This window comes from Mytilus edulis, chromosome 6, assembly GCF_963676685.1.
Source record: "Mytilus edulis chromosome 6, xbMytEdul2.2, whole genome shotgun sequence".
Lineage (NCBI taxonomy): Eukaryota > Metazoa > Mollusca > Bivalvia > Mytilida > Mytilidae > Mytilus > Mytilus edulis.
Genome location: NC_092349.1, coordinates 42,513,538 through 42,585,626, shown reverse-complemented (window position 1 = coordinate 42,585,626; position 72,089 = coordinate 42,513,538). Strand labels below are relative to the sequence as shown.

General features: G+C 32.2%; 2 protein-coding genes across 4 annotated transcripts; both read right to left on the bottom strand.

Annotated features, from left to right (window-relative positions):
- Window positions 1–19,372: 19,372 nt before the first annotated feature.
- Window positions 19,373–27,243, bottom strand: LOC139527687 (uncharacterized). Its single transcript, XM_071323283.1, has 4 exons — window positions 26,990–27,243; window positions 26,094–26,199; window positions 25,708–25,811; window positions 19,373–19,758 (listed from the first exon to the last, which is right to left on the bottom strand). The coding sequence occupies exons 1-4, from the start codon at window positions 27,134–27,136 to the stop codon at window positions 19,489–19,491; spliced, it is 627 nt and encodes a 208-aa protein (XP_071179384.1). The 5' UTR covers window positions 27,137–27,243; the 3' UTR covers window positions 19,373–19,488.
- Window positions 27,244–36,320: 9,077 nt separating this feature from the next.
- Window positions 36,321–71,751, bottom strand: LOC139527686 (uncharacterized). Of its 3 annotated transcripts, none has more exons than XM_071323281.1 (14): window positions 71,649–71,751; window positions 68,801–68,904; window positions 66,359–66,387; window positions 63,335–63,411; window positions 62,134–62,572; window positions 61,469–61,542; window positions 61,001–61,097; window positions 58,468–60,266; window positions 57,501–57,617; window positions 51,719–51,829; window positions 50,714–50,857; window positions 49,743–49,809; window positions 46,529–46,571; window positions 36,321–36,566 (listed from the first exon to the last, which is right to left on the bottom strand). In XM_071323281.1, exons 2-14 carry the CDS (start codon window positions 68,902–68,904, stop codon window positions 36,335–36,337), a joined length of 3,333 nt encoding a protein of 1,110 aa, XP_071179382.1. In that variant the 5' UTR covers window positions 71,649–71,751; the 3' UTR covers window positions 36,321–36,334. The 3 variants fall into 3 exon arrangements, with proteins under 3 accessions (XP_071179382.1, XP_071179381.1, XP_071179383.1); XM_071323280.1 differs by having other exon boundaries at window positions 71,636–71,658; XM_071323282.1 differs by having other exon boundaries at window positions 63,335–63,408; window positions 71,636–71,658.
- Window positions 71,752–72,089: the final 338 nt, after the last annotated feature.

Sequence of the window (72,089 nt, the reverse complement as noted above, 5' to 3'; positions counted from 1 at the left end):
TGTTCAACCCATGCATATTGCATACAAATGCTAAAAATTAAAATTGGTATAACAGGACCCAGATAGAGACATTTTTTGCACGTAAATGTTGTATTTGCAAATTGAGCAATTTCATTTTAAATTGTAATTCACTAAAATATTATGATAAAAAATATAACTCAGCCAGAACGTATTTGCCACATAAAAAGAATGACGTTGCTCACTACCAAAAATCATTGTTGGTATACGGCATGTACGGCGCTGGCATTAAACGTAAAATATCCTCTTTCACATAATCTTTTAGGGTCCAGACAAGTTTTCCACTTAACAAAAGTTGCAAAGAGCCTCAAATAGCTTTATTGTAATTTTGGTATCGCTTTCAGAAGATACCCGTCTATATATCCCATTTTAATAGGCGATGTTAAGATTAATGTGCGATAACAAGGAATGCCTCTGTTTTAACGAAGTACATTAGGTCACTTAGTTCAGAGTAATGCTCTGTAGCATTATCGTAGAAAGAATGTTCTCTGCGGCATGAACTGATGTATTTTAGATTTTTCTCAACTGTTGTACTGTAAAAGCGTGTCATTCGAATGGTAGCTTCTTGAGTTGGTGCCTTAGCAGCATCGATACTTTTAAATTTTATATCTTGCTTTCCAGCAAAACATGTATCATTTAGGATTACACGCAAAGACTGGATAACTTTGAATCATAATAGAGTACGAATTGTCATTCTATATACCTTATGTGCTATCTCATCAAACTTCAACTCAATACACTATTTTGTACGTATACTTTTACATCTTTCAATTAATTTAAAAATGACTAGACGAGAAAAGGTTGATTTGTAGCCTTATAAATTCATGTTTTAAGTCTGAATCAAATAAAGGCAACAGTAGTATACCGCTGTTCAAAACTCGTAAATCGATGGACAAAAAACAAAATCCGGTTAACAAACTAAAACTGAGGGAAACGAATAAAATATAAGAAGAGAACAACGACACAGCATTAAAGTGTAACCCGCAAAGAAACGGACTAAGCATTAGACAAAATCCGATGAGAATAACAAATATAACAACAAAACCAAATACATGAATTTGGGATAGAAAAGTACTATGATACGTCTTATAGTAATGTGAATTCACACTCAAATATAAGAGAAAACAAACGACACAACGGAAACACAACGTTAAAATGTAACACACACAGAAACAACTATAATATAACAATGGCCATATTCCTGACTTGGTACAGGACATTTTTAAAGACAATTTATGAGTTGTACCTGGTTTTGTGGCATGCCAAACCTCGCACTTTAATGGCAATGTTAAATATAACATTAAAATGACAGCATAACATACTGGACTACAATACAAATAAATCAAAAGTAAAGTTGATTAAATTTGAAAATGCATTTTATTAAAGTTCGAAGTTTTACTGAACGCATGAAAATACAAATTAAAGTCGGAATGGCATGTGTTTACCTGATAAGATAAGTTTAGAAATTTTAACTTACCAATTGTTAATAAATAAACTGCTACAACATAATCTTCCCATGTATGCAGCTTAGAAATGAGAGCTGTATTATCTCCAAACACAGTTACGTTTTGATTCATAAGAATATCATGGATCGTGCAGTTGGATTTGTACGGACAAATGTGCACTTGCTGAATTCCGATCCTCTCCATAATTCATTTACACAACGAAGATGCATGATTAAGATCATACGTTTTTGTTAACTTCCTGGCATCTGAATCCGTTAATGTCATTTCAAAGATTTTCGTAAAATTGACAATTAATTTCCGACTGTGTTAAAATCATATAATCAGCGTTATCACCAATGGACAAATCCGATATGAAACTGATTATTTCACGCCGTTCACTTTCAATATATATGCATGATAGTATATTTTAGAGGAAAGTCAAACTGTGATTGGCTTAATTTTCTGAGGGTAATGTGTAAAGAGAATTAGATGAATGAAATGATCTCTTTCCGTGACTTTTTTATTTTTATCCTATTATCCAAGCGTGATATTGAGATTGAATTATCTTTTGCATTAGAGGACGAGGTCAATTAGAGGCAACAGTAGTTAAGCGATGTACAAATCTCATAAAGAGATACAAATAAAGGTGAAAACAACTAATAACATAGGGAATCATATGAATTGAAGAAAGAACGAGACTGTCAGGATAATCGTTATAATCCGATAAAACATTTTTCACAGATTTTGTTGTTGTCAGCTTTTTAGAATATGCGCAATTTTCATTATCCGGTATTATTATATTGCAGGATTTTCAAAACTTCAATAGGAACTTATACGATTACCTAAATATTTGTTTAACTATTTAGAAGATGTATTATGCTAATAGAAGGTACTGGAATTCCTTGGAGTTCGGTTTTTCATTTTACTTTTTTTTTTTGACAATTTCTTGTTGACCTTTTTAGTCGAATTGTAGTTGTGGTAATTTCTAAGCGTTTTGAATCCGTTTATCTTACAGGACTCCCTTTTAGTATGTATAAAGATAGGAAGATATTGTATAATTGCCAAAGAGATTATATTCCTCCAGCTATAAAAGGCCTCAGAAAAGACAAGTGAAAAACAATTCAAACGAGAAAAGTAAAGAAAACAGTTTTGAAAGCACTTTAGTTACTGATTTCTAGTTTAAAAAGCAATAACGACCTTACAAACAACCATACATGTGTAATATGAGGCAGGCATAACCTGTGAAAGGGGACGAAGTCTGTATGTATTATTTTTTTAATTCAATCACGTTGATAAAACAAACCGAAATACCGTACGTAACGTTCCCGATTTTGATTCTGTTGTTAGGGAATTAGCTGTGACGTTCTTTAAGGTATGACGTCATATTCGATTTAAACAAAAGAAACGCTTTCATCAGGTAACGTTTTTTCATATCAAACAATTATCAAAATTGAATTTGTATTGAGATCCAATCTTATATTTTACTAGACTGATAAATATAAAAAAAAATCAAAGTCTCATGCAAACAGGACAGATATCTGCGCAAAAGCGGAGAAAACCGGAACAGGAAGTAGATCTGAAAATAAAAGTTAACGATTTTGAGTTCATTAGTAGAATGAAAAATTCGGGAAATTTTCCCGATTTTTTTTTTTTATTGATTTTTCTACCGTTATTAGGGACTTCGTCCCCATATAATTAGGAATTTAGTATGACGTCAATTATCACTGAAATAATATATATATATATTTGTTTAGGGGCCAGCTGAAGGTCTCTTTCGGGTGCGGGAGTTTCTCGCTGCATTGAAGACTCATTGGTGGTTTTCGGCTGTTGTCTGTTCTATAGTCGAGTTGTTGTCTCTTTGACACATTATGCAATCCCGTTCCCTTTTCCAGAATGTGACTTACCGAATTAGACGATTTATCGGCTCCGAATAATATGATCAACACGACGAATCAATCCTAGTTTTTGGTGCGGTTCGTGTCGTTGTACCCCTATTTGTGACTCTTTATTCGTGCATCTTTTTTCAATAGAATGGAGTTTTGAAGCGACTGTCGTACAAGTGAGAGGTTTAGCGCTTTACAACCAGGTTCAATCCACCATGTTCTACATTTAAAAATGCCTGTACCAAGTACGGAATATTACAGTTGTTGTCTATTCGTTTGATGTGTTTTATCATTTGATTTTGCCATTTGATTAGGGACTTTCCGTTTTGAATTTTCCTCGGAGATCAGTATTTTTGTGATTTTACTTTTCCTGTCATTTTCATTCTTAATTTTAAAATCAAGTTTCTAAGACTGAATGATCTATTAAAACATAACATTCAGTAAACTTAGTGGAGAGGCAGTTAGAGAAAAACACGAAAGTGTGCATAAGTATATAACAATAATGTTTAGTGTGGTTTTTATTTACTGATAACTAAACCAATATAAATACAGAAATGAAAACAGTATTCAAATCATTAGTTCATTACTACTTCATGTCTGCGCAGATTTTGCGGAACCGCGGGAGGTTTTTAGGTGGCACGGAAGTATTTACATTTCGGAATTTAGGTTACTCTTTTCTGTACCCTACTTAAAGACAATGTTTCTGAACAGTGTGATTTGACAAAACATAATGAATCTTCTGGTCACACTTTTCAAGCTGAGGAATGAAGCACGTGTAGAAAAGTACGAAATAATTTTACATGCAGGTGAAAATGAATTTTTAAGATTTTTTTTAATTTTGTATTCACTGCTTGATAAAAGACCTAAAAGCACTAGTGCACTAAGGTTTATGAAGATAGCAAAAAAGGTAAACGGTCATGACACATATTCAAATCCATTACTGAATATAATAATGAAAGTACTTAAGTTAGCTGTGTATGTCTAATTGTGAGCAATGCAGAAAGTGTTAGAAATTCCCAAAAGGCTATCATTGTCCTTATGGGCCATGAAATACATTGTACTACCGCGCCCCCTTTTAAACTGTACAATTTGTTTTAATACTTTTAATTGCATATTCAATTTTACATTTTGTTTAGTAAAAGTAATATAACAGAAAATATCGTACTCTAAAAGAAGTTCAAAACGAAAAGTTCTTTATAGAATGGCAAAATCGAAGCTCAAACACATCTAACGAATGAAATTAAACGGTCATATTCCTGAATTTGTACAGGCATTTTCTTATGTAGAAATGGTGGAATAACCCTGGTTTTATATGTAACTAAACCTCTTATTTGTATGACAGTAGCATTGGATACCATTATACATTATTTGATTGGGGATAAAACCATATTTTATAATACGAGAAAAGCGTATCCTTAAAACAACATGTTCCTTAGTTTACATTGTTAATGAAGTCATATATAGATAATACTATGAAGATCTTGTTGTATTTCAGATGACGTTTTTAGATAGAAAAGACCGGAAAATGTATGCGATAATAAATGAATTCTCTCATGTTTCAACCAATCAGCCATCGACCTGATGCTGAATGTAATTTTTCCCAGTGTAGATTTTTTCTGTAAATAATTAATTCTTAGTAAGGTCTATAAGCCTTTTAACGATTTCTTTAGGGAATTCGACATTCTTCATACAAAAGTTCACTTAAACTGATATCTTTCCCAAATAGATAACAGAATGAATTTTAAGAAGTTTAAAGAAATGTATATACTAGTACATATGTATGTATCATTGAATATTTAAGGTTTTTTTTAAATGTTCTGTTGGTTAATATTGTTTGATTTTGACAGCAGTTTTTATGGACTTCTACTTCCTGAAATTGCCTTAGATTCCAGTACTTTTATAATACTATTTTGTTAATATATTAACGGGTTAAAAGGGCAAATTTGCTGTTTAAAGTAAATCATTTTTTTTTTTGGATTTGAGCCATAACTTCCTTTTGCTTCAAATACGCTAATAAAAGATAAAAAAAATAATGGCGACATATCGGGTTTTCCGTATTCTTCCATACATTACGGTGGATTAATGGAAAGTGGTAATTACAGGAAGATATATAAAGAAGATACAATTGAAAGGCGTTGAATCGTTAAAAACAATACCACGAGCCTTGAAGGCGAATGATTTTTTGTTACGATCTAACTCTTATTCGTCGTGTCTTTTATGAAAACTATTTGAAAATTAGTTTTTTCATTGTTAAGAGCTAATTATCAGTGAGTTCAAGTAACAACCTAATCGTTAGAATGATGCACAAGAAACACAACCATTGAGTAGAAGTAAATAGGTTTTCGATTTAAATCGTTAAAAAGTATTTGAACAAAATTCTTTTCACTTTCAGTAGATTGTATATAAATGTCCTTGTAATGATATCCGTCATTTACTAAATAAGTCCGATAGCATTTAATAGTTATCCCATAAGGACGCGGTGTGTCAGTGTAAGATCACCCCGATGGCCGGAGGCCAGAGGGTGATCTAACGCTGACACACCAAGTCTCCAGTTATGTTTGCAAACCACTCAGTTTAAATGTTACAATTGATGAAATGGATATCTTGATTCCTGAAGATCTATAAGTAAAATCAGAAGATGATTCAATTTACTTGATTTTTTTTAAAGTATGTAGAAATTAAAATAACAAAAATATTGAACTTGAAGGAAAATTCTCAAAAGAAAGTTCCTAATCAAATGACAAAATCAAAAGCTAAACACATCAAACAAATGGAGAACAATCGCATATTCCTGACTGGGTACCGGTATTTTCTAATGATAAAAGTGGTGGATAAAACTTTGTTTTATAGCTAGCTAAACCTCACACTTGTCTGACAGTCGTATCAAATGTAGATAACTGATGTCTTAACATAACCTGAAATATCAGATTTAAAGTATGATTTCTTTCGACGTAGAAAAAAAACATGAATCCGTATTAAAACCCCGCTGTCCTCAAGACTCGACATCAATGGTCCAAGTTAAACATATCTCTTGACCATAGTGCACTGAGGAAATTTGATAAGCTTATTAATATACTAGGGGATTTGTTAAATCAAAAGTGTACGGTAACATAAAATGAAACTGATATTAGCGTTTATTTTGTATCAGTAATCCTGTCACTATTTCAAGGTCACGAAATAACAGTACACATTACGGAATGGCTTATTACCTATAGACATACTGTGTTTAAATTTTGAACATACCTTTGGAAAATCGGTGTTTGTTTAGTTACATTCAGTTTTTAACACATTAAAATATATTCAAAAAGTTGCATTAAGTGATTAAAAAAGTACTGTGCAGTGCAATATACGTCAAGTACAACAAAACGGTTCTAATGAGATGATCCGAAGTAACGGAAAAAATAAGACAAACAACAATGATCACAAAATAATGACAGTCTGATTTAGTATAAACACAATTTTTTTTAAAATGTTCAACCCCCCTTTTTTGCCTATTTGCCTATCCTTTTATTAATTTACTCGAATAATTACAGCGACCCCTTACGGTCATTGTCCCAGTAGCGAACGAAGTTAGTAAAATATGACGAGTGGATTATTAGGGTTATCTTTAAATTTCTATATTGCAATTTATCTTTTGTACTTTGTATTTTTAAGTTTCTGTTTGACTTTATTACATGTTCGTATTCAGACTGGTCTTGGGAGTACTAACACAAATTTCCATCTAAGAAAAGAAACAGCAAAATAAAATTACAACGGGTTTGAATGAGAGTAAAAACTCTTTGAAAAAGTTATCTACTAACTAGAATCCAACATTTTAAATAGAATTCTTTTTTATAAGTCATCAAAATAAACGATAAAAAAACCCAGCTCAATTTGGTACACGATGTCAATTCGTTTGTTCTGTTTAACTTTCATTATTTAAAGAATGGCAGAAAATATAGAAAAGTCTAGTTTTTTAGAAAACAACAGACGTATCTGAATAGATTTTTGAATGTTCAAAATAAACTGGATACTATTGTTTTTTTTTTATTTTGCAATGCTTTATAATCGACAATGTCTCTTAATCGCTACATGTTTTTGTCTACCAATGTTTGGCAAAGTCACATTTAAAAAAATATTGATTTGAAGTACAATTGAGGTATACGAAAGACAGGATACAATGCGAATAACACATCATATATCATGTAATAAATGTAAATAGTTCCGATTCAACTATCTTAATTAGAAAAATTAACATTCAAAATTGCTTATTGATTGATAGTCACTGGACTATGGCTTAAAGGGCGGGTCCTCAATATAAACGTCTACAGAAATGTTTAAATAGTAACGCAATGTCATTTTAGATATCAATGATGTATCACAAATAGTTTTTATCCACCGAACTTGCTATTATTTTCAACGTTGGACCATAACCTAAGGGACAGGGACTCGAAAAAAAGTCAACAAACTATATGTACAGATAGTAACCCAACATCGTTTTAAAAATCAATGGTATATCTCAATAACTTCCTATCAAACTAACTTAAGCAGAAAAACTAACAATTATTGACGTCACCACCACTGAAGCTGTCACTGTCGCCGGATAATCCCCCAGTCTCGCTTTTCGCGACTTTTGTCCAAGCCGATACAAAAAGTGCTACACCATGATCAAAAGTAGTTTTTAAAGGTTCGAAAAATTCGTATACAGGAGAATACAATAATTTTTCGATTTTCATATATTTTTAAAATCGTGCATTGTTGCAATTGCTTGCATATTTGATGATTTTTCTAAGATAATCGCCTTCATATCAGGTCTGAATATAATAATTTAAAACATGGTTCATTCATATATTAAGTAAATTGTGTTATGTGCACTAATTCTATGTCTCTTTTGTTTCTGTTTTTTTATGTTTGTTTATTTGTTGGTGGTTTTTATTGCGTTATTTTGATTTAACAGTTATATTTTGTATCATTCTGGTCAAGGAGAATATTCCATAACTTGTAATCGAAAGCAGAGATGAGATCAGTCAAATGTTGTTTGTTTCGGAATGGCAGGTAGCTCGATGATACATTCGCGTCATTTTTTTAACGATTCTTCTAATGTCATATCTTATGTTTAGCGTACTACTAAAACAAAGATACAAATCTTTGCAAAAATGAGGTAACGAAATACCACATTTCCTTATTTTTGTATAAGCATTTATCCATTGCCCAAGCTTTAATCTAATCCTCACATCCAAGGTTTTGTAAAAACAAATGTTGACAAACCTTAGCAAAGAAGCGTTTGTGATATTCACTAATTATAATATACACGCTTGCATTTGATCTATCAACAATTTTTTGTTATCGTCTACAAATACTGCACCAGATCATGGAAATCATAAACACAGATTCAATAGAAAGTTAATAAACTACTGAATCGCATTCTGCTAAATACGAAATGTGGGAAACGAAAAATATAACATAGAAGAACAGTAAATATATGAACAGATTGTGTCATGCCGATAGAAATGTACCCAAACTGGATTCGCGATATGCATCTTGCAAAAAATAGGATGCGTTCTTACTAGATATGTAAACAGCAATGACCAGTTCGGTTTCTGTTGTTTTATGTCTTTTCTTTAGCTGTTATATATTGGTAGAACTGTTTTGGAAATGCGTGTTGCAATATTTTGTATTTGCTTCTTTTGCTTAATTCAAATTCTAGCGTATCAAATTGACAACTTCATGTGACCTGCGATATTCCGTAATTCTTTATTTGTTAGATGTATTTTTTTCTGGCTCTTTTCCTTTATGCATATTTTGATTAAGACGATAATGCACATTGTATATGGAAATCAATTTTAAAAGACTTAACTTTTTCAGTTCATTGAAAATATGCCCCGATTATCAAAGTCTCTTTTTTCTAGGTTACAAAAACAAAGTGATAAAACATGCACAATGATATTTATTACCTACGACAAGCATGAATTCCATTTAACACAATTCTGGTAAATGTCTTATGATTTTTAAAATTCATATGAAACAACAGACGTATTGCAATCTTTTATAATAAATATGTCAAGATTATATTAACTTTCATTTAGATTTGCTACATTTCAATTTGTGCATAATACAGTGTAATAAATTTTGTGCGTACTTCGAAAATACAGCTAGATCATCATCGAACCGAAAGCTCTTTTTGCCATTGAGGCTTCATATCAGTTGTGAATTACCTAATTGCTATAAATAATTATCATCCCTGCGATAGAAACTTTAAAGGTTTCCACTCCGACAACCTTAAGAAAAAAATTGTTTAGGAAGTGTATTTCTGTTATCAAGTAACTCAATGAAGCTAATGAAAATATAATATAACTTGCTTATTTGACCTTTGAAAGTTCATAACGCATGCGTGTTAGTGCGAACCAGATCGGTATTTATGCAAATAGTAAATCGAACTAGTTCAGGTATCTCTAAAAACAACTATTGTTCTAGAGATACCTGAAATAATTAAAATTTACTATGCAAAGCCAAGACTTGACCACGAATGGAGCTTGTAATGGTGTTTGGCGAGATTTCCTTTTACTATTTATTGAAATGTAAGAATATATATCAATACATTGTATATATTAATTATTCTCTTTCCTCTCACGAGTTCCGGCTTTACAGACTTTCTGTTAACACTGCATCAAAGTACTTCAGCAAATCTGAGGACTTTGCCTAGTATGTATTGGATACCTTAAATTCAGAAAAAACATCCGTACAAAAAACGGTACATTTCCGTCTCATCTGCATGTTCTACAAAGGAATAGTGCATTAGATTAACAAAAAATATGGCTATAGTGAAAGACAGTCTTCAGAAATATTGTTCAACTGTTTATTCGCGCAGTGTTTTTAATCATATATGGATAATAAAAAACTTTAAAGAACTTCTTGATAATTTTCTGAAATTAATTCTATAAAACAAAATATATAAAAGATATACTGAAATGAATATCGATCATATAGTCATTTTTAACTTAGAATTTTTCGAAAACTAACTATTTTCTTATTCCAGGCATAGATTACCTTAGTATGCTCTTCAACTTTGTTTGTACTTGTTTGGCTTTATAACTTTTTTTAATCTGAGAGTCAATGATGAGTCTTATGTAGACTAGCGTAATAAATTACAATACTGGTATCTTTTATAACTAACTATAATACTTTCTAATGTAAAAATGGCAGCATTCGCTATAAATGAATTGCTTTGGGATGCCATACGGTGTTTTCTGTTAATAGTGAACAAAGAGATAAAAATGCTTCACAGAGGAACTTGGATGAGTATGCTCATTGACAACATATTTGTAAAACAGAATCCTGATAGTCTTTTCCAGCAAGTTGTTAACATTTCTATGGGAACTAACTGTGCACCTCACCTTGCCGACCTCTTCTTAATTTCATACGAGTCGTAGTTAGTTCAGAAAACTGTCAAAAACTTAAAAATCGCAGATTATGTTATTTTATATATAAATAATTTGTGTGTCGTGGATTTTCGAGTAATCTTTTCTTTTTTATATAAATATGAAAATAATGTTTTTATGTCAATGAGCAGGAGATAATCATTCAATTTCACATTCAAATATACTGATAAGACTGTTTCCATTTTGATTGTTTTCCATTAGTATACATTCCAGATAGAAAATTGAAGGAACAACTAACGAGTTTCTCCGCCTGATTTTTAGAATTATATATCCATTTTTCATAAGCGGTCATCTCAATACCAGAATCTACGACCAACGAGACGATTTTAATTTTGAAGTAACAAATATTTTCTTCTTTAAAAGTAATATTCCAACTACACATATGAGGTATATATTTCCAAATGCATTCAGTATTCTAGAGTTTGGAGCATTGGAAGATAACAAGACCTTGATGAGGAATATTCCCTATCAACTTCACATATAATACAAGATGTTCTTGAATAAAATTGAGAATAAAAATTGGGAATGTGCCAAACAGACAACAACTCGACCATAGAAAAAAACAACAGCAGAAGGTCACCAACAGGTCTTCAATGTAGCGAGAAATTCCCGCACCCGGAGGCGTCTTTCAACTGGCCCCTAAACAAATATATACTAGTTTAGTGATAATGAACGCCATACTAATTTCCAAATTGTACAAAAGAAACTAAAATTAAAATAATACAAGACTAACAAAGGCCAGAGGCTCCTGACTTGGGACAGGCGCAAAAATGCGGCGGGGTTAAACAAGTTTGTGAGATCTCAACCCTCCCCCTATACCTCTAGCCAATGTAGAAAAGTAAACGCATAACAATACGCACTTTAAAATTCAGTTCAAGAGAAGTCCGAATCTGATGTCTGATTTCATCATATGAACATCAGGCACAATCCTTCCCGTTAGAGGTTTAGTATCATACTATCATAACATATATGAGAAGAACATAACCCGTGTCATGCCAACAACTGGTTTTTGAATAAATGTGTTTAGCTCCGATGCAAAGACCCTATAAGTGAATCAATATTAACGCCAAAATATGCAAGATTTAATGACCTGACAACAGTATCGTAACTATATCCTTTCTTAATAAGTCTATTCAAAGGTTTTGTTAGTTTTTGAGGTGAATACTGACACCTTTGTGTTTTATAAAGAATATTTCCATACAAAATTGGATGTAAAATACCTGAACGTATAAGAAGTCTGCATGTTGAGCTATATTTCCGAATGATGTCCTTATACCGATGATAAAATTTAGTAAATGTTTTGACTAGATTGTGATATCGAAAACCCTGGTGTTAAAATTTTTCAGTAATACATAAATTTCTCTCGTTAAAATCCAAAACATTGTTCCATACACGAGCGAATCGTACAAGTTGAGATATATAAACACCGTAAGATGGTGACAAGGGAACGTCACCATCAAAAATGGATAATTAACGATAGGAAATGAAAAATCATCTCTTTTATCATAAATTTTAGTATTCAGCTTTCCGTTAGTGATATAGATATCAAGATCGAGGAAAGGGCAGTGGTCATTGTTAGTATTAGCTTTATTTAAAGTAAGTTCAACAGGATAAATTTCTTTAATATACATACTGAAGTCGTCATTATTGAGAGCCAAAATATCATCCAAATATCTGAAAGTATTATTAAATTTGTATATTCTAGGTACTGGCATTGTTTATCACCTTAATAACGTTTTCAAATTTTTATTTTTTCCCTTTAATGTTTATCCTTTTTTGATTATATAGTTATGACGCAGACCCGCAATTGTGTATCCCGCCGTTGTGTTAGGCCGTGTTCACATTGACTTAAACTCGGTGTTGTGTTAGTGTAACTCACACGTAAACTAAACACAATTATGTTCCAATTGAGAAAACTCAATGTTTACATGTAGTGTAAATCATGTTTTGTCTGCATGCAGTCGATAGTCAATGTAGGCCTGGTGTAGGTTAAGTGTACACAAAACTAAGCATTTAGAACATTAATATTACCATGTATATTTAAGGAAGAAACGATTTTTGAAGAAAATTGATATAAATGACAATTATTTATACAGCTCTTTACAGAAATATTTGTCTAAACTTGATATATTAATTGATTATGAGAAAACTTTAGGTAGCTTTATTTACCCCTTATCAAGACTCAAAGCATCACCATTGCCGATGGGGGTAGGAGGGGTCCATATTCCGAATTCCGGGCTTAAAACATGAAATCCCGAGGTCCCGAATTTAAAGAAATTTAAATCCTGACATCCCGAAATTCGAAAAAAGAATTCCCGGATCCCGAAAGGATCAATCCGAAATCCCGAGCTTAAAAACACCCGATCCCGACGTCCCGAAAAGGTTCCCCCATACACACACACTCATTGCCGAACACATAATTCATTTGAAAAGGTCTTCCCGAATCAACTGGGCGTGATATGTTTTTTTCTGAATCAGATTTTTTTTCTTCGCCGGAACGTTTTTATTCAGGTTTTTTTTTTATGCTAGCAATCAATTTTTTTTTCTATATTTAACACTAATGAATGGGGAAACTAGATTCAGAATAATTCGTTTTTCATCTGTATGACCAGAATTTTTTTTTATCAAATTGAGGGGCAGAATATTTTTCAAGGTATAAAGTTTCCCCCCCCCCCCTTTTATTTTAAAGTCAAACGTTTATTCCCTTACTGCTAGAAAAGTTGTCCGAAAACATTGCATTCAGTTTTACGTAATGAACATAAAAATGACATGTAGTTTAAAAGTGTTAACACATCTTATTTACAGATAATTAAACAAGATGTATAGATGTGAACAAATTTAATGTGAAACCAGTGTACATTACATTAAACTAATTGTAAACATGTTTACTGTACATGGCGTTTGGTGTGAACACAGCCTTATTGTGCTATTGTCCACTTCGTGTCTTTTTTCATTTTATATTATATACTGTGTCTATATGCCATTTTGTGTTTCTTTGTTGAAACAGTTATTTGTTTTGATTGTAATAAAATTACAATGTTTACTGCTGTACCCAAGTTTTTACGTTTTTACCTATTGTATTTGTTTGATTTTCTCACACATTGTAAAGGAATTTTATGCGACTGCCATACAAGCGACAGGTTTCTAAAGCTTACAACAAGGTTTAATTCACTATTTTCTACATAAGGAAATGCCTGTACCTAGTCAAAAACATGACAGATGTTTTCTACGTTAGATAAGGATGAGCTTTTGATTTTACCATTTTATAAAGGACTTTCCGTTTTGAATTTATCTTGTATTTCGGTATATTTGTTATTTTACTTTTTGCCACAAGTTTGGTATTCAAATAGATGTGTTTTATTGAAATTGCTAAGACATTTAATCTGTTCGAAATGATGAACTATTTTGTACACGAAATTCGCCTTGTTCTTTCTGATTTTTCTTAAATGCAGGTAAACATAGATCATAAAAGATTATCTCTTTAACAACACATTAACTATTCTTGCTTATACAGATAATGAAGTTATAAAGTACGACGAATAATAAGAAAAACACAAACATTATAGGACATAAAAACAAATATAATTAAAATATATAAATAATCTATTTTGTTGTTATTTTATATCAGGAGATGATTACCCTATCGACGGATTGTGTCTATACAATGTGATTCTTTTATATATATACTTTTTGTTTGTCATGCATGTCCCAGGAATCTCTTTTATATAGATATATAAAAATAATGTTGTAATGCCAATGAGACATCTATTCATAATAAATCGAACACCAAGGTGTGAACAACCGTACAGACCTTGAGCAATATACAAATCAATTGTGACAAATAAAGGCAACAGTAGTATAAAATTGAGAAAGGAAATGGGGAATGTGTCAAAGCGACAACAACTCCACCATAGAGCAGACAACAGTCGAAGGCCACCAATGGGTCTTCAATGTAGCGAGAAACTCCTGCACCTGTAGGCGTCCTTCAGCTGGCCCCTTAAAAAAATGTATACTAGTACAGTGATAATGGACGTCATACTAAACTCGGAATTATACACAAGAAACTAAATTTTAAAATCATACAAGACTAGCAAAGACCAAAGGCTCCTGACTTGGGACAGGCGCAAAACTGCGGCGGGGTTAAACGTGTTTATGAGATCTCAACCCTCCCCCTATACCCCTAGCCAATGTTGAAAAGTAAACGCATAACAATACGCACATTAAAATTCAGTTCAAGAGAAGTCCGAGTCCGATGTCAGAAGATATAACAAAAGAAAATGAATAAAATGACAATCATACATAAATAACAACAGACTACTAGCAGCTAACTGACATGCCAGCTCCAGACATCAATTAAACTGATTAAAGATTATGTCTTCATCAAATGAATATCAGGCACTATCCCTCCCGTTAGGGGTTTAGTATCCCACTATCATAAAATATATGAGAAGAACATAACCCGTGTCATGCCAACAACTGTTTTTTCTATCAATAAATGTGTTTAGTTCCGATGCAAAGACTCTATAAGTGAATCAATATTAAAGCCGAAATATGCAATCTTTAATGACCTGACAACAGTATCGTAACTATATCCCTTCTTAAAAAGTCTGTTTAAAGGGTTTGTAAGCTTTTGAGGTGAATACTGACATTTTTGTGCTTTGTAAAGAATATTACCATAAACGATTGGATGTGAAATACCTGAACGTATAAGATGTCTGCATGTTGAGTTATATTTACGAATTATTTCCTTATAACGAGGATAAAATTTAGTAAATGTTTTGACTAGTTTGTGATATCGAAAACCCTGGTGTTATAATTTTTCAGTAATAAATAAATTTCTCTCGCTATAATCTAATACGTTGTTACATACACGAGCGAATCGCACAAGTTGAAATATATAAACACCATAAGATGGTGACAAGGGAACGTCACCATCTAAAAATGGATAATAAACGATAGGAAATGAAAAATCCTCTATTTTATCATAAATTTTTGTACTAAGCTTCCCGTTAATGATATAGATATCAAGATCGAGGAAAGGGCAGTGGTCATTGTTAGTATTAGCTTTATTTAAAGTAAGTTCAACAGGATAATTTTCTTTAGTATACATACTGAAGTCGTCATTATTGAGAGTATTCCGGTATTCAAAAATCATAAATCGATTGAGAAAACTAAACTCGGGTTGCAAACCAAAATCGAGGAATGAGCATCATTTATAAGAGGAAATCAAAGGAACAACAGGAACACAGAAGTGCAACAGAAACAAACTAAAGAAGAACATGTGCAGAGGTAGCTATGCACATTTAACTCTGTTTTGGAAAGGAATAATAGTATAAAGGCTGATATTACAATGTGAAAATTCAATTTAATGATCAAACATTTGCTATTCTTATTCAAAATCAGTTGGTGAATTAGGTTGTGTTAAACATATGAATATATAGAGGAAGCTTTTTCGTGAATGAAAAAAATTGAAGAGTTGAAACGAAAACATCCTGTATCATTACACACTGCTCCAAAAGATGGTATAACAGGGATCAATAGTTCACAGTCCATCGTATTTCATTTAATTGTGTTACGATATATCCTTGAGCAATATAAATGTCTTTTTTAAAAACACTGGTTCTTTTAAAAGAGGGACGAAAGATACCAAAGGGACAGTCAAACTCATAAATCTAAAACAAACTGACAACGCCATGGCTAAAAATGAAAAAAGACAAACAAACTAGAGTTTTTGATATTTAAAAGAACAGAAATGTTTTACATGATGCGATAATGTAAAAGGAAATATGATTGTATGTTTATTACTTAGAAACGTTTGTTCCCAGATAAATGTAGATGAATATACCAATGGGAAATCTATTTCTTCCATATCAAATGCGGCTGCAAAATTAATTAACATGTAGAAATATTTGCTTGAAAGAAGTCATTCGTATCGTTATATATCGATGATTTATTTGTTCATTTGTCCATGCTAATAGTTGAAAAGTCTTAACCCGGAAATTCTTTTATGCCTTTGATGTAAAATCTATGCCATGTATGCTACTCAATATCAAACAATTTAGATTACGATTTTGTCAGACTAGGAATTCATGAATACCTTCATCCCATTTCAATATTTAAAGTCTGTTAGATTTTCTGTTGCTGAAAAGTTTAATTAATTATTTTTTTCTGTTTAACTTGTAATCGACGTTCAAGGTTTTGTCCGCCTATGTAGGGAGTTTACAATCACAATATGTTCTAAGCAAATCGTCTGATCTAGTTGACGAGTAAAGACTTTGTACTCGTTTATTCAGTTCTCTATAAATTTTGTAAAGATTAAAACAATATTTGCCTTTAAAGTTGCTAAAATCAAATACTGAACAATTTCCATTCATTAGAAATACATTTCTTTTTATTTTTGTAAAAAGTAGCAATTTTCAAAAAAATCTCGAAAGGTTGGAGGTATTTTCTTAAAAACAAAATACAAAGTTTTGTCAAGCAAAACTGTCTGCAGTCATTCAACGAGCGTATAAGTGGTCTAATGGCCTAACATTGCGGCTTTCAAATGTTTTACAAGACGAAAAAAATAGTATTGAATAATATTTTACTTTACTATATACTTTTATTCAATGCATGTGTTTCCTAGATTTGTCATCAATAAATTGATTACGATTTCATTCTTTGACGAATAAAGTTCGACGCTTTTATCAAAACATCAACCCCCCTCTCATAAAATAATGTCGTAGATCCCTTGGTTCAAAAAGGGAGGTCACAAGATACAAGAGGATCATACAAGCGACATTCATAAGTAGAAAGTAAACTGTCCACGCCATTGCTAAAAAGGATATAGACAAACTGACAAATAATATGAACAATAGTACACAAATCAAAACATAGAAACTCAAAGACTGAGCAACACGAATCCCACTAAAAACTGGAGCTGTTCTGAGGTTCCATGGAAGGGAAATCAGATCCTGATCCACATGTGGCACCTTTCATATAGTGTAGTACAAACCCGGTATTATAATTCGGAAGGTCGTATTCCAAAAAGGAGGACGGGATTGTAGTTTCGACATTTGGAACATATCCATTATCATCTCAGTTACGGATATTCTGTAGCGGTCAGTCAATTCGTTATGGCGTCCGTAAAACTTACGAAGAGATGATTTCAAGTTCACCACTTGCAGCTGTTGGTTTGATAGCTTTCTTGTTACCAGCAACCTTCTATCAAAGAAATCACGATAGGAAATACGAGCCCTGGAAAATTGTATCAGCTGGGAGATATATACTCCGTATGCAGGCTCTACTGGAATGTGGCTACATAGAAAAGGAAAGTTCAAAATTGGGACGCAGAAATCATCTGTTTTGTTTTTAACCAACATTCATTGTCAAGTTCTCGATGTTAATCAAATATTAGCCAGACTTTCTAGATGTTAATCAAGATATTAGGGAGACTTTTCATCTGTTGTAAGTTTGATTGGATAAATGTGATTTTTGTTTTCTTTAAAGACAAAGTAAATATATGATGGAAGATACAACGAACGAGGTTATTGTAAATTTTGATTTTGATTTTGACAAAACAGTATGCATATGTTTATATCAGCTTGAACCACGTGATCTCTGAAAATTTAGCAAATTCGTTCTGATAGATAATCTTGATATGCATACAACAGTATTTGTTTTGGTAAATTTGAAGATTTACCCCTGTTTTTATATTAACAATCGTGTAGAAGCTTCAAAAGCGATGGTAAATATGTTGTTGGATAATGATCTTTTTCGATTGAAAATTAATTTAATAGATTAGAAATAAACCCATCTCATAATGGATACCAGTGATAACGATTTTATCTAACGATTCGTATTTCATGTACAAAAGACTAAATAGTGACGCTCGAATAAACAAAAAAAAAAACTACACACTGCATCCTTTGGGATTTCAGCGGTTCCCTTATGCTTTATAATTTTGTCTTGAATTGTATCTTTTAATCTTAAAGAATTTATAAGCTTTGAACATCGGATACCTACTGTTAACTTAACTCGAATAATTCAGGTCCTCTCCGTAATCGATCTCTCCTACTTGCGAGTAGTAAGCGGAATATAACGACTGAATTATTCGGGTTTTTGTTAACTCTAATTTAATTCAATAAAACGTAATATTTGTGTCGGTGGATAATGTTTTGTACAGAAGTTATAAATGTGTAGGCTATTCATGGCCATGTTATCTTATAAACCTGGTACCTTTGAATACTATTATCTAATTTGTGGTTTTCTAATTGGATAGAGAGGTCGTGCGTAGTTCAGCTTATTAGTGCGATGACCTCTATAATACTAGCTATAATATCTAGAAAATGTTGAAATAGCTAAATTTTGTGTTCATCGATCATTTGTATGCTGAACACATTCAAACATACAAAAGCTAGATTCTTGTTTAACATGTGTTTAACCTCCGGGTGCGGCATTTTCTCGCTGCATCGAAGACACATTGGAGGCTTTCGCCTGTTATCTGCTCTTCGGTAGGATTGTTGGCTCTTTGACATATTCCCAATTTCCATTCTCAATTATATATATAAATGTTTTTATTTGATTAAAAAGTAATTGAAAAAAGTGACTAACGAATATTGTCGAGTGTAATTATTGTCTCATAATTAGTTTTTGTTACTGTTTGTATCATACACAACTATAATCTAAATGTTCAAAATAACTCAAACTTCACATACATTTATGTCAATTTCACATTCTGTTCTCTCAAATTAATAAAATAAAATATGTAAAGAATATGAGATACAAAACGACCAAATAGGAACCATAAACGTTGATTGCACCACTGTCGATATCGCTATCATTTGACTGCGTATCACAAGTCCCAAATGTATGCCAACTACAGCTGTCATTTTGCTCACGACTACAATATCCTTTGTACACTAAACATGACATATATAAAGGCATACACTCCTTGGAACTATTAAGTGTAAGTGATGACATGTTAGTCGAGTCCACAGTCAAAAGTTCACGTATCTGCAAGAAAAATGTTGAAATTCTGTTAACGTAACGTGTATATGTCTAAAACATTTTTTGGTTTAATAAATAACTAAATACAGTAATTAAAATGAATGATGCAGAGGTTGCATTTTCTGCATTCAAGATGATTGTATTGCATTTTTTGCATCCAATATAATTCTATAAAAATTACTCGCGATCCGGATTATCATAAACAAATGTTTATATATATATATATATATTTTTAACCCAACTAAACAGAAACAAGATTTCGAAAGGCTCACATAGTGCATTTAACTATATTTGGAAAAAATCAATGCTTTTTTTTAGTTTACTTTTTTTTTTAATTTGATCAGGGCATTTTATAGCTTTTGTATGCTGTATTGTTGTCTTCATTGTTGAAGGCCGTACAGTGATTATCGTTATTAATATCTACGTCATGTTGCGTCTGTTGCAAGTCAGGAATATGACAGTTGTTATCCATTCGTCTGATGTGTTTGAACTTTTGATTTTGTCATTTGATTGGGGACTTTCCTTTTTGAATTTTCCTTTAAGTTCAGTAACTTTGTGATTTTACTTTTTTTGGGGGATAGTTATCTCATTAGCAATCATAGCAATCATTACACATCTCCTTATTTTATATTGGAATTGAAATCCTGTTACTTTGTTTAAATTAAAAATGTGTAACGTCTATATGGATATTTAATACATATACTTTCAATTGATTGGGTGTTATTTGCTTAACGGCAAATATTTCATGCATGTTAAGGATTATAACAAATGTCTTTTTCATTAAAGCTCATAGCATATCACTGATGGAAATTATACAATGACATAGTGACCTTATAACAAAAATCATTTTAGGATATGTATGGCGATGAATGACAATCATAATTTAATGATATATATAAATGTGTTAATCTTGAGCTTGATTTATTGCTTTCTTAACGACGAATAAAACACAGGTTTCCGGAATTACACTGCAGCATCAAGTATAGACTCAGTATATACACTGACAAAGTCTTTTATCCAATTAAATCGGTCAGATATGTTTATTGTTAGGCTGTTTGATTGTCTTTCTTATACATATGAACTAAGATGTGCAAATCTTAAAAACTTATTCATGTAACAATGTAATTGAACAAAATGGTGAAGTCATACAGCTTTAATTTTTGTATATTAAAAATATAATTGAAACTATTGATATTTCTATATATACATATAACATCTCCATGTCTTATATATCCTGTACTGATCCGGCGAGGGAAGAACAAAACATTTGCGAAAGCAAATTAACAGATCTAACATTGTTGGGTTGATGTTTAGACGAGTTGTATATACATAATGTACACAGCCATGTATCACCATCACTGCTGGTGATCCGATGGATAAATCTGTTGTAGAATTGTCACTGGCTCTGACGTACTTATAAATATAATTATTTTCTGTGACTGTATCTTATTTGTAGGATCCTTTACTATAGATAATTCAGATCACCTGTAAAAATAGCATCTCCATGCCTTATATATCATGTACTGTAGTACGACGCTAGATTGAAACTGACGTTGAAAGGTAAGAACCGGCCACCGTAAGCTTCATTTTTGTGTCACGTTATCTCAGTAGTATGGGTTCGAATCTTGGCAAGGGAAAAACAAACATTTGCAAAAGCAAATTTACAGATCTAACATTGTTGGGTTGATGTTTAGACGAGTTGTATATATATATTGATGGCGATCCGATGGATACATCTGTTGTAGAGTTGTCACTGACTCAGACGTACTTATTAATATAATTATTTTCTGTGACTGTATATTACATTAATTTGTAGGATCCTTTACTATAGATAATTTAGCTGATCTGTAACAATAACATCTTCATGCCTTATATATCATGTACTGTAGTACGCCGCTAGATTAAAACTGACGAGGAAAGGTAACACACGGCCAGCGAAAGCTCTTTTATTTGAGAGCCCAGGTGGTCGTGTGGTATAGCGGGACGGCTGCAGTGCAGGCGATTTGGTGTCACGATATCACAGTAGCATGGGTTCGAATCCCGGCGAGGGAAGAACCAAAAATTTGCGAAAGCAAATTTACAGATCTAACATTGTTGGGTTGATGTTTAGACGAGTTGTATATACATTATGTACACAGCCATGTATCACCATTATTGATGGCGATCCTATGGATACATCTGTTGTAGAGTTGTCACTGACTCAGACGTACTTATAAATATAATTATTTTCTGTGACTGTATATTACATTAATTTGTAGGATCCTTTACTATAGATACTTTAGCTGATCTGTAACAATAACATCTTCATGCCTTATATATCATGTACTGTAGTACGCCGCTAGATTAAAACTGGCGAGGAAAGGTAACACACGGCCAGCGAAAGCTCTTTTATTTGAGAGCCCAGGTGGTCGTGTGGTATAGCGGGACGGCTGCAGTGCAGGCGATTTGGTGTCACGATATCACAGTAGCATGGGTTCGAATCCCGGCGAGGGAAGAACCAAAAATTTGCGAAAGCAAATTTACAGATCTAACATTGTTGGGTTGATGTTTAGACGAGTTGTATATACATTATGTACACAGCAATGTATCACCATCAGTGATGGCGATCCGATGGATACATCTGTTGTAGGGTTGTCACTGACTCAGACGTACTTATGAATATAATTATTTTCTGTGACTGTATCTTACATTAATTTGTAGGATCCTTTACTATAGATTATTTAGCTGATCTGTAACAATAACATCTTCATGCCTTATATATCATGTACTGTAGTACGCCGCTAGATTAAAACTGACGTGGAAAGGTAACACATGCCCACCGAAAGCTCTTTTTTTGAGAGCCCAGGTGGTCGTGTGGTCTAGCGGGACGGCTGCAGTGCAGGCGATTTGGTGATTTTGATATATATATATATCTCAGTAGCATGGGTTCGAATCCCGGGGAGGGATATATATATATATATATATATAACTCGTCTAAACATCAACCCAACAATGTTAGATCTGTAAATTTGCTTTCGCAAATTTTTGGTTCTTCCCTCGCCGGGATTCGAACCCATGCTACTGTGATATCGTGACACCAAATCGCCTGCACTGCAGCCGTCCCGCTAGACCACACGACCACCTGGGCTCTCAAAAAAAAGAGCTTTCGGTGGGCATGTGTTACCTTTCCACGTCAGTTTTAATCTAGCGGCGTACTAGCTACAGTACATGATATATAAGGCATGAAGATGTTATGGTTACAGATCAGCTAAATTATCTATAGTAAAGGATCCTACAAATTAATGTAAGATACAGTCACAGAAAATAATTATATTCATAAGTACGTCTGAGTCAGTGACAACCCTACAACAGATGTATCCATCGGATCGCAATCAATGATGGTGATACATGGCTGTGTACATAATGTATATACAACTCGTCTAAACATCAACCCAACAATGTTAGATCTGTAAATTTGCTTTCGCAAATGTTTGGTTCTTCCCTCGCCGGGATTCGAACCCATGCTACTGTGATATCGTGACACCAAATCGCCTGCACTGCAGCCGTCCCGATAGACCACACGACCACCTGGGCTCTCAAAAAAAGAGCTTTCGGTGGGCATGTGTTACCTTTCCACGTCAGTTTTAATCTAGCGGCGTACTACAGTACATGATATATAAGGCATGAAGATGTTATGGTTACAGATCAGCTAAATTATCTATAGTAAAGGATCCTACAAATTAATGTAAGATACAGTCACAGAAAATAATTATATTCATAAGTACGTCTGAGTCAGTGACAACCCTACAACAGATGTATCCATCGGATCGCCATCAATGATGGTGATACATGGCTGTGTACATAATGTATATACAACTTGTCTAAACATCAACCCAACAATGTTAGATCTGTAAATAAACGAGTCTAAATTGAAAACTACGTTCATTCCTATGATTGCGTTGGATAAAAACCGCAATTTTTATAAAAAATTGTTTGTGCATGTAAAACAAATTCTGTTGTAGAAGGGTCTAAAACAGCACAAACAACATTTTCCAAAAGACCAAAAAAGTGAAAAAGTATATTTAAACAAAACGCATTAGACTAACAGGTCGAACAACTGATGTTCTTAAACCCTGCTGACTGCCATTGGCGATTGCCAAATAAAATTTATCACGAGATGTAACAAAATGGATCTTAATATCAATTTAATACTAAACAGAAAACTTGTGGCCAAGATGTTATGCCACAAACACAAGGTGTGAATATTTTTTTGTACACCAGATCTAGATTTCGACAATACATGTCTCTTCATTGATGTTAGGGATCGAAACGGTATTTGGAAGGCCATATAATTTACCCTCAATTTCAGAAACTCTCGAATTTTAAGAGTCAATATAGGATGAACGGATCATATAAACCGGAGGGAAAATATGATACAAGCCCAAACGAAAAAATATAAACGAGTCAAAATTGAAAACTACGTTCATTCCTTTGATTGCGTTGGATAAAAACCGCAATTTTTATACGTGTGCATGTAAAACAAATTCTGTTGTAGAAGGGTCTAAAAACAGCACAAACAACATTTGTTTAAAGACCAAAAAAGTGAAAAAGTATATTTAAACAAAACGCATTAGACTAACAGGTCGAACAACTGATGTTCTTAAACCCTGCTGTTTGCCAAATAAAATTGATCACGAGATGTAACAAAATGGATCTTAATATAAATTTAATTCTAAACAGAAAACTTGTGGCCAAGATGTTATGCCACAAACACAAGGTGTCAATATTTTTTTGTACACCAGATCTAGATTTCGACAATATATGTCTCTTCAGTGATGTTAGGGATCGAAACGGTATTTGGAAGGCCATATAATTTTCCCTCAATTTCAGATACTCTTGAATTTTAAGAGTCAATATAGGATGAACGGATCATATAAACCGGAGGGAAAATATGATACAAGCCCAAACGAAAAAATATAAACGAGTCTAAATTTTTTAGTGTTTTGTTTTCCATCTATTTATCGGTATTGTTACACAATCTTTTAGACTCATATAATTTTTCCTGTTTGTGTAGTATTGTCAATTTTGATGATCCAATACCTATTAAGTTTACTGGTTGGGTGATTCTTATAGACTATATATATATATATATAATTTATACAAATATATATTTTGAAAAAAATTCCTCCTAACAAAAATGTTAAATAGTGTACATGGCCAAAAGCATCCCTTATTAAGCTGGGGTCACACATTCACGATTTTTACTGCCGTCCTTGACAGGACCATTCCCCGATTAAAATTTGTCAAAAGTCTGATCAAGATCCTGTGAATCGTGGATGGAAATTCGATTTGTATCTTTTGCCAGGTAAAATTCGACCGAGTCTGTCACGACTGCGTCCCGATTCTACCGAATGTAATCCGACAGAGATCAGATAGTGACAAGACAGTGAGGCGACGCTGACGGAAGTTATCCGTTAGAAAACTTTCGGCATAATCGGGATGATCAGATACTGTCGGAACGTAATCCTATCACGGTCCGCTCTATCGCATTGCAAACGGCTTTGTCTGGTCTCAGTCGTATTGTATTCTGTTATTGTCGGGACTTCTCCAGATCATTCCCGTTCCACAGGACACCGTCCCGAATACACAGAACATTGTTAGGAATTCGATCCGATACAGCAGAATCTGTCACGACATAGGCACGATTGTAATCCGACTAGAAAAAATCGGCTGAGTTTCCCCGAATGTTACGGGACGCACCTAACTGTCGGGGTGCTTTGCCGAACTATTCGGACCCTTCCCGACCAGTAGGAATATGTTACGAACTAAAACGACTGCGTTCAGACAATAATAGGACATTCCAGATAATTGAGGATACTAATCCGACTTTTTCACTTTTCGTGTCGTATCGCTGTCTGATCTCAAACGGGAGCAATAATCGGCAATATGTGAACCCCGCATTATCATTGTCCCTACCTGACAGCTGCAATCATAAAAATGTGTCAGGTACCGAATATCTTCCGATAAGGGCTCTGTGTATTCATATAGAACAGGAACATCTGTTGAGTTATCTTTGTTTGCTGAAAACAAATAATCATTTTCTACTAAATAAGACATTTCAACAACTCTCTACGTAGAAATATAATTATAGGATATATGTATACGATTTGTCGTAGTTGTACAAAACATTAAAAAAAAGATATCAAGAAAGAAATGGGGTTTGACCGTTATGCAATATTGATCTTACTATATATTTCGTGGTAGACACGTGTCTCATGCTACAAAGATCTACAAATGATCTCTATTTTTTTTAATCAAATTAACCTCGTCTATTTTTTTGCTCATTAATAGTTGATACGTACCATATATTAGGTACTTTTTACTTGGTTCCATACTCTGATTAAAGTGTTCACAAACACCAAAACCTCTTATGTATCCACTGAAGTCCTTGAGGAGACTTGATCCATTCTATGTTTAAAAAAGAATATCGTATACATAATCAATGTTTCCTGTTTTTTTTATGTTGTATACAAAACAAAATTGTCTTTCTAACAAGTGTCCTCTTTGTGTCTGGTCCTACAATCAAGTGACGTTCTTTCATTTTCGATTTTGAAATGCATCACTTTTGCACTATCTAACCAGAAATGTACGTCTTTTTATATATATCTGCATGGTAGCTTTTTGACATGGAAGCGCTACGTTTTTGTATGAAAACCCTTCGTCCGTTGTCATGCTGAAATTTATATGCAAATACTCTCTAAATAATTAAATTGCATGATTTATATTTTTTTAATCCCTAGAGTGACTTTTATATACAGTTTTTAACAGACGATCGTTTAGAAAGTTCAAAATATCGTATCATAAACTGAACGATGAACAGCGGTCAGTAAAGTATAAATTGACATGATTCGTAACATACTTTGCAAAATGGGTTTTGTGGTGTGGGTTTTGCTCATTCACGGCTGAAGGATGTACGATGACCTTTTACAGTTATGTGTTCTATGTCAGTTGGTCTCTAGTGGTCTCATTTGGAATCATACAATACGATCTTATTTTCTTTTTTAAAAGTCTATGTTGATAAATCAAGAGATCATTAAGAAACTAAGGTTTTAAATCCCTCAGTAGAAGTTGGCTTGTTTTTACTTTCAAATATTATTTTTTTTGTGTTTCTTATGAAGGTATATCAAGAAAAGCGTTTCTGGAGGGTTGAAAATTTATAAAACGTTATTTACGTATAAGGTATATAAACAAAAGATACCTTATAAGTATGTAGTATATCAACTATGTATGTTCTGTTCTCCATATTTTCCAAGCGCTCTTCATATGTAGCGTTTTCAGAATCTGGATTTGTCCACTTTATAACACGTGCCTCAAATACTACAACATACATTTCATATCTATACATTTTTCGTTCATTTTTTGTACTTAAATAATGCCATTAGTTTTCTCGTTTGAAATGTTTTATATGGTCATTTCGGGCCTTTTATGGCTGAACATGCGATATTGGCTTTGCTTATTGTTGAAGGCCGTATGCTGACCTATAAATGTTAATTTCTGTGTCATTTTGGTCTCTTGTTGAGAGTTGTCTCATTGGAAATCATACAACATCTTCTTTCTTTTTTTTTTTATAAATATTATATATTGCGTCAACTATCTTGCAATTTTCCTATATTACAATCAGTAATCATGATTTTTCTTTGCTTACCATATCCATCATATTTTTTTTTATTTATTCGCAATTTAATCATTATTATTTCAAAGCAGTCAAATTGCAGAATAATTTTTGTACCAGGATACATTTCGTTAATATCACCAGTCTTGTTTAACAAACGATGTACTTGTACATGTATTTTCAAAACCTTAAATATACATTCATTACTAGTACATGCATGCATGTATAAATAATTGCAGTAGATTCCTATAAAGCATATGAATGAATAAAAATCCATATTACGCATAAAATCAATTTTATTTTTGCATATATCAGGTGCATTTCTAAGCCTTATTGTCTCTGAATTTGTTTTAACTGTCATAAACAATATTATTTATTTTTTTGATTTTAAATTAGGAAACATATTATGCAACGTGTTTTTTTTTCAGGTAATTTAAGGAAAATCGTTAATATTAAATTCCTGCGGTTTAATAATACCTATGTTGCAAATTGTGTTTTGAATACATAAAAAATCCCCTCGGAAATCTCATTAATATTTTAATTAAATTTCAAAAAGAGAAAAATATTTGAAAGATTTTGTTCATACAAAATAGACATAAAAAAAATTATGACATGAATGGATTCGACATATTCTCCTGTTAGAATAACCTCCTGCATGTGAGGTAATAGTTCGTTAGTCTCCATAGTTTTTCATCACCTCAATAGGTCTTCGGTGCCGATAAATTGTTCACATCTTCATCCTTTGATCTTTACACTGTACGAATAGCTGTCCCATTGGCAATTATACCACCGTGTGACTCTTTTTTTCTTCTTCTTAATTTTGACCATCTTGTTATTCAATGTTTTCAGCAACCATTCAATATTTGAAAATAAATATCTTACCGTAATCTGATTGGCAGAATTTGTTCTGATGATGAAGATACGTTGGTACGCATCCTAGAACTTGAGAAACTATGGTAAGGAAAAGAAATAAAGTCCAAAAGACAGATAGTGGCTGAAGTAAGGACGACATATCTAATAGTATATTTAGGTACGTATGAGTATTCAATGAAAAATGTGCATAAAATGCCCTTAATGCTAAAAACATAAAAACATTAATATTCCTCTGTACTAAGTTTCATGTAAACATCCCCCAGCAAATGACTTGTCCATCTTTACTTAACAACAAACTACATACCACAAGGTGAATTAATGATTTAAAGGATTGGTATTAAAATAAACATGTGTGGGTAATATATATAAATAAAAGGAGGTGTTGTATTAACGAGACATCAATCCGTAAACACATATAAGGGAATCAACATTCACAATATTACACAGAAAGAATGTGAAATAAAAAAAAAATGATTTTTTTTTAACAATGTCAATTTCAAGTGACGAGTCAGGAAAACCTAAATCCAAGTTTGCTTCCATTAAATAATGCTTCAAAAAAGAAATCATAAAAATTTATGTATAAGATCTTATTCAATTTCAGACCATCCCTATTATGAAAATTAGCAATTAAAAAACCGTGGCAAAGATACATTGAATAATATAGTATTTTTGATAATGGTAACGTTTCAGTTGTGAGAATTATAGTGATGTCCATAACTTAGATACGCGTAACTTTACCAAGTGCAGAGATTTTCTAAAATGCATACGAGTCTGTAATCTCAATAGACATGAAGAGGGGCCAATAGTCACTGAAAAACAAGTGAAAAGTTGGTTAAAGGTCGTACAACACAGCAAGTCACATATTAAGGATGTACAAATGTACTTATGTGATCTAAGTTAAAATCAAATAAATCAAGAATTTAAAATTGATACTTTAAGTTGGAAGAGTATTAGATAACTTAAAGGATCAAAAATAAACTAAACATATTGATAGGTCATGAAGCTCCTTTTCGAGATATTTGATTTATAAAATATGGCGGGAAAAGGCTGACTCGGACTTATAGCTTATATTTGCATCGATATTATTTGGGTCTCAAATCAAAAGAATCTTCTTAAATTTTGTCAAATGACCTTTTATGAGCTATTAAGTCTTATGTTAAAAGATAAATAGGTGTTATGGGGCAAAATACTTTACATTGTATCATATGGAAAAACACCAAGGAGTCCTTACATTTGACACTTATTCCAAAACCTTACCTAAGTACATCCTAAACAATTCTATAGTGTTGATGCAAAGGTTCTTTCATTGATAGTTTTCAGCGTGTTCTTATTCTTGTTATATTGCCCTTCGAGAGAATAATCTGTGACACTTTAAATGTCAGACCACCAATCAATCCCTCCAATTTAGAACGTATCCCTTCCACAGTGTGGGAACGGAACTGTACGGTTTTCTAATAATTTGGTCATTCGGGAGACTGTCAAACGGGTGTCCGACATTTGCAAAATAACAAGTTGCTTGATGGAAACTTTGATGAACTCTTATGTTACTATATAACGTTTCTGCTTCAAGTTTTGGTAGCTACAACATTCTTTATGTAAATATGAACCAATAAAATAAAAAGAAAGATATATGCATTCAAACGTTTTCCTTAGAATGGTGGAGCTCTGTGTAAATCGATCAAAATTGTCACACAACAGCGATCAAAAATGTCAAATAAACATAGAAAAATCAATATTTGCTACCTGAATTTTCACATGTACTTTTCTGATATGTAGTCTTACCTGTCTGAAAGTTTCACAGCCATTGTCCCAGTAGAAATCCAACTAGACTGCTCCGAAAGGAGGGTAATCTACTTTACCTTGTTACATGTATGACTTCATGGTCCAGCTATCAAGCAAGCTAGTCAAAGGTATTACCTTTACCTACACACTCATTGCATTTTTCTGTAATAGTTTCTAGTGGCATATGACTAATTATAACTCTTAAGTTGATAATGCTTACTACTATCTCTTCTGCCACATTCATGTGCAGTTTATGTTTTTCATGATATTTTTGTCATATAAATATTTATTAAAACTACTGCAATCCAAAGCAATATATGTCTGGCATGGTTTTTCTCTCCTTTTTCTGTTACGATTTAATAACAGTTAGTTATTTGGTATTGTTGTCATTTTTTTAGACCTAAATTACACACTCAAAAGTGTTACTGATGTTTGAAGCTTTTATTCTAATGGATGCAGCCTGCATTAGCGGATCCGGTATGCAGGGAGAGGGAGTTTTTTTTTTTTGATCGATTTTATTTTTATTTTTTTGGACGTTTCAGGGTGTTCCGTGGTTTGGATCACCCTTTTCAGGCAGAAAGGCGGGATCCGCACCTGGTCTGATTTCGTCAATGATAGTATTGAATGATAATCCGATCTTTCAACTGATTTTTTTTATAGTTTGGTCTTGTGCTGTGCTAGTTTTGGGAGAAATGAGCGCACACAGACATTTTTAACCCTGCCAAATTCTTTATGTAACTGTTTCAAGCCAAGAGCCCTAAGTTCAGTGGTTGTCGTTGGTTCGTGTCTGTCATATACGCTTTTCGTAAATTGTTTTATTATGAATTTAGGCCGTCAGTTTTCGAAATGTATATATATATATTCTTATTTTTCATGTCGGGACCTTTTATAGCCGACTATAATTGCTTAAATCCATTTATTTTTTAAACTTTGACAATCATATCACATCTCCTTATTTCTATATTGAAGATATAAATGTGGTTTGATAAAATGTTGTTCTCACTAAGAAAAAAAATATTTTTCGTTCGTTCGTCGGATGCTATAATAGTTGGGAACATTGAAAAGTTCCTGAATCGTGACATTGATATAAAAAAAAAATCATGTTGAAGGATTTTGTGTTTTCACTGTCTTTCAGATAACAAGTCCTCTCCCATCCTTGATAAAATTTAATTTTCCTTTATCTTTTTCTACCAGTAGCTATAGCTTGTAATAAACAGACATCTCACTTGAAATTAATATACCACATCTTCTTATTTTAATATCGTGTTTATTGACCTATACGTGTCTTTTCTTGGATCCGTGGTTAGCTACCACCATTCCACATTCGAATTCCTTTATCAAGTTACAATATCCCGATCCTGTGATGAAAAATTCTTTGTTGTATTGTTCAAATATGTATTTATTATTTTTTTTTAAATTGCTGGTAAATAATATCTAAACGATACTACAGCAGCACCTGAAATCGTCGTCGATTTTTGGTAGGGTGCATATTGCTGAATCTAAATTTTCTTTGTAGCGAGTTGTTGTCTTTTTGTCATTTTTCCTTTCACGGTTATTTTGTTTTCAGCTTTTGAGTTTGCAATCTTTTGTCTTTTTTATATTACTTTAAAAAGAGCAACATGTTCAGTTCATTATAAGACGAATATAAAATAGTTTAATTAAAGTATACCATGTCATATAATGCTTATTCAGCATTTTTTCAAAAGATATAAAAGTACACATTTTTGAACTTTTGCTCTCGGTCTCATCTCACTAGAGACATCTTGATTGGTCACAACTTGAATGGTCTATTCCAAATCTATTTACGAATTAATCTACTAGTAACTACTGTTGCCTCTAATTTCTCCCTTAAAGTATACAGTTGTCTTGAAAGAATTTGACAAAATAAAATAACTGATCTAGACTTCCTTTCCGTACATGACTAATAAGATAAAAAGGATTTGTGTGTACTTGTACTATTCACAAATAATGTAAACAAGAGGCTCCTAAGATACTAAATGACTCACCTGGATTTTTTTGTAGATCTTGTGTCGATGATATTTTGTTGTTTAATGTATATTAATGCATGTTGATACATGCCACTTAAAACCTCTCTGTCTATCATAATTTCCGCAAAACTTTGAACATTTGTTTTCAAGAGTGAACATGCTGAAATGTCTCTGGCCATTGATTTTAAGTTGATAATCCTGAGTGTAAAACTTTACTTCAAGTATGACATAATCTTAACCAGTAACATATAGTTTGATATATTGTTCACAGTGAGTCTTAATTAAATAACATGATCCAAGAAATAAGGTCAAGGTCAGACAAACAAAATGGGAAATGCTTGTACACCCTACAATCATTCCACACACTAAATATAGTTGACCTAATGCTTGGTTTCTAAGAATCAAACTAAACCAGAAAACTTAACACTGACCTATGAACCCTGAAAATATGGTCAAGGTTTAGATAAACGATGACAGGCAGACATGTCCACCTTACAATCAATATATGCATTACATTTGGTTTACCTGTTGCTTAAAGTATCTAACAGACAAACTTAACCTTGACCACTGAACCATGAAAATGAGGTCATGGTCAAATGATACCTGCCAGACAGACATATCACTTATGGTTTAAGAAAACAGACCAAAACACAAAACCTAACACTTAGGGATGAACCATGAAAATGAGGTCAAGGTCAAATAAAACCTGTCAGTTGGACATGTACGCCTTACTATCATTCAATACACCAAATATAGTGGACCTTTTGCGTATAGTGTCTGATATATGGACTTGAACCAGACTGACAAGTATAAATCATAAAATATTTCCATACACTAAATATATAGTATAAACCTATTGCATATTGTATTAGAAAAAAAGACAAAACACAAAAAATCAATTTTAACCACTGAACCATGAAAATGAGATCAAGGTTATATAGTACTAGTCAGTTGGACATGTACAACTTACAATAATTCCATACACCAAATATAGTAGACCTTTTGCTTGTAGTATCTGATATACATGATATATGGACTAAATGAATACAAAAACTTAATCTTGTTCACTGATCCATGAAATGAGGTCAAGGTCATATAAAACGGTCTGACGGGCATGATAACCTTGAAAGGTACACTCATTCTAAGTATAGTTATCCATAATGAGAAAAATTAACATTACAAAAAAAACCCTTTAATAAACAGTTCTAGTACATGTATGTACTAAATAATAGCAGTAGAAACCTATCAAATATATGAATGAATAAAAATCCATACTACGCATTTTTGAATGCATCATGTGCACTGCTAAGCCTTAATGTTTCTGAATTTGTTTTAACTGTCATAAACAATTGAGTTTTAGTTTAAGTTTTGTGTAGGAAATATATTATGTAACATGGTTTTGTTCTGGTAGTTTAAGGAAAATAGTTAAGATTAAATTCCTGCGGTTTATTTCATATCTATACATTGCAAATTGTGTTTTACTATTGAATAAATAAAAATAAAATGTCTAAATGTTTATGGATGTTTCGTACTGTTCTGACCGGTGGAAGTCTCATTAATATTTTCATTTATTTCTTTTATTCACAAACGGGAAATTATAAAAAATTATGACATGTACCGAATGGACATATCCTCCTTTTACTGATAGAATAACCTGTGAGATAATAGTGAGGTCAAGGTTATATAAAACGGTCTGACGGCATGAGAACCTTGAAAGGTACACTCATACTAAGTATAGTTATCCATAATGAGAAAAATTAACATTACAAAAAAATCTGAACTTTTTTCAAATATTCACTAAACTATGAAAATGAGGTCAAGGACAATGGACATATACCAGGCCAGGTTCACTCTTTTTTAGTTAGATATATTTCTATTTATATCCATCTAATGAATTAAGCCTTTTTCAACTGATTGTAATAGTTCGTTCTTATGTTGTACAGTTACACAACTGTCCCAGGTTAGGGGAAGGTTGGGATCCCACTAACATGTTAAACCCCGCCACATTCTGTAATGTATGTATGTGCCTGTCCCAAGTCATGACCCTATAATTTAGTGGTTGTCGTTTGTTGATGTGCTACATATTTGTTTTTCGTTCATTTTTTGTACATAAATTAGGCAGTTAGGTTTCTCGTTTGATAGCTGCCTATGCGGTATGGTCTTTGCTCATTGTTGAAGGCCGTACAGTGACCTATAGTTGTTAACTTGTGTCATTTTGGTCTCTTATGGAGAGTTGTCTCATTGACAACCATACCACACTTTTTTTTATATATATGACAGACTGAAACTTCATAATATAAGGAATATATATACAAAGTATGAAGCATCCAGGTTTTCACTGCCACTGCTGCTGTCAGATCACTATTCCTATGTCCAACTTTCTGCGACAAAAGTCACAGGATTGACTAAAATGAAGAAAAAAAGAGTCATAAATCCTATTAGAGGTTAATTGACAATTTTGGTCATGTAGACTTTTTGTAGCTTTATTGATCATTTTGAATTTCTCAAATTTCTGTCTATCTATCATAGTTTATTTGGCAAAATTTTAACACCCAATGAAATAATTTTCAGATCTCATTTTGCTATTTTATTGTTTCTCTCCATCCATCATTGTAATATATGTGTACATGTATGTGTATGCTAAATGCTGTTTGTTGTTTAATTATATGTAGTGATTATCAAGATAAAATATTGAAAAATTAGTAAGAAATTGTCATTCAATATAGTTTTGTGTTACATATCATTTTCTTTTCCTTGCAGTATCACATTAAAGGAAATTGGCAAAAACTTTTTATTTTCTTTGTAGTATCACATTAAAAGAAATTGGCAAAAACTCAAAAAATTGATCGACAGATACACAGAGGCATCTGATTCTGATTATTTTGTTACAAATAAGAAGAGTACCGGTCAGAGGTAGAGCTTGAAATTTTGAGGAATTTAAATCCCAGTAGAATTTCTGTTTTCATAAAGGTTTTCAAGAAATGAGACAATTAATTGCATTTTTTGTCCCAAAGTTCTATCTTTAGCTATGGTTGTCCATGTCCATTTTACTGGGCACTTCAACATGTATCTGATTAACTATAATCTTAACGTCTGCAACACCAATCACATCAACATTGTTAAATATTTGTAGAATGGTTTTGGAGGAATCAATAAAAAAATATTTATGATAAACAAGGGACTACAAATGATGAAAGAGACCTAGCTCAGATTTAATTTCCAAAATGTTAGAAATAGCTTAATTTTCATATTCCCATTTTGGCACTGGGGAATATAAATTTTCATCAGGTTACCTTATTTGAGATATGTCATCCTGATACTTGGTCAAGTAAGAGCAACTTACAGAAGTAAAAAGAAGCTTAAAATCGGAGCAATATCATAGGGGACATGTTTTTTTACACACATCAAATTTATCGTTAAACAAACTAGAGGCTGTGTCGCTCAGCTCGGTCTATGTGAATATTAAACAAAGGATACAGATGGATTCATGACAAAATTGTGTTTTGGTGATGTGTTTGTAGATCTTACTTTACTGAACATCCTTGCTGCTTACAATTATCTCTTTCTATAATGAACTTGGCCCAGTCGTTACAGTGGAAAATGTTAATAAAAATTTACAAATTTTATGAAAATGTTAAAAATTGACTATGAAGGGCAATAACTCCTTAAGGGGTCAATTGACAATTTTGGTCATGTTGACTTTAATTTTAGGTCTTACTTTGCTGTACATTATTGCTGTCTACAGTTTATCTCTATCTATAATAATATTCAAGATAATAACCAAAAACGGCAAAATTTCCTTAAAATTACAAACTCATGGGCAGCAACCTAACAACCAGTTGTCTGATTCATCTGAAAATTTCAGGGCAGATAGATCTTGACCTGATAAACAATTTTACCCACGTCAGATTTGCTCTATATGCATTGGTTTCAGAGATATAAGCCAAAATCTACATTTTACCCCTATGTTCTATTTTTAGCCATGGCGGCCATCTTGGTTGGTTGGCCAGGTCACCGGACACATTTTTTACACTAGATACCCCAATGATGATTGTGGCCAAGTTTGGTTCAATTTGGCCCAGTAGTTTTAGAGAAGAAGATTTTTGTAAAAGTTAACAGACAACAAAGGAAGACGGACGCCAAGTGGTGAGAATAGTTCACTTGGCCCTTTGGGCCAGGTGAGCTTAAAATCCAGTCAAAAGTCAGTAATATGAAAATAGGCTTTTGAGTTTGTTCGAATAGACTTCAAATTTTAGATTGATATTAGCAAAAACTTATGTGACATATTTTAATTCCAATTGTCCACATCTTTCCACAAATCTTCACTAAGTTTAACTTTACAGAAGTCATCATTCCAGAAATTTTCTGGTAAATCATTGTCATTGGTAAAATCTGTGACATCCAAAAGTTTAATGTTGGACATGTGTAACATGATCTTTAAACTTCCAGTTGAATGGTGGACTGTGTTAAGAACTTTATCATTGAAGCTAGACTGGCTTAGTGGAGTAGTATCATCACACCTGAAATATATATTGCTATCGTGATAGTTTAAATTAGCCATAAAAATTGTTCATCTTGCGTATATATATATATATATATAAATATTATTATTTTCTGTGACTGTATATTACATTAATTTGTAGGATCCTTTACTATAGATAATTTAGCTGATCTGTAAAAATATAACATCTTCATGCCTTCTATATCATGTACTGTAGTATGCCGCTAGATTAAAACTGACGAGGAAAGGTAACACACGGCCAGCGAAAGCTCTTTTTTTTAGAGCCCAGGTGGTCGTGTGGTCTAGCGGGACGGCTGCAGTGCAGGCGATTTGGTGTCACGATATCACAGTAGCATGGGTTCAAATCCCGGCAAGGGAAGAACCAAAAATTTGCGAAAGCAAAATTTACAGATCTAACATTGTTGGGTTGATGTTTTATAGACGAGTTGTATATATATATATAATATATGTATCACTGTATAACTGAATATCTTTTTAATAATTCATGCTTTGAATGATAAGTGTAACCTTTAAGGAGCCTTTTTTGCTGAAAAAAAACCAACCCCAAAGACTATTTTCTGATAATAAAAGTTAAACATGCATGGTTATTATACATAATTTCCTTTCAATCATTCAATAGTAAAATTGAGATACACTTTTCTACCTGGGAATTCTCAGACTGACTTTTTTCCATCAATCAGGACAAGATCAACTTCAACTGTTTTGGTTGTTGCTGGACAAAATTTCTTATATCATTTTCAAATATTTTAAGTGTGTTATACTTTATGAAATTTCAAAGGATGCAATCTAAGAATAATCTTTCATTATATGCTGAATATCTATATATATATATAAATGACAATCTTTGTCTGTCCAATTTGTGAACTATGACAATGGTTAACTTTTGCTATGTTATAATCTGAATTAATATTTGTCATTTTAAGAAATTGTGTCTTGATGGAAGATCATTTAAATTTATAGTCTCCGATACATTTACATTTATTTATCACTTTTCTATACTCTTATCATTGCAGATGTTTGGTTGCATCATTTTTTTCATTTTATGACATTTTGCATGATGTATAAGTATCTAATTACTTCTTACAAATACCAGATAAGAATTGTCTCCCCTAGCTATAGTTTTATAAGTATGACCATGCTTCTTTGTGATTATTCATTTACATAGAAGTGTTTTACATAGAAGTGTTTTAAATAGAAGTGTTTTCATTTATCAGCCAAAAAAAATCAAAGTAGAACAGCAACTCATATTCCCATTTACAAAAACAGTGATATTAGGTTTCAATTTTATGACAGAAAAATAGATGCAATTAAGATTTTATTCCAACACTGCACCTACAAAAAAGTCCAGTTTTTCTAAATTTTTTTGAACACAATTTTTTCTGTTTGATTTAAAGTTTATGCTAAATTGAATAAAATTGAGAATGGAATTGAGGAATGTGCCAAAGAGACAACAACCCGACCATAGAAAAAAACAACAGCAGAAGGTCACCAACAGGTCTTCAATGTAGCGAGAAATTCCGGCACCCAGAGGCGTCCTTCAACTGGCCCCTAAACAAATATATACTAGTTCAGTGATAATGAACGCCATACTAATTTCCAAATTGTACACAAGAAACTAAAATTAAAATAATACAAGACTAACAAAGGCCAGAGGCTCCTGACTTGGGACAGGCGCAAAAATGCGGCAGGGTTAAACATGTTTGTGAGATCTCAACCCTCCCCCTATACCTCTAGCCAATGTAGAAAAGTAAACGCATAACAATATGCACATTAAAATTCAGTTCAAGAGAAGTCCGAGTCTGATGTCAGAAGATGTAACCAAAGAAAATAAACAAAATGACAATAATACATAAATAACAACAGACTACTAGCAGTTAGTTAACTGACATGCCAGCTCCAGACTTCAATTAAACTGACTGAAAGATTATCATATGAACATCAGGCACAATCCTTCCAGTTAGGGGTTTAGTATCATACCATCATAACATATATGAGAAGAACATAACCCGTGTCATGCCAACAACTGGTTTTTGAATAAATGTGTTTAGTTCCGATGCAAAGACCCTATAAGTGAATCAATATTAACGCCAAAATATGCAATCTTTAATGACCTGACAACAGTATCGTAACTATATCCCTTCTTAATAAGTCTATTCAAAGGTTTTGTTAGTTTTTGAGGTGAATACTGACACCTTTGTGCTTTATAAAGAATATTTCCATAAAAAATTGGATGTGAAATACCTGAACGTATAAGAAGTCTGCATGTTGAGCTATATTTATGAATGATGTCCTTATACCGATGATAAAATTTAGTAAATGCTTTGACTAGTTTGTGATATCGAAAACCCTGGTGTAATAATTTTTCAGTAATACATAAATTTCTCTCGTTAAAATCTAAAACATTGTTACATACACGAGCAAATCGTACAAGTTGAGATATATAAACACTGTAAGATGGTGACAAGGGAACGTCACCATCTAAAAATGGATAATTAACGATAGGAAATGAAAAATCATCTCTTTTATCATAAATTTTAGTATTCAGCTTTCCGTTAGTGATATAGATATCAAGATCGAGGAAAGGGCAGTGGTCATTGTTAGTATTAGCTTTATTTAAAGTAAGTTCAACAGGATAAATTTCTTTAATATACATACTGAAGTCATCATTATTGAGAGCCAAAATATCATCCAAATATCTAAAAGTATTATTAAATTTGTTTATCAGATGTTGTTTCGATGGGTCTTTGCTTATTTTTGTCATAAATTGTAACTCATAGCAATACAAAAACAGGTCCGCAATAAGTGGTGCACAGTTAGTCCCCATTGGAATTCTGATAATCTGACGATATACGGAATCCCCAAAGCGAACAAAAATGTTACCTAGTAAAAATTCAAGGGCATATATAGTATCAAAGTGAAACATATATATATATAGATTTAAAAAAAATCTTCTATCTTTTTTTGGGGATATCAATCCAGGAAAGTGGGAGGATACTATAATGTTTACTGGAGGTAGTGCGGCTTAGTAAAAACAGCAAACAGAAAGTAGAAAAATATTGTTTTGAGGCCAGGGTTATGTTACTTTTTATTCTTCGTGGCATGACCCACTTTTTTTCTTGATTAAATCACGATTTCACATTAGTACATACATAATATGAACATGACAATTTTTTTCTATGTACCATTTTTTTTTCTTTTATTTTCAAAGATCAGCTGTTTTGCATGTAAGCCTTATTATATATAAGCCTTGTAATTGACTCTGCTCAATTATTGACTGCTCAATTACAAGACTGCAACCTTAAGATAATGACATTTTTTTCTGTTTTATCAAGACTAATTGCACTTTTTAGAACAAGAGAAAAGCTTAAATATTTTTTTATTACATCTATGATATAAGAAGCTGACATCTAGTCTTGATTTTTGTTGTTTTAAATGTCAAACTTATAAGGAATTGTTTGAATCATATATGCATGTAGTCTTGACCTTAATTTTTTTACATAAAATTGATCATGGTTTTAGCTGACTGAGTAATGAAACATTCACCTTCATTGTTTTAAATGTCAAATTAATAGCTGTTTGAATCATTAAATCTTAATATTCTGTACTAAATATTGAATTGAAATCCTCTGTTGTGAACTTGAGTTTTTTTTGGAAAGAAATGTAAGTTTTCAATTGTGTACCAGGCCCGTAGCCAGGAATTTCCAAGGGGGGGTATTTGTACTCATAAACTCGACTTTATTAAACAGTCACAATTTGAACAGAACGTTGACTTTAACAGTGCTTATTTGGTTTCAACGGGGGTGGTTCGTCTAAACCCCCCTGGCTACGGGTATGTGAACTCATAAACAGTTTACACTTTATGATCCTACAACAGCCTTACAAATAAGTTAAAAGGTCATAAAACACTATATACTTGAAGTTGTAGATTTAATGTTGAATATGAAAAAAAAGCTACAAAAAACCTCAAATTTTAACTGTTATCCTATGTAAACATTATAATATTACAGCTAGTGGTATGTAATGAAATTTAATCACTAAAATTAAATAAAAGTTAAAAGGAGTTGATCAAGGCTGATTCCTGAAAACCACAGTCATTTCCAAGCTGTGAATTCAGAAATTATTGTGATGTTTTTATTTTTTGAAAAAATGTGACAGGTTTATATAATATATGAATTAAAGTGTTGTTCTCAATATCACAAAAATTTAAATTGCATTATAGTATGACAAAATGGCAATAATTGGCAATAATAAATGCACACATTTGGACTTCATTGGATAGTTGTATTATTGGCAATTTTACCCAAGTTTTAAGTTTAGGGCTGTTCCAAAAGTAAATGGGTGGAGAGGGTCAAGCAAGGCACTTTTTATTTGACCCCACCATGCATACACTTTAAATTGGATATTTCATTTAAATGTTCAAGCAATTTTTCTTAAATAACCACAACCCATCAAATTTTAATAAAAGTGCCTTCCTCCCCCCTCTCCATACAATTAATTCTGGAAAAGCCCTAAGGTGATCAACACCTCATAGTTAACTACCTTTATCAGAAACTTTCACCCGAGAATATAATACATGTAATTACACACAATGATGTTTTGAACCATAAAAAAAGGTAAAAACTATCATTTGGTACATAATTTTAAAAATTCCAATCATAAGCATTCTCTATGTGCCGGTCCCAAGTCAGAAGACTGAAGTTCAGTAGTTGTTGTTGGTTCATGTCTGTCATATTTGTTTTTCATAAATTGGAAAGAAACCACTTTGATAAAACGGCAATGACTTTTTGAAAAAATAAACCAATGTAAGCTACAATTAAACTCAGAAAGAACAAAAGACAGCAAACAAGCGTTTTTATATCATTTATTAGAGTCATTATAAAATCAAGGGTCATAACTCCAGAACTGAAAAGTAGAAAGGGTCAACACCAATCCTGACCACCCTTTTGTTATGAGAAACAACATATAAAAATTTGAAAAGGATTGGTTGAACAGTTCTCCAGTTATTGCACCAAACAACCTCAGCTGCCTTCTTAGCTTTGTGTTTAATAGCCAAATGAATTACCAAATTTTCATAAAAAAAACTATTTAATAAGTAAATATACACTGTTCCATTGGCAGACAGACAATTGTTTTGTATCTAACATGATGCAAAATTCAAGGCCAAGTTTTAATTTTGTCAATTTTCATTTGCATATTTAAATGCTATGATGAGACTAGTTACAACAAGACATTGAATTCTGCTCTTTTGTTAGAAAATGTATATGTTACAACTTTCCCTGCATACATGGGGGGGGGGGGAGGGGCGGAAGAGAGACAGGGAAGCAAGGCACTTTGTGTTTGACCCCACCATGTATACACTTTAAATTGGATATTTCATTTAAATGTTCAAGTAATTTTTCTTAAACATTTAAATAACCACAACCCATTAAATTTTAATAAAAGTTTTTATATCATTTATTAGAGTCATTATAAAATCAAGGGTCATAACTCCAGAACTGAAAAGTAGAAAGGGTCAACACCAATCCTGACCACCCTTTTGTTATGAGAAACAACATATAAAAATTTGAAAAGGATTGGATGAACAGTTCTCCAGTTATTTCACCAATCAACCTCAGCTGCCTTCTTAGCTTTGTTTTTAATAGCCAAATGAATTACCAAATTTTCATTAAAAAAACTATTTAATTAGTACTAAACTGAAAAGTAATTTTGAAATTACAAATGTTACAACTTTTCCTGCCTACATAAAGAATCAGATTACTAATTCCAAGTTTAATAAAATGTTTTTCTATGAAATATTCTCAAGAAAATATTATAATAATAAGGTTTGAAATTACAAATGTAATAGTTTTAACAATTAACCTTTAATAATAAGAAGATAGTTTATTCTCATAAAACCATGCAAGTACAAAGGTTACAGAGAAGTTAAAAAAAATTAGTATACATAAAAAGTAAAAATGCATTAAAAATGCATAAAATTCTAAATTTCGGATGAGATAACATATAAAAGAATATATATATAGACTTGTATAGTCAAATGTAAAAGCTAAAATTGTATAAAGAAATACTTTCTATAAGTATGTTAAATAAATTATGGTTGTTAAGAAGGAGTGAGCTTACTATTAATACATCTTATAAAATTGCAGAGGTTTCTTAGTGTTTTTGGTTTTTTTTAATTAAACAGTTTGTTGAATGTAAAAATGTTATGTCTTGGTATTAATCCATTTGGAATAAATCTTCTTCTTTCATCTTGTAAAGCCGGGGAAACAAAAATATAGTGGTATTCGTCTCCGATATCTCTTTTTGTACATATTGAACATTTTCTATCACTTCTTTCAATGTTATACCATCTCCTCTTTTCTATTGGCAGTGAATGATTCGATGTTCGGAATTTACAAAGTGTATATATATCTCGGTCATTTATGATGTTGAAATAATTCTCAAATTCAAAATGTTCCTTAAAGAGCCTATATGTAATGCATTTTGATGTGTTCTGAATAGCTGAGTTCCAAATCTGTTTAAACTGGTCAATTAATCTAAGTTTGATACTTTTTAGTAACCATTTGGTGAGGTCTGTATTTTGCACATAAAATAAGTTTGAAAATCCGGGATTGTCCAATATATTTTTAATGTTCTTTATCCATAAAATATCATCATTGTTTGTGTGATATCGGGAATATACAAATTTGTATAATATTGATGATAACTTGTTTTCATCTATAAGCAGCCTGCACCAATATGTTATCATTCGACATTTAATGCTTATTTCCAATGGGTATCGTCCAGTTTCACTGTACACAATCATGCTTGGGGTAGATCTCTTGAGGTGTAGTAAATGCTTTAAAAATTCGAGATGAACTTGTTCAATAATGTCATTTTTTCCAAATCCCCATACTTCACATCCGTATAGAAGAATTGGTTTCACCAGTTTGTCAAATAACTCTAATTGGCATTCAATTGATAAATTACACTGCCTTCCTTTTTTAATAACGTTGTACATAGCTTTTCTTGCTTTTTCTGAAGGATATGGATCTTGTTAACAATAGTCCAAGGTAGTTATATTCTTTCACTATTTCAATTTCATTTTCTTCATAAATGAAATTAATATTATTAGGCTGTCTTCCTTTAGAGAAAATTAAAACTTTAGTCTTAGATGTATTTACTTTAAGTTTCCAAGTATCACAATATTCACTGAAGCAATTTAATTGCATTTGAAGGTCTTCCTTTGTTTCTGACATTAGAACAGTATCATCGGCATATAATAAAATGAACAGCTTTAAATAGATATTGAGGCTAGTTTCAAGGGAGTTCGATATTGATGACAAACCTTTCACATTATGAGATAGCAAAAAATCAGTGAGGTCATTAATATATAAAGAGAATAATAGAGGGGAAAGATTTTCCCCTTGTCTAACTCCAGTGTTACATGGGAAAAAATCAGATTTTTGATTATTGTATATAACTCTTGATTTTATATTGTTGTACATACTCTGTATTACTGTATGCATTTTTCCATCAATGTGATTCAATGCCATCTTAAACCATAGGCTGTTTCTCCAAACTGTGTTGAACGCCTTAGCAAAATCAATAAAAACACAGAATAACTTTTTCTTTTGCGATCTAGCTAGGTCGAAGAGACTTTGTAATATAAATATGTTATCTGTTGTTGAATATTTTTTCCTAAAGCCACTTTCATTGTTATGTATTATTGAAAAGTTCTCAAAATATTTCGTTAATCGTTCATTTAGTATGGACGTAAAAAGTTTTCCAAAACAGCTAAGAATAGTGATAGGTCTATAATTTTGCAGATCTTGTTGATTTCCTTTATTTTTAAATAAAGGGTGTATATTTCCAGATAACCAACTGTCTGGTATGATTCCTGTATCAAATATAAGATTGAATAACTTTACAAAGATATTAATGATTTCTGTTGAAGCACACGTAGCTTTGAAGAATTCGTTTATAATCAGGTCATCACCGCTTGCCTTGTTATTTTTCAAGTTTTTTATATTTTTTATTATTTCATCGGGCGTAATCATTTCATTTAATAAATTATTTTCGATATTTCTTTCAATCTCTTCGTGGTTTAGCTCTTGTTCTTCTTCTATATTTCCTTGATTTAAATTTTTGAAGAAATCATAAAGTTTTTCAATTGAAATATTTGGTTGTTTCTTCCTAGAGCCTCCATTTAGAATTTTCCAGTAATCTTTTGAGTTCTTGGTTTTCATATTTTTCATATCATTCGGCACATTTTTCCTATACTTTTTTATATTTCTGTTCATGGTATTTTTGTATTGTCTTTCACTGCGTTTTTTATATTCCTGGTTTACAATGGATTTGTTTAATTTATATTTTCTTCTGTATTTTCTCGCATTTTTCCTAGCAATTCTACAATCTATGTTAAACCATGGTTTTTCATCTTGTGATCTTGTACTCTGAGGGGTATTTTCGTTCTTTGACTTGTTTTTTAATGTTCCGAATGTTTTCTTTGCAGAAGTAACAAATATGTTCGTAATATTTTCTACAGCTTTGTTAATAATGTTCGAATCAGCAGGAAAAGATTTGGTTTGTTCAAGATAATTTTCTAATTCAGAAATCTTTTCTCTGTCTAAATTTATAATAAAATCTTCTTTCTTGTTTATATCCCATTTCTTTATTTTCTTTCCGCTCATCGAATTAATCGGCACAGATCCATATTCACATGTACATTTATTTATGTCGACATCTATATCTATAGGGCTGTGGATATCGGAATATAAACAACTAAAATCTAAAACTTTCGAATTTGAGATAATGTTAATAAAATCTAGCGACCCTATGAAATAATCAACAACTGCAGCATTTTTGCTCGTCCGTTCCCCTGCCATATTTTCTCCTATGCGGCCGTTTATAATATACATATTTGTAAATTTGCATAAATCAAGTAATAGTTTCCCATAATTATTTTTTGTTTTATCTTTATTATTTCTTGCTATCGGTATGTTGTAGATTTCGAATTTATAGGTGTCGTTTTCTGTGATTTCCGGTAAATTCAGAATATCAGAAATATCATTTCCATCAGTTGGGATAAAATCAGCATCAGTCGATGTTCTACTGTTGAAATCACCATTTAAGCACATATATTTGCATTTAGTTGAAAATTTTAGAATATCAGTTTCGATTTCGCGAAAGGCGTTGGGTGAACTATATTTTGTGTTTTATTGTGGAATATAAACAGACCCAATGACTATTTCAGCATCAAGTTTAGTATATGAAGATGAGATTTCAAACCATATAACAAAATTACTATCACTCAGGGAGACAGTCATTTATTTTGTATCTTAACTTGATGCCTGAATTTTAAGGCCATGTTTTTACAATCTAATTAAAAACCGATCTCTCATCGCTCCTGTTTCGGATATGTCGCGTGGAAGATCTAACGAAACCGGCTTTGAGGTCACATGTGAGTGAACTAAAAGTTATGAATTTATAAAGATATGCAAATGAGTTGACGACCTATTAATAAGCCAATCAAAAAAGTTTATGAATTATTTTGACTGACGATTTCGTCGTAAATAAAATGAGTTACATCCCTTTGCCTAATGTTAAACTTTCAAGAGCGTGGAAGACTCGATTTCATTGGTCGAAAAAGACACACCTACGAGGTCACTCACATGTGACCTCAAAGCGGGTTTCGTTAGATCTCCCACGCGACATATCAGAAACAGGAGCGATGAGAGATCGGTTTTTAATTAGATTGATGTTTTTATTTTTGTCAATTTTCATTTCCATCTTAAGATACTAAGATGAGACTACTTACTATGATAGAAAATGTATATGTTACAACTTACCCACCTACATGATGAATTAAATTACCAATTCCAAGTTTAAAAAAAGGTTTTTTTTCTGTGAAATATTCTCAAGGAACTATAATGAGGTTCATAATTCAAAACTTTAGTAAATTTATAAATAATGTGATCTTACTTGTTGTCTATTTCTTTGTTTTCATCTTGACTGTTGTCATCTTCTGAAAAGCAATAAAGTAATTTTGAATATTTTATGAATATTTCACAATTCTATATTTATATTCTTGTAATTGTTATAAAAATACATCATATAACATAATTACAAACTTAATCTTGATTTATATCTAATTTTTATAAATTTTCCTGTGATGTCTCTTTTTGAGGAGTGGATAAACTCTTGTGACATACATAACTCTATTACTCTGTTTTGTGTACTGTCCCAAATTAATGTGAGGTATTCCTTGTTATTCTGAGGTTAACATATCAAAATGTTCAGTTATATTATTTAAGAATTGAATGCCTCTTTTTGTAACTTCATTGGGGTGTAAAAGCGTTGACCGAAGTACAGTTTGTATGAAGCGTGGAAGCACTTCATTCTAAAAAATGTGAGCAAGATCAACGCTTTTACAACCCTATGATGTTACAAAAAGAAGCATTCAATACTTATAATTACATTTTTTTAGCTAGGACCATGAAAACATGAATCATTTTTATCTAATTCACCTGTGCACTTTATTGTGGGACCTCGTGTTATCATGAATGATAAGTTTTATTGTGTAATGCAATTGCTTATTAAGGAATAACATGTGATGTGCAGAAAGCTAAGGCCATAGTTGTTTATTTATTTGTTTTGCGTCCGCGTGCGGGTAGGTTTTCGGCCAATTTGTGTCAAAAACAAACACAAACTTTTTTTTGTTCGTCAGTAGAAAATCCGTATTTTCCGGGTTTTTCCAGCCATGTTTTTGTGTATTCTTATACTCAAATCTATTTTGCGCTTTAAATAAAATGCTGTTAAAAATATTCAGCCAATACTTTAATTCTCCTGTTAAGTTTATACTTTAGTTCTCATGTTAAGTTTTGATTTATTTGTATTAAATTTTGTTTTAAGAATTGTTTTCAATTAATACAACATTTGAATGTATCAGAGCTTTTATTTAATATTAAGATTCACTAAATTTGATATTGAAAAGATCAACCAATTTCACTGTAATGGTTCTTCCTTGGTACAGGTCTTACAGTAGGCGTTCCTTACTTGCTTGAAGCAAGAGTTACCTCCAATTTGCACAGTTATCTTATTTTATAATTGAAATAAATTTTTATACTTTTTTAAATGAAAAATAGTAGTTTTTGCAAATATTTCTAATAAATTTCTATAAATGATATCTACTGTCTGATAAGATAGGATAAATTAGTATGCACATTTTTAATTCCACAAGATATTAAGACATAAAACATAATTTCATTAGTTTATTTTCTGAAAAAATTAAAGAACCTTAGTGAGCACGCTCACATACCCCACGTCCCCACATTGTCATTGGAGAAATTAAATAAGTATAAGAAAAAAAAATTGTATAAGAAAAAATATTGAATAATAATTTCCTGTCAATATACATAGTATGTCCTTATTATCTACAAAGTTTCGTGAAATTCTGTTGTGTGGTTTGAGAGGAGTTGCGATGACAACCTGTTGCAGTAGTACATTAAAGTGAATAAGTTCAAAGGGGCGTAACTCCTAGAAAAAAAATTGAATCGCAATTTCCCGTCGATATGCACAACTACATAGTATGTCCTTATTATCTGAAAAGGTTTCGTGAAATTCTGTTGTGTGGTTTGAGAGGAGTTGCGATGACAAACTGTTGCAGTAGTACATTAAAGTAAATAAGTTCAAAGGGGCGTAACTCCTAGAAAAAAAATTGAATGGCAATTTCCCGTCGATATGCACAACGACATAGTATGTCCTTATTATCTGAAAAGGTTTCATGAAATTCTGTTGTGTGGTTTGAGAGGAGTTGCGATGACAAACTGTTGCAGTAGTACATTAAAGTAAATAAGTTCAAAGGGGCGTAACTCCTAGAAAAAAAATTGAATCGCAATTTCCCGTCGATATGCACAACTACATAGTATGTCCTTATTATCTGAAAAGGTTTCGTGAAATTCTGTTGTGTGGTTTGAGAGGAGTTGCGATGACAAACTGTTGCAGTAGTACATTAAAGTAAATAAGTTCAAAGGGGCGTAACTCCTAGAAAAAAAATTGAATCGCAATTTCCCGTCGATATGCACAACTACATAGTATGTCCTTATTATCTGAAAAGGTTTCGTGAAATTCTGTTGTGTGGTTTGAGAGGAGTTGCGATGACAAGAAACAGGACTGACGGACTGACGGACTGACGGACGGACGGACGGACTGACGGACGGACGGACGGACTGACGGACGGACGGACTGACGGACAGACGGACAGGTCAAAAACATTATACCCTCTGCAACTTCGTTGCGTGGGGTATAAAAAGTATGCAGAACAAAATATTAATATATTGCCAAAAAGTTTACATAAAGTATTCCAATTATAGGAAGATAACTCTGCAAATGGGAGATAATTCATGCTTAAAGCATTATTGATTTGATACAGGGAATTATTGATTATACATAGGTTTTAATACAACATGACACATCTCAGATCAAAGTATGTCTCTTCTCAAAGGCTTCAGTATAAATGGGAAATGTTTAAAATACCAAGGCCATTTCTCAGAATATAGTCATATCAAGTTTGTACATTGCTAAATTTCCTGTTTGTCATGTTTGCTCTTTCACTTAGATATGACAGTATTGATCTAAAGTCACTGTTAATCAGTCTAGAACTTAAGCAGACTCTTGTGTTATTTTCTTTGTGTGTGTTTTTTTTCCTTGCTGCCTGGTAGGTTTTCTCAGAATCAGTTGACGCAAAACAAAGAAAAAAACAGACACGACCTAATCAGAATAACGTGTTATAATGAAACATACATCTAATGTAATTATTTATTTATGTATTTCTCTGTCCTGAGTGTTCTTGTATTTATTTGTGCTGTATCGATGTCATATTATGTTGTCATACAGACAGATTAGAGTAAAGCTCATGCAATCCTCCCTCCAATAAGAAGGGGGCATAAAAAAAATTCTAAAATTTACCATAATAGACATTTTTTCTGGTAAAGAATCATCCAAATCAAAGCAATATTTCACTTTATTTGGAAATTTAAAGCAGTATTTTTCAGAGGTTCTACCATCTCCAACATATAATTGATCATGTAGTTATAATAGAGGCTGTATTATATCTTTCTATATTGTTTCAATAAAACAGGTTTTACCCCTAGTAAGATAAGAAAGGAATTCAATATTTTCTATTTCATATGCCTACCTTCATCATGTACTACTAAGGTGGGTTCTTTTAAGATACTTATCAATGACATCCCTCTGTAATGAACCTGTAAAAAACAATCAATTTAAAATCTTGTGGTACAGGAACCAATAACGAGTATGTCAGTTATATTGGATCACACTTAAAAATATTTTGGTTTGCCCAAACCCAACTCCAAGGAAGAGACAAGTGTGTAGTTAGGTTGGTAGACATTTTCTTTTTTTTAGTAAAGAGAAATTGAAGAGTCAGATATTTTTTAGTCTTCATGCCTTTAGCTTTTTTTTTTTTTTTTTAAAGATTCTGATCATGAGTAGGCAGCTTTTTTCTGGGTATGAAGGGTTAGGGCAAACAAACATATTCTTTTTTATACCCTTCATTCATTATACACATATGTATGACTTGGCAAGGTGCATGAACATATTTTTATCATTTTAAAAGACAGCAGGTTTATCTATTGTTTGGTTTAATTTTTGTTCAATTATTGAATTAAGTTGATGGGTTGCTATTGACATAATAAACCAATGTCTCTTTACATTCATACATCAACTAATTAGATTAAACAAGAATTCATTTAGATTCAGGAAAATTTATGCCTTCACTAGAGCAGCTATTAATCTATAATATCAATGTAATGCTTGCATTTAGCAATATTCTTTGATAGTTCTAAGCTTGACCACTTTGGGTTCAGAGTCAAGAGAATTTACATGAACCATTATTGCCTCAAGAATTGATAATGATAACCTTTCAATTCAAAGGACATGTAGGTAACTGTGGATTTATTAATTTTCGTGGGTACCAAGTTTCACAAATTGACAAAAAATGCATATTTTCATGCACATTAATTTTGATTTCCTCGTTTTGCAAAAGTTAGAATACAATACTGCAGTACTTTTGTTTTTTGATGAACCCATGAAAACTGGTATCCCACAAATAATAATGTATCCACAGTAACAGTTATGAATATTGAATACCTGTTTGTAAGCTTGACTTTTCTTTACATCAGGAACTGGTTTACCAAGAATAGCTGCCAACCATTTGACTGGTGTCAAGAACAATTCTCCACCTAAGCTCTCTATGTACCCATCTTCAGTAAGTGAGGATCTGAATTCTTTACCCTGAAACATCATATTACAAACAAAATGAAATTACAATCTCTCCAAATTTTCATCAGTGCAACATGGTTCTATGTTTTTTCATTTCATCCGAAAAATACTATTTAAAAATTACTAATTTCTCAATATTTCCAGAGTATTGCTAAAAGCAATATTCTGTTTATTGCAAATTATGTGAATTTAAAAGATATACTGCTAGATATCTATCTAATAGCTATTAATGTCTGCTGGAGTTCTTGGAAAATATTGGATACCCAAAATTACCTCACTTATCACATTATATGTATGACTCGTTTTTGTTTAATTGATATTGCATACTCAACTTTGTCATTTCAGATCATTTTAAAACCAGCTGTGTGACATGGGTTTTACTCACTGTTGAAGGCCCCATCTGTCAGATGTACTAAGGTTTATTTCTTATCTAATTTTTTGTTGGTCTCTGGTGGAGAGTAGTCTCATTGACAATCAAAACATATCTCTTAATTCTTATTGTGATGATTTATACTATATTTCAACTTGCCAGACTTGCAATATTTAGTTTCTTAAAACTGAGTTTGTAAAAAAGTCCATCTAAAACTCAAAATGGAGAGTCCTTTAATAAATTGCAAAATCTAAAGCTCAAACACATCAAACTGCGATATCCCTGACTTGGTATATCTAATGTACTGAAAACAGTTCTGTAAATTCAGATTTTTTTTATGTTTTCATCATTGCATAAAATATAATGGGATAATTTAAGTTTCTCAAAAATGAAAAGTTGCATTTTAAATTGTGATAGTATTATTTGTATGCTAAATAATCACAACAATTATTCTCACATTTTTCTTCTTTTTCTGAGTTTACAGTATACCGTATAAATCTTACCTTTGCATTAACTGTCAGAATATTCCTTCCTGGTTTAATAATTCCTTTGTTAATCAGCAGATAAAGTGGTGGGTACTTTAATCCATTAAATATATCCTGCAGACCTGGCTCCTGAAAAAAATAACTACAAAAAGTCAATTGTCATAAATTGAAGGATCCTACACATACTATTTCATTATTACTTTCAAATCACAAAAGTGCATGTTTCAAACTAAATAAATGTAATTTTACCATGCTGTTTTACTTACTGTTCATTTTTAAAATATTTCACAAGTGCGAAGGAATAGGTTTCACAAAAAAAATTACTTCAAGTTTTGAATTATGAAAGCATTATTCATAAACAATGGTTTAAATAGTCTTCATACATATAATCAAACCTAATGACATTTTAAAAAAGAGGGGTCCATGACCTGGTTTTCAAGTTAAATCAGCCTGAATGATAAAAATGCATCTTTTCCTGATATGTCACAGTTTGACATCAGGAAAAATATTATTTACATTATCAACGTCATATTGTACTCAAAGATGAATTTATTTAAATTAGCTTTAGCAGTCAGGGGCATTACTTAAACAAGTAACTTTTAAAATTACCTATATAAGTAATGTTGCAAACGAGGCTATTTTTAAAATTACTTATATAAGTAACTTTTCTAAATATCATTTTTATAGGTGACCAATTCTACAAATTTTACTTGTTTTAACAAAATTTTACAGTCATCTGGTTATTTTTCCCATGAAATATACAAGAGGCTCTCAAGAGCCTGAATCGCTCACCTGAATTTTTTTGGTTTAATCTCTCATCAATGATTATTTTGGCTTTTCAATTTATTTAAATGTTCTTTGAATCGTCCTATTTTCTTCAAAAGCAAAAAAAAATCATTTTCTCCTATGTTCTATTTTAGCCATAGGAGCTATGTTTCTTGACATACAAGGAAATGAAATATAAAATTTATACTAGATACTCTGAAACTCTGAAACTCATTTAGCCTAAGTTTGGCTGAAATTGATACAGCAGTTTCATAAGAGAAGATTTTTTAAAGTAAGTCAACATGATGAACAAATTGTGAAAAAAGTCTTTAAAGGGCAATAACTCCTAAAGAGGTCAATTGACAATTTTGGTCAAATTGACTTATTTGTAGATCTTACTTTGCTGATCATATTTGCTGTTTACAGTTTATCTTTATCTATAATAATATTCAAGATAATGACCAAAAACTGCAAAATTTCCTTAAAATTACCAATTAAGTGGCAGCAACCCAACAATTGGATGTTTGATTCATCTGAAAATTTCAGGGCTGATAGATATTGACCTAATGAACATTTTTACTCCATGTCAGATTTGCTCTTAATGCTTTCGTTTTTGAGATATAAGCCAAAAACTGCATTTGACCCCTATGTTCTATTTTAAGTAACGGCGGCCATGTTTTTTGACGGATCAAAAATCAAAGCACACACTTTGTGCAGGATAATCTAAGGAACAACCATGCTAAGTTTTAACCAAATCCATTCAAAAGTTTCAGAGGAGAAGATTTTTTAAAGTTAGCAAATATGATGAACAAATTGTGAAAAATTGTCATTAAAGGACAATAACCCCTTAAGGGGTCAATTGACAATTTTGGTCATATAAACTTATTTGTAGATCTTACTTTGCTGATCTTTTTTGCTGTTTACAGTTTATCTTTATCTATAATAATATTCAAGATAATGACCAAAAACTGCAAAATTTCCTTAAAATTACCAATTAAGTGGCAGCAACCCAACAATTGGATGTTTGATTCATCTGAAAATTTCAGGGCTGATAGATATTGACCTAATGAACATTTTTACTCCATGTCAGATTTGCTCTTAATGCTTTCGTTTTTGAGATATAAGCCAAAAACTGCATTTGACCCCTATGTTCTATTTTAAGTAACGGCGGCCATGTTTTTTGACGGATCAAAAATCAAAGCACACACTTTGTGCAGGATAATCTAAGGAACAATCATGCTAAGTTTGAACCAAATCCATTTAGTAGTTTCAGAGGAGAAGATTTTTTAAAGTTAGCAAATATGATGAACAAATTGTGAAAAATTGTCATTAAAGGACAATAACCCCTTAAGGGGTCAATTGACAATTTTGGTCATATTAACTTATTTGTAGATCTTACTTTGCTGATCTTTTTTGCTGTTTACAGTTTATCTTTATCTATAATAATATTCAAGATAATGACCAAAAACTGCAAAATTTCCTTAAAATTACCAATTAAGTGGCAGCAACCCAACAATGGTTTGTTTGATTCATCTGAAAATTTCAGGGCTGATAGATCTTGACCTAATGAACATTTTTACCCCATGTCAGATTTGCTCTAAATGCTTTCGTTTTTGAGATATAAGCCAAAAACTGCATTTGACCCCTATGTTCTATTTTAAGTAACGGCGGCCATGTTTTTTGACGGATCAAAAATCGAAGCGCACATTTTGTGCAGGATATACTAAGGAACAATCATGTTAAGTTTCATTGAAATCCATTCAGTAGTTTCAGAGGAGAAGATGTTTGAAAAATTGTTAACGACGACGACGACGTCGACGACGACGACGGACGCCAAGTGATGAGAAAAGCTCACATGGCCTTTTAGGCCAGGTGAGCTAAAAATCTAATCCTTCTGAAACACCAATTGCTTTTCTGACCCACTTATCTTTGATATCAATGCTTCCTGTTCAAAGGTTGGTCTCTCGGGACTATTAAAATATCGTTTTCCTTCAAAATCTTGAAGGTAGACAGATATAAATAGATAGAAACTGAATTAATTAAGACTTGAAGTTATTTATAATTTGTAACCCAAAACAATTGCATATGTTCCTTAAATAAGTGTTATTATTGATTTGTTCAAAGATGTACAAAACAAGTGTAACTGTGAGCTACTGCTCACTGATGATACCCCGGCCGCAAGTGGATAATGTTAATAGTGTAAAAATATGTAAGTGTTCGGTAAACAGGAAGTTGCCGAGTGATGAATCTGAAAAAGCATCACACAGCATAGCTGACTATTATAAACCCTGAAACCAAATTTCAGAAATCCTGGCATTGTAGTTCCTGAGAAAAATGCGACGAAAATTTTCAACTTGGCCATCATGTGTAAAATGATAGTAGTGTTCGGTAAACAGGAAGTTGTCGAGTGATGAATCTGAAAACGCATCACACGGTATAGCTAACTTATATAAATCCTGAAACCAAATTTCAGAAATCCTGGAATTATAGTTCCTGAGAAAAATGCGATGAAATAAAATGGTAAGTGTTCGGTAAACAGGAAGTTGTCGACTGATGTATCTGAAAACGCATCACAGGGTATAGCTGACTTATATCAAGTCTGAAACCAAATATTAGAAATCCTGGTAGTGCAGTTCCTGAGAAAAATGTGACGAAAAATTTTCAACTTGGCTATCAGGTGTAAAAATGATACAAGTGTTTGGTAAACAGGAAGTTGTCGAGTGATGAATCTGAAAACGCATCACACAGTATAGCTGACTTATATCAAGCCTGAAACCAAGTTTCAGAAATCCTGGTAGTGTAGTTCCTGAGAAAAATGTGATGAAAAATATTCATGGGAGGGACGGACTGACTGACAGACTGACGGACTGACGGAAGGACAGACAGAGGTAAAACAGTATACCCCCCTTTTTTTCAAAGCAGGGGTATAATAACTTATTCAAGTAACATTTTTTGTCATTATTTTTAAAGTAACCCTTTATTCTATTCTCCTCTCAAATCTTACAAATTCTTAAATCTATGATATAAAATGATGTAAAAATTCATGTAAACTACATTTAGTCCCTGCTTCTATTGAAATTAAAAATAACTCTATTGAGTAATTTTATATTTTTTAAAAACAAAAATTACCTATATAAGTAACTAAAAAAAGTTACTTGTTTAAGTAACGCCCCTGACTGTAAAGGGTAGTTAGCACAAAGACAATAATGTGTTTTTTTTTTATCTTAATGTCTAAATTTATATAATGGCATATTAACTTGCATGATAAAGAGACTTTAAAGAAATACATATTCACTGATGAACAAGTTGTTGATACGAAGAGAAACAACTCCATTTATATCAATAAGTTGTCCATTAGGTACTTTAAACGTTTATATAAAGGTAACTCACTTTCAGAACAAGAAGTGTACCATGCAAAGTAAATACTCCTGTTGAATATACATTATACTCCAAATCATTGCAGATGTATAGGAGAAAATATTCAAATGCATAACAAAATAATTTTTTTCAGTAGGTTCGTATGAAGAATTTGTTAAAACCACAAAATCAAGCATCCACCAAAATAACCCTTTTTTCTTGAACAAAAACACAAACTTATCTGCAATAGATAAATACATGAGGAGATATATTATCAAAAGGGGCAAAAAAGGAATTGACTTATGGTACTGTCCCTGTCTAGCTTTAAACAATGCAGGCTGGCCAATATGTAAAATCTGTCCTTACCTTTTTATTGTTCCAATTTCAAATTTCTTTTGATTGGATAGATTGATGATGTTAATACTTTGAAACTCCTTCCAAAAAATCTCTGTGTTCAAAATTTTGTTAAATTTAAACTTACTTTAAAAATGTGTCATTATTATTTGATGGCTATTCCTTTAAAATGGGAGGGTAGGAGAAACATAAAATCATACCTGTCAACCTGTGATGGTGAAAATGCAGGTCATGACTGCATTGAAGAATGAAATCTCAGGTCATAACGCATACAAACTTTTTCGAGCTGAATTTCAGTATTTAGGGGACATTTATCTTATAATTTAAATCAAACTTTACAAAACATGTTCACTTGGTGAAGTAATTTAAAATTTTATTATATATTATTCCATTGCACTTTAAAAAGCTTTTGATTTATTAGTGTTACAATATCTGGTGTTCTGTTGATATATTTACAGCCTCACTTATCAACTCAAAGTAACTTTCTACAATATTAGTAAGAAACTTGCTAGTTAGCCTTTAAACATTAACTAATGATTATGGGTTGAAATTTGAGTATAGTAAAATAAAGTTAATCAATTAAAGGAAGTTTAGATGAAAAAAATAATTTTCAACTTTTTTTTTATAATTGTATAAAGGTATGAAAATAATGAAAAGTTATATTTTAATATGTATTTGAATTCTATTCTTTAAAGATTTAATCTTTTTTAACAAAAAAAGTAAATATAAGGAACAATTTTGAATGGTGACAAAAAAGGGGAATTATCTCAAGTTGAAAAATGTTTGTAAACAACAGTGTAACTATAATTATTTACGACCTAAAGCTTAGATATTAATTAACAGTGTGTTTGCCATCAAAGCTGTCAAGTGAAGCCATGCACTTAATTGGTCACTTAATTTGACAGTTTACACAGCTAGCTGAACTTCCTGTTCATGGAAGAATTACGAATTTGCCAGTATTTCAAAGGAAAATTACTTATTAAATCAATCTCAAGGCTAAGAAATTCAGGTAAAAACAGGTAATTTTTCGGAATTCTTGTGTTATTCAATGACCCTGCGGGTGTCCCGGGTGATCCCTCAGAATCCTGAAAATCTCGGGTCACACCCGCAGAATACAGGTCAGTTGACAGGTATGATAAAATTGAGAATGGAAATGGGGAATGTGTTCAATTTTTATAAATGGATGCTGGTATGTCAATTCAATGCATGCAAAATTGTTAAGTAAGTTGGTTGAGGGTGGAGATTATGATTCCCCTCCTACCCTGCCACTCGCATTAAATGGATTAATCTCTAATTCATAGGCAATAAAAGTAAAATACTCAACCTGTGTAGATGGTCTCACGACAGGAAAATGTTCAGTAACAGCAGATCTGAAAGTGGCAAATGAGGCAACGCTTGGAGATATATCATTGCATTCTTCTCTTGGACTCAATGGTGGGGTCTGAAATGATGTAGAAGTTTAAAGCTACATATCTGAAACAAGGAATGCTTCTATAATAACCTTTTTAATTAAAAAAAAAAAAGATACCCATGGCACATAATATCATCTTATCTTATGTAAATTAAATATGCTATACCAAAATCATTGTAATCATCACAAATTATTTATACCATATTTCACACTCTCAAAGAAATTTCTAGCTTAGACACATAAATACTCATCAATCTCTATATATAGCTAGTAGCCTAGAGCTTTTAAATCCATACACAATTTTTTTTTCAAATACATGGTAAGATCATATGTTTTCGTACGTCATATGAATTTGCTTTATACATGCATTTCCAAAGGAAATTGTGATGTCACAATGCATTCTTAATAGCATGAAGCCCATGAGACAAGCTGAGGATATATGTATCATATATATGTGATAATTAAAATCTTTGCATATAATATGCATGGTATTGACTCTCATCCATTTTTAAACACCATGTTTAGCCTGAATATATTTTATTTCTCCATTTCAACTGTTAGTCTGTTGAATGTCTTTTTAGGCCACAATTAAAAATATTTTGGTTTGCCCAAACCCTACCCAAAGGTTGAGACAGTGGGTAGGTAGGTAGGCATTTTCTTTTTTTTTTTCAAAAAGAGAAAATGAGGTATCGAGTGTTTATTAGTCTCCATGCCTATCTGATTAAAAAAAAACTTCTTCAAATCAGGACAATAAAAGAATTTGAGTAGGCAGCTTTTTTCTGGGTAGGTAGCGTTTGGGCAAACAAACCTATTCTTTTTTATGGCCTTAACTTTTATGATATTCCTATTCAGTTTCAACATAAATTCTGTATAATATTACCTTGTTCTGTTCTGCTCTGTAAAGTCTTGCCTGTTCTAACTGTGTGCTATTTACAACACATGAAGGTTTGGCCCCTGATGGCTTCTCACTGATGATCTTCATAGCTTTGTCAATTACTTTTCTCATCATTTCATTGTGTGTCTTCCCACCTTCTCTCATTCTGTTGCAACTGTAAGTAAGACCGCCATGGAAGTTTTGGTTGTCTGTATTTCTGTGATCTTCATTGGGTGTAGTTGGTCTTATTTTTTTTCCTCCAGCAGTTGTAATTTTCTTTCCCACAAAAGCCATTTCACGTTTCCTATTAATTTTATTGAATATTTCATTTCCTTGACTGTATGTGAGTTTTGGTATTATAACACTTCCTGTGTTCGTCTTTCTTCCCACCTCTGCATTTCTAACTCCTCCAGAGGTCATTGGGTTATCTCTTTCTTTATCAATCACCTTGTTGGTTATGATCCTTCCAGTGTTTATCCTACTGTCAGTGTATGAGTTTCTGATATTAGGAGCTCCAACCTCTTTCAACTGTGTATTTGTTTGTTTGCCAGCTGTGTCTACCTGATTATTCCCTTCTGTATTTCTGACATCTTGACCTTGAACTCCTCCTGAGTCCTCTCTAGCATCCCCACTTGTATTTCTGACATATGTTTTGCTTACCTCTACATCCATGTCAATATCATTATCAATTTCTATAACTTCTGGCTTTTTAACTGAAACTGAGCTGAATGGTACAGATAAAAAAGATAAGGTATTTTTCTGTGTCATATCTTGTCTTCCCAATAATGATAAGCTTTCATTAGAATCTGTGTTTTGTGATAAAACAAATGTTGCAGATGGTGGCACTACAGAAGCCGTTTGTGTTGGTTTACTTTTGAAATTATCACCATTAAAATTTGATTTTTCTACATTCTTATTCTGCAAGACTGACATGTGATGAACTGGTTGTTTTAAAAAATCTTGCTTACCTGCACAGCCTTTATCAGAATTTCCATCTTCTGAAAACTTCTGCAGGCTAATTTGTAAATCTGATTGAAAGCAGGGCTTATCCTGTATGTATAGCTGCTGAGCTTCTCTGCCAATCTTAATTTCTTTGGACACTGATTGTTTAATATTAAACATGGAACCCTTAAGCAAGGGTATGCTTGTTACATTAAGTCCTGTTCTCTTCAAACTACTTTCTATTCCATCTCTCTCTTCGTCTCTTACATCCATATCCAAATCTTCACTATGTGTTGACTGCGTCACATTTCCGTTAAGCCCATTGTCTTCCATTTCAGAATATAGTTCTCTAGTCCCATTAAAGCTTATGGTATAGTTAGGATTCTCTGTTAAAGGTTCAATATTTACACAACCTTTGTCATTCTGTGATTTCTGAGCTGAGTTGAAATTCTTTTCCTCTACAAATTTCTTGTTTCCTGATCTATTGGTAGTGGCAGCAACCTTCATACTTTTTCCATTTTCTTTAGATTTTGCAATATTTTTGTTCAAACCACCAACCATCTTAACCTTTTTCCTGCATTGTTCATCTGCAGTTTTTGGCACAACACCAAAGCTCTCCTTAAAATTTGGATCCTTTTTCATCAATCTAGTTATTTCTTTATGTTTCTGAAAAAGTTTAAATAGTGCCTCCTGTCTAACGCTCAGTTCTTGTAAGCTATGCTTTAATGCAATTTTTTCACTTTTTAATTTTCCACATCTTTTAATGTCAATTGTTATTTTGTTTCTTTCCACTTTATGTCTTTCTGCTATCCTTATTAGCATACTTTTGATTGCATGAAGTTTCTGCTGTATAACATCAGTATCTGAAAGAGACAAATGTTTATATCTGACAAAGGGTAAATCCAAGCCTGATTTACATATTCATGTGGAGCAGACGCTTTTTGACAAAAATAAAACATACATGGATATTAATAAAAGTAGAAGTAGGGTCAATTATAAAGTGACAATCAACTCTTTAAAACCTAAAAGGATATCTTAGATCTACTTACTGTAAATTCAGAAATTATTGTGTGCATGTATTATTGCGATTTTGTCATTTTAGACTGAAATGCAATTTTAATTTTTATGATTTTGAGAAAAATCCTGTTTAATTCGTATATATATTATTCCAAAATGCAAGTTTAAATTATTGCATTTACAACTCTGTCGCATTTTTAGCAATAATAAAATCTCGCAATAATTTCTAAATTTACAGTATCAAGCTCTTCAGTTATATTACATACACGTATATATATATATTTGAATGTATATGTTAGGTAAAACTCTTAATCTTCAATCTAAATTTTGGAAAAGTTTCAACATAGTATACTGTAGCTCTATTAGTATTCATAGATATAAGAATGTGAGGTATGCCTGTCAATAAGACAACTCTCAATACAAGTCACAATTTGTATAAGTAAACCATTATGTTATGTAACACATTCTGATATATAGCAATAACTTAAATATCACATTAATGTCTTTTTTTCAACAATCGCAATAATAATTGCATGCATGCAATAGTTTCTGAATTGACAGTATTTAATTATTCTGGTACCTTGTGCAGATGTTCTTGATACACAGGATAGTTTCTTTTGAATTTTATTCTGCATTTTTTCAACTTTACACAAAATGTCTTCTTCTTTTTTCTTGTACTGAAAAGGAGACGAGCGTGTTACAATGTACATGATGTATGTTTTTCCCATTTGCCAAAAAATGAACCCTAACCCTCCAAATTACAGAAACATTTCTTTTTTTGAGATGACACTTAAAACTATTAATCTTAAACAGTAGATTTTTCAATTATTTCCCCAAAAAGGGAAATGGTTTCCATTAATATTTACAAGACTTAAAGAGCTTACAGGTGCAATCTAAGTCCATGTAGTCTAGATATATGAACACTAAGTGAGATTAAAAGGTGCACTCTGAATCAAATGTATACAAAAGTCACATGTCATTCATGTAGTCCATACACACAAATAAAACTGTCATATGTCATGAATGTTATGTTTATACACAAACTTACATTGTTATCATTACTGTCATTGATGTCCCCTAATGATGATATACTTGATGTTGACTGAGAGAAAACTTGATTTTCTGAAATAAAAAAATATATTTTTTAAATCTAAAATACAGTAAAACTATAGGTTTTTGGAACAAAGTAACATTTCCTCAGAAAAATGCCCCCAAAAAATGGCATTGTTCAAACTAAATTAATTCAGAAATTAAACAATAAATTCTGGAAAATATCTGTGTGAGGGGACATAACTCTAAGTGAATAAAACTGCAAAGCTGGAAATAAAAAGTAAACACAAGGAATATTTATCAGGGGGGTTTTGAAATGGTCCTTTTATTGCCTTTTGGGGAAGAATTCACACCTTAGTTAGATTGCTTGGAAATCATTTTGCTATGATGTTCATTTTCTGAGCTTTCTTATATTGAAATTAAGAGTACAGAAATATTTGCCACTGGACGTTACACAACCAACTATCAATCTTTGAGTATTTTGTTAATTTATTCAATTATCTTTTGTAAATTTTAGTTTTCCCACTATCCAAAAATAAAACATGGAACACAGGCCAATTCGAGCATTATTTTCAAAAGGAACCATTTGGAACAAATGCATTAATTAAACTGTCCATATAAATTATCCCAATATGCTACAGTCTTTTGATTCCAAAAGGATACCTTGATGCAGGTTAACTTCACACTGTTTCATCTGTGTTTCTAAACCTGGCATACATGTTTCCTGTGACTCAGTAATGATCCCAGGAATTTTTTCCCTCACTCTATCTGGACTACATACTCCAACAGGACTGTGTGATATAAGGCTGACACTCCCAAAACCATGGGACTCCTGTGTAATAAGTTTGACTTTTTTCCCATCCAAATGTGGGATAGTATCATCTAGAGGATCATTCCTATCAGCTATTTCTGTTGTAATGCCATCGTCAGATGAGTTAGATTCAATATCTTTGTTTTCTTTCAAGTTTTTTCTTCTATCGACTAGAATCTCTTTCCATTCATCTACCTTGTCACTAAATGGTATTACAGAAAAATTCAATGTATTGCTTGTTGTTAACAATGACTGAGAGACTGAGCTGGCATCAGAAGCATCATCTTCATCCTATAAAAGAATAGATTGTTATTGCTTGAATTTCTGACATCTTGATAATGGATAAAGTATCAATTAAAACAAGAGGCTGTCAGAGTGACAGCAAACCAGATTTTCCTGTATAAAAATGATATTTGCAAAACTGGACACTGACCAGGGCTACAACTCAACAACAATAAAAGCTGAAACTTTGAAAATCAAACGACCTTTATTTAGTCATAGGAAAAAACACATCAAAATTTGAAAAGAGTGGTCAAAGTGTTTTCAAGTTAATGCACAGACACTGTTTGGCAGCTGCCAGCCAAGCCGCTGTACATCACCTGATCAAATAATCTCAATAACCAATACCGGTAATCCTTCAGAAATCTGGTCAATAAATATATTTTCCATTATTACTTTAAAGACCAAAAAACTGTTCGTCTAGTATAAAAAATGGTTAACATGCATATTCGTTGTGGTTTTTTTCTATGGTCGGGTTGTTGTCTTTTTGGCACATTCCCCATTTCCATTCTCAATTTTATTTAATACTAACATGTTCATGTCTGGTTATCCACAAAATACATGACACTGGGCATTAAACACTTATTAACTAGTCCATGAGGAGCATTAAGCTGTGAAGACAAATATTTTGATTAATATCTTCGTTAAAAAATGCCCTTTTTGTATTATCATTTCACACCTTTAAAGCCATTTAAAGGCTTGGCACCCTGCCCTTTTGAAATCGTAGCTGGAACACCCATTACGGTCATGCAATCTAAAAGTCTTAAATCTTACCACATTCTTCAGACTGGCACATTTGATATTCCTCAACACGTTAGTTGCTATAGGTATAATTGGAGAACATATTTCTGCTGAAAAACATATAAACATTGCATGTTTAATAAAAACATTTACTCATTCAAATAAAATGCTTCACTTAGCGCATCCTGATACAACTGCAGAGGTCGAACCCTGCACAGTTGGTAGGGATACTGTCTGAATTTGGATTGTGATCAAATTTTTGACATAATAATTAGGTTTCTGACACAAAATAAATGTGGTCAAAGATCTTACAAATCTATTGTGCAGGGTTTCCGCTGGCGGTCGCCATTTTCGCAATTTGCGAAAAAATAATAATAGTGGCGATAAAAATTCGTCATTTGCGAAAGAATTTGGCGAAAGAAATATATAAACCGATTTATTTTCCTCCATCTTGTTTATTTACTTTTTTTCGAGTTTCTCGGAATTACCCGATCAGACAATACTCGGAATTCACCTTGACCTCATTAAGATTTAGACAGAAAATCAATAATCAGCTGATTGCATTTTATAGCTATCGACAACAAAGGACTAATTAATAAAGGTGTTGATTGAATTGTTTCACAAAAGGATATGGTCAAATGGCTTCCGCTATAAATGTCACATACAGAATTTATTTACATCTTAAAATTTGCGACGCACGTGTTTGAAGCAAACTTTTGACATCTCTCCCTTTAAAGATAGTTTTGAAAAGAAAGCTGTTGTTGTGACAAAAATTGTTCAAAAGCAAGAAAAATCTCCGATTTAAAACTTTAATCCTTTTAACCTTTGACTTTAATAAAGTCGTTTGAGTGACACATGCACGTGTTTCAAGCACAGTTGTACGTCTCAACTTTTTCATTTACGATAGTCAAGAAAAGAAAACTGCCGTTATGAAAAAATCTATCCAAAAGGCTGGGAACAACCCCTCGAATGAGAGTAACCCTTCAATGTAATGACTACACATGAAATGAGGGATCAATTTCATGTGATAAAAGCTTTTGTTTTGTTGTAAAAATTACTTCTTAGTACAAAAGGGCACAACAGGAAAAATATATTTATGTTACTTGGCGAAAAAAATAATAAAGTGGCGAAAAACATATTGTTTTGGCGAAAGAGGTGGCGAAAAAAATAATTGACCCAGGGGAAACCCTGCTATTGTGTAATACTGTGCAATTGAAGATTTCAGCTTGAAACTTTTCAAAAATTTGTGAAAACTTGTGAAAAATTTTGAAAAAAAATATATGAATCCATTAAAAAAATTGTTACCGGTAAACAAAAATCCCCCCCAAACTTATTGAAACCCCCTTTGGAGCAATAATCCCAAAACTCAATCCCAGCCTTTTCTTTGTAGTATGGAACCTTGCAGTACAATTTCAGAGAGATCCATACACAACAAGTCATTGTCTGGAAACTAAAAAATGTTTCTTTTTGGCCCCTAATTCCTACATGTTTGAGGCAATTTACCCAAAACTCACTCCCAGCCTTCCCTTTGTTATATGGAACATTGTGGTACAATTTCAAAGAGATCCATACACTAAGACATAAGTTATTGTCTGGAAACTAGAAACATGCTTGTTTTTGGCCCTTAATTCCTGAACTGTTGGCCCCATAACCCCTAACATGAATCCCAACCTTCTACTTGTGGTATTAAACATTGTGGTACAATTGAAATACTTATATACAAGTTATTATCCTGAAACTAGGAAAATGCTTGTTTTGTGCCCCTTTTGGTCCCCTGATTCCTAAACAGTTGGGACCATCATCCCCAAAATCAATCCCAACCTTCGTTTTGTAGTATTGAACCTTCTGAAAAAATTTCATAAAGATGTATTCACTTACACTAAAGTTATTGTCCGGTAACCAATGTGTCTTCAGACGACGACGCAGACATCATACCATTTATATACAATCCAAAAATTCTTTTGTGGTCGTATAAAAAATTGAATAATCAATCAAAGAAAAAATAAATCAAGTATTGTTTAGTCAATTTTGGCAATTTTCTCTAAAAACTAAAAAATTCCAATTCATCTATTTTATACAAAGCTTAGTGACCTGACCTGACCTTAATTACTAAAAATTCATCCGACCCAGAATATTGCTGATATTAATATTATTTTGTTCCTTCTTAGGTTATATTATAATTTGATAAGTTGGAACGAAATTTACCAACTCATCTTCTTGTTTGGTTGCGAAACAAAGAAAATATAATGTTTCTATCATAAAATATGATTATACAACATACATATACATGTGTCCACTTGATGAAACCTTCATATTGTGAGCCTGTGAGCTGATGTCTTGCAGTATCATTATGCAGAACACCTGATAATCAGTACATACAAGTAACTTGAACATAAAACTATAATGCACAGCTCCTTTTTTTTCGGCTGAGAATATTTAAGGATGCTAAGCACCTGTGTTTGTGTTAAATAACAGGTGTAGCACAACTTACAAAATGTTCCAAGGGAATGTCTTAAACATAGGCAGATTCAGGGGGCCCTGCCCCTCCCCCAATTTTGTGGGGAAAATGTGATTAATTATGTAGGAAATGACTGAAGCCTGACTGGAGGCCCCCTTATAAAAAGTTCTGGATATGCCCATGTTGAACTTGCAATTAAGAGAGACCTGTTTTGCACTACGTTGAACCTGTTGACTGTGGCTCTATGATAAAGAAAAGGTATTAAAATCTCTGTTTTTTGCTAGGAGACTAGCAAAGACCAGAGGCTCCTGACTTGGGACAAACGCAAACATGTTGTGGGGTTAAGTAAGTATCATCAAGATCTTTAAATGATGTACCTAGTAAATTCAATTCTTTTTTTGCATACCGGTAAGAAGCTGACCTTGGAATTATGTTGGAATCTAAATTTAATTAACAATATAGTCTGTATCAATTTTTGTTAGGTACCAATGACCAGAAAACACGATTTGCATGTAAAAAGTAAAAACTGATACAAAATTTGTTGTGTACAAAAATATGACCTTCAAATGAACTATGTGATAAAGTGTTTTATAGTATACCTGGTAGCAATTGTTCATCTTTCAGGTGGCTGTAATCAACAAGAGAAAACTTAAAGTAAGAAAAAAAATGATGATCATTTCATTTATAATTTGAGAAGAAATGACATTAAAAAAATTTCCGGCTTATAATGAAGTATAACATAAATGGATAAAACAAACAACATAAAGATATGGCTAGACATAGAAATCAGTACAGAATCTGCTTTATACCTTTTTGATAGCATGAGACCTTCCTCAGTCTTTGGAGGGCAGGGCCGTAACTACCTATGAGGCAGGGGAGGCAACTGCCTCCCCTGAATTTTCTACACCAATTATTTTTTTTTTGAAGTAATAAAATGATATATTGACAATATGTATACGAAGAACTTGAATTTATATGATAAACAACACAAGTTTACAGTTTTACCATAGTGTTCACAGTGTTATCATGATATGCATGATGTGATATATGTCATTTGCCGGACTTTTGATCGATCATAGTGAAACGTTTCAGTATTAATATTTTTTTGTGTGGCCGTCCGTCATGTTATTCGTTATTAGTATGAGAACACATATTAAACTTTGCTTTCGACAATTTTGATTAAAACTTAACTGTTCACATTTATTTAGGAGCCGTCAATTAAGAAGAGGAAGTAAGTTCTCTTTGTATTCTGAATCTTTTATGATATCGGAAATTCGTTACCGGCTGAATCAACTGTTGGAATAATTTTTTAACGTCTCCCGATCGTACAAGAAACGAAAACAACAATGTCATTATGGTCAATGCCTTAGTAGTTTAACACTCCCATTCGTTGTAGAAGGGACTTTTTATACTAAGTATATACTAGACGTATATAAATATTATCTGGTTGTAGTTATATATACATGTCTGTTCAGCTTTCAACAAAATTGATATTCAAGGTCCTCGATAAAAAGAATATCTTGTGTTCTATGATCTTGCTTTATATGTTTTTTAACTTACCAGTTTGATTTCTAACAAAATAATCTTTAAATACAGATAATAATTGTTTGCATAAAATTGCTTCCAGGATCCAGCAATACTGATGGAAATCGAAGGAAAACGGGTCATTTTTAGCCACTGATTTTATCGAGAGAAAACCAAAAAATCTGCGGTCACGATGTATTTAATTTTAATATTAATAGGCCAAAGTACGACCTTCAGGACGAAACCTTCACTCACTCCGAACAGCAACCTCAGCTTGTTTTTGCATAAAAATTGCTTCAAGTTTCAACAATACTGATGTTTCCTAAAGTAAGGAAATCAAAGGAAAAAGGGTCATTTTTAGCCATTTTACCGAGAGAAAAAAATCGGTGGCCTCCAAACCCCTGCCTCCCCTGAATTCAAACCCTAGTTACGGCCCTGGAGGGGCTTGTTTGTTTAGTCTTATTTTTGTATGTATAGTGTTTTGGAAAATGTCATTTTTATTGTCATCATTTCATCATCAGTTGGCACCCACTGACTGCTCCAGTCATGCTTCAGTGATTCCCTATATAAGCAACCAAATTTTTTCCCAAAAAGGCCCCCCCCCCCCCCCCCCCCCCCCCCTAAATCTGCCTCTGGGTTAAGGTGACTCAGGTATCTTCCTACATCTTGGATTTTGAGGTAGCAATATCTAGATCTTTAATGGAATAAGCAAATTTTGAGAGTAGTAGGTACTTCAAGTGTAAGAATTTTAATATTAATATGGAAAATAACATGTTTTATCATATTTACTTTTCGTGGAAAGACCTTTTGTTTTTCTTCTGATTTTTTTTTTTTTTTTTTTTCTTCTGCCGTCTGAGATACTTTTTTTGTCTTGCAACATATTGAATGGATTTTTGGCCAATGATGTTGTACAGTAATGGGGGTTTCAAAACTCACCCTTTGTGACGGAACACTTATTCTTATAGGAGTTATCTCCCCGCATCCCCTTTTCCCTGTTATCGCTATATCTCTTAAACCATAAAAGATTTTAGCAAACTGTTTTCACCAAATTGTTCGTCTCCTCATAAGAATGATTTGGTTAATTTTGACTTGAGTGATCGGAAAACATCTTATGGGAGTTATTTCCCTTTGAAAATTTAAGATAGGCGATTTGTTGGATAAATTGATATGAAGTCCTTGGTCCATTTGAAGGAAATTGAGGTCAAGGTCATGTAATAAATTTTGAATTTTGCTCGTTATCTTTATTCCAAAGAAACTGTGACAGTAAATAATATGATGTGTTTGCCAAATAACTGTTTACAAAAAGGTGCAACTTCAACATATTTAAGTCGAAGAGTTTTGGTTAACCCTTATAGGAGTTTTCTCCCCTTTTCTATTTGAAATCAGTATTTCTCCACAACCATACATTTGTTAAGTCCTAATGGCTATTGTACTTCTTGTTTTCAGCAATTTCCCTTTCAAAGTATGACCTTCCTTGATTGTAATGTGAACTAAAGAAAAATAATTCAGCAACTTACTGTTGTAAAGAGGGAACCAGTTCTGTTGATGGATCATTAAATGTTGAGTTAGTAACTACTGAATCATTATCTGAATTGTCTACATCCATTTCAAAGCTTTTCATCTGCAAATTAAAGATTGAAATAAATTCAGAAATACAATTTTCACAGCTGTGAATCAACTTTATCTAATTCCAATCATACATTTAAATAACCTAGCTTCATGCAATTTTGGAAATACTTAAATATATAGACCCAATACCTGATATAAGACTACTTATAAATATCAAAATAGGATTTTTGATATTTTTTATAATATTTATTGGTCTATTCACTGATACTTATTTCATGAAATCATAAATGCCACTTTAGGTGAGTGAAGAACTCCAACTTACTTTAAAATACATTCATGTGGCCTGCATAATAAGGTCTTCTTTAATACCCCCATCGCTTAATATTTCAAGACAAATATTTCCGGGCATGGTTTACTTTGTCCATCAAGGTTTTTTTTAGCCAAAATAAGTTTAAATTACAATGGCAGTAACACTGTTAAAAATTAGAATTTATTGAGGTGAAACTAAGCACATTTTTAACGAGCATTTTAAGTTATTAATTAGCATTAATGTAAAAGATATATAACAAGATGTGGAGTGAGTGCCAATGAGACAACTCTAGATCCAAGACAAAATTTGTAAAAGAAAAACTACTATAGGCCAAAATACGGTTTTCAACACAGAGCCTTGGCTCACACAGAACAGCGAGGTGGGACTGTTTCTAAAAATAGATACATTGAAACAAAGTCTCAGTTTTATTTTTACTTTTCATTTATATACAAGATTTCAAAAAAAGAAGAGGTGTGATTGCCAATGAGAAAACTCTCGAAAAGAGACCAAATGACACAGAAATTAACTACTTAATTAATGATTGCATTTATTATATTGTCCTGCCAATTTTGCCTTAATAAACTGTTTTGGCAGAGATGTTATATTATCTATACAAGTGTCAGATACTGTTCTTAAGTGCAGATTCAGTGCATTTAGACCTTATCTGTATCTACATGTGGAGTGCAGATTCAGTACATTGATCTACAAAAAAAATCTTGAATTGGTATTCCTAAACGTAAGATTATACAGACAGAAGAAGTATTACTATTATATTAAACAACAAAATTATTTTCATTTACCTGTATATAATATGGCGTAATGTTTTTCGAAATTTAGGATTTTCTGTGGTTGTTTAGCATTTCAAAGCGGTATAATACTTTAACTTTACTTATTTATCCCTCATTTTTATTAACTTTGTATTTACATTGTATCATAGATCAAATTTATTCCCTTTAGCCTTTTTTGGCATTAAAATTGATATATCTTTTTTAACTCATTGGTGACCTATATTTTTTATTATTGTTTTTAAATTAGCTGTACATGTACATAAACTAAATAATTGTAAAATTTAAGCGATTTCTGTAATTTAGTTCTTTTTTTATTTCGATATTACCTCTATTTCTCCAATTAGTTCAATAGAAAAAAAAGCACAATAACAAAAATGTATGCTTTCTTTCGGAGGCAGATTGTGAGCATGAATGAACGATGACAACATTTTTTATTCCCTATATAATCAACCAAATTTTTCCCACGAAAGGGGGGGGCCGGGCCCCCCCTGGATCCGCCTATGACTTGTCTACATTTGGCATGTTGAACATTTCAATATTAGTATTGATGGCCAAAAACATAGCTTAACAAGTGTATACAACTGTTTCTGAATCAATTAAACTCATAAAGTATTTTTTGGGGGTAAAGTGTTGGGTACCCCCTTAATTGCTATCAAACTGGTCTTCCATTAATAAATTGCTGCATGATCCCCAAGAACAGCCGAGTATAACTTCTGAAGTTCTAGTACTTTTTCCTTCATATTTTAATATTTTACAATTTTATTACTTGTGCTTCGTTTTCCCGAACTTTTTTCCCGTTAAATTAGAACAGCCTAGCTTCCAAGACGTCATAATTATTTGAACTAACAGTCTAGAGTTGGGCGCTCATATTCGCTGTGGACACAATTTCGCCGTTTTTTATGATTTTGAGGTGTAAAAACTTCAAAGAATGGTTAAAATTGAAGAAATATGCCGGTAAATTATATTTTTAATAACAAATTTGATAATTTTAGAAAATGAGACCGCATGCGCAAAGGACCGAAAAACGGACAACGATTTTCAACCAATTTCAAGAATGAAAAAAACGATTTCAAAGAAGTATTTCTTTAGTAATTCTTTGACTGATTGCACTAAATTTCATTTTTTTTTACACCTTTCAAATCAAATGTCTGCTATTCATCTATAATGAAATTTATTTGATACATATTGTTTAAAGCTGCAGTTATTTGGTTTTAAATAGACAATGATAGATGTGTAACAACGGCGAATATGTGTCCCCCGTTGACAAAACATCAGGAAATTTCAAACACCTTTTAATCCAACATTTCAAATGATTTTTCTCAAAGCAAACACATTTTAAAGCTAAGAATATTTTGCATTTGAAGTTATCTTCATATAGAAATATCAGTATACTTCAAAAACATATTAGGACCTGAACATAAACTGAAGAAAACATGGAAAGATATAGCGAAAATGAGCACCCCACTCTAGTAGGGCGTCTGTATTATATATATATTATATATATCTGTAATCTAGGTTCGTCGTGACTGTGGGTTGGTCTTTTCTTGAAAAACAAATTGTTTAAATTATTACACTGATTAAAACATTTTCTAAAAGATATATATAAAACGGTTACTACTGTAGACCAAGGACGTTAGTTATACGTCCTTGTGTAGACCTTAATTTTATATAAATAATGGTTTAACCATTCATTGTTACCAGCGAGCTGATAGGCTGCAACTTTGCGGGATTTATTTAGAAAGGGGGAAAGAAACCAATTGGACGATGCAAGATCCAAAACCCGCTTACAATGACGTCACACGGTAGACCACATGGTAGATTTATACAAATGATTAAGGGCCGGACGTGTATAACTAGGCCTAGTATACGTCCTTGTAATGATATACCAGTTTACTTTACACTACACATATATATACCTGTTGGAAATCGATGCCATTATGGAAAGTCAAACACGTTATCTATTCTTTAAAAGAGGGACGAAAGATACCAAAGGGACAGTCAAACTCATAAATATAAAACAAACTGACAACGCCATGACTAAAAATGAAAAAGACAAACAGAAAAACAATAGTACACATGACACAACATAGAAAACTAAAGAATAAACAACACGAACCCCATTTAAATAATGTTTAATAT

What these genes read in the sequence shown, in the direction of transcription:
- LOC139527687 (XM_071323283.1), bottom strand. Translation starts at nt 27,136, where the DNA reads ATGTATAGATATGAAATGTATGTTGTAGTATTTGAGGCACGTGTTATA. An exon ending in TAAAAAGTACCTAATATATG is followed by an intron (nt 25,812 to 26,093) that starts GTACGTATCAAC and finishes ATTTGTTTTCAG; the next exon opens with CAAACAAAGATAACTCAACA. An exon ending in TTTATGATTGCAGCTGTCAG is followed by an intron (nt 19,759 to 25,707) that starts GTAGGGACAATG and finishes TTTTTCTTGCAG; the next exon opens with ATACGTGAACTTTTGACTGT.
- LOC139527686 (XM_071323280.1), bottom strand. An exon ending in CTTAGTAGTACATGATGAAG is followed by an intron (nt 46,572 to 49,742) that starts GTAGGCATATGA and finishes ATTGCTTTTCAG; the next exon opens with AAGATGACAACAGTCAAGAT. An exon ending in AACAAAGAAATAGACAACAA is followed by an intron (nt 36,567 to 46,528) that starts GTAAGATCACAT and finishes TATATATTTCAG; the next exon opens with GTGTGATGATACTACTCCAC.